At 32.6% G+C, this 72,089-nt stretch overlaps 1 protein-coding gene and 2 pseudogenes across 1 annotated transcript; all 3 read left to right on the top strand.

Annotated features, from left to right (window-relative positions):
- The first annotated feature begins 12,485 nt into the window (after positions 1-12,485).
- Positions 12,486-28,547, top strand: LOC149558538 (L-type lectin-domain containing receptor kinase IX.1-like; annotated as a pseudogene).
- Positions 28,548-45,965: 17,418 nt separating this feature from the next.
- LOC149558537 (seed lectin-like) lies at positions 45,966-57,726 on the top strand. The gene is made up of 2 exons (XM_089830899.1): positions 45,966-46,148; positions 57,022-57,726. Exons 1-2 carry the CDS (start codon positions 45,966-45,968, stop codon positions 57,724-57,726), a joined length of 888 nt encoding a protein of 295 aa, XP_089687025.1.
- A 6,528-nt stretch (positions 57,727-64,254) lies between these two features.
- On the top strand, positions 64,255-64,848 carry LOC149558536 (L-type lectin-domain containing receptor kinase IX.1 pseudogene; annotated as a pseudogene).
- The last annotated feature ends 7,241 nt before the right edge of the window (positions 64,849-72,089 follow it).

Here is a 72,089-nt window from a genome sequence, read left to right as displayed (position 1 = left end):
ACATGTCTACAAGTAAACTGTTAGAGAAAATATAGGAAACCAATTGACAAAATAGGGGAGAGTAAGATAAAATGTAGCTTACTAATCACCCAGATTAATTCTAGAAGCTTGGCATTTTAGTAGTTCTTGGACTCTTGGGTTTTGTGATGTCTGTTGGGACCATGATCTGTGACTAAGGTTGTCAACCCACCTAGTTTGCTTTGCCTTGTCATCCAATGCCACTTATTCCATGATTCAATAACATAGATAAAGTGAGCCTACATCCTAGATAAGGTCCAAAAGTCCTAGATAGTATGGACCTAGTCCAGCTAGTCCAAACTCATCGCCACAATTGACTCTTGCAAGTTCAAGAGGAGATGTAGCCTCTTTTGCTCCAGCAAAAACTCTCTTCAATATTTTTAAGATGTTGAGGCTTTGGTCTCATAGGAAGATGTCAATCCTATTATTTTAAAAACAAAGAGACTACTCAAATAGAGGCAATAAGGGAGCACAGAGTCACCACTTTATCACCTAAGAAACATTCAATCAATATCACATGATAACATTCATTAACACATGAGATTCATAAACACACAACATTCATCAATATTTTGCATTAACACATAATTCATGAACATTCATTAGCACATAATTAAATTCATTGAGACATGAAATTCAATCATTATCAATTAAGGTATGTAGATGACAATCATTTCTTTTTTTCTTTCTATTTCTTTGTTCTATGTAAGCTCTAAGAGGAGCATCAGTGTCATCATCAATTCCCCCCTCATCAGTTCCTTTCTCTGTTCTTGATGATCTCAAATTCATATGATGTTGCAAAGGGGGGTCCTCTGCAATAACAAATAAAAGAGTTAAATTAAAAATAATTTATTATAATTGTTACAAGTATTTAATTATTTTAAATAACATAACTGTGGCGCTCTTTACCTGATCTGACCACATCATTTTGTCTAGACTCAACGTCAACACGCTCATGAACATCGACGCCTCGATCCTCTACAGCTGCTATAAAAAATGTTACATTAATCCAAACACCAATTGCAATTACATATAAAAAATTTAATAGCAAATGTATACCTCCACCACTGGGATGCACATCATGCGAACCTTCAGCATTCACAGATTGTGTAGAAGGATCGTCAAGCTACATTCCAACATCCTACGCATTGTTATCATTGCTTGCTTAACATCAAATAGACTAATTGGTAAAGTATTCAATTTGAAATAAATTTCATTTAGCTTATTTACCTATGACTCAGATGCATCATTATTAAAACCTTCCACACTAATTTCAGGTCATAGCCGTTTAGCCACGGCTCTATAGGCTTGTTGGAAGCCAATTCTCTTATCCTCTTCTGTGAGGCATCTCGTGAACTCTGAGCCCTGCATTTTTGCGTGGTATGGTGAATTTTACTTGCATTGTTTCATCAACCAATGGAGGGTAGTTAAAATATCAAAAGGAAATACAAAAGTTGCAAAAGTTGAGGATCAAGAATACTTACAACTCGTGCTTGAAGTTTCAAAAAACCACCAGAGCCAAGCTTGTCTATCCCGTGCTTTTCTAGTCTTGCCTTTGTTGCCTTTGATGTGTCAGGAAATCTATGAAAAGTTTGAAATATGTTACATAATATAAATATAGAGGTTAATTAGTACATAATTACATTCTCAATAGTATCACATACCTTGGTGGTGTACTCTCTACTGGTGTAATTGTATTTTTCTTGTTAGCTTTATACTTTCCATCCAAAATCAGAGCCTGCCACTCAGCCTCAGGAACATAGGGCAGATGCTCGTACCTAGGGTTATCCCATAAATTTTTTCTGTACTGGTCCCTAATATACTTCAAACATAAACCAGCTTTTTCAAGGAGCTTGTTTCTCTCGAATGCACGAGGTCCAAAGAGTTGGGTCATGCTCTCTAGAAGATCATCCTTCAATTTTTTGTCTTGTTGATTCCACCTTTTAAGTAAAAAAAACCATGTTAGACTCATAACTGAAGTGAAGCTACCTTTAATATAGTTCAAGAAATGGATGAAAAAGAAAACTATTCTAGCAATGATATGAAATCAAAATAGTGGTTTGGGGTTTTAGTTAGGATATGATGTTCTACCAGGTACGCACGGTGGGCCCGAATATTCGCAAACACTCATCACCAAGTTTTTTCCAAAAAACATCATTCCCTACAAAACAATCATGGGATCATTAGTTGATGAAGAGTGATCAAAAACTAAATTACTATTATATCACTATAGAATAATAACTTTAAAGTACCTAGAACTTTGGCTACTTTTAATGGAATGCCTTCATCGTCGCTGACGATCAATATGACATCCTTCACCGTTCCCATGCTAGGAACATAGGAAAATCTAGGGAATGATGTTGCAGCTCCTATTGCAAAAAGTTTCATAAGTTTCATAAGTTCAGATAAATTAACCTATTTCAGATAAATTATTGCAAAGAGAAATTTGGAGATATTTATTGCAAAAAGAAATGGGTTTCTTACTTTATCTACATCTGCAAGGATCACCCTCTTTTATTATTAGTTGTTCCAATAATCAACATCAACTAACTAATCAAGTCAATTCAAAAGAGACATCAATTCAACCATCTCCTTGCTCGTTGGGCATTTAGGGTTTCCCATATCCTAAAATGCTAAAAGTATCCTTGTACATACCGATAAAGTGGATAGCGATACAAAGATAGTTTAAAGCTCTGATCCCTTTGGTTCTTCATCATTAAATGACTAAATCTATTATTTCAAATTACATCTAAACACGTTATAAATTACAAATAAATTAAAGAAAAGTATAAAAAAACCAACAATTATGCTTACCCTAATCTCAAATGAAAAGAATGGAATCAAATTTGTAAAGGTATTTCACTGTTTGTTTCTGTCTCTGTCGATTGGTGCCCACATTTGTGGCACTGCTCAATTCTGTATTTCTAGCTGTAATTAACCAAACTCGCCATTTTTTTTTTTAATATATTTTAACAGAAAGTGTTGGACAACATTAGTGACTTTGAAAGGGACTTCATTTCATATATTTTGCGGCAAAGGTGTTGTCTCTTGCCATTGTTTAACTTTACCTCATCTTTGTACCCTTCTGCTAGAGATTGTGCTATTTTGCAGCATACTTGTGAGATTGCGCACATGACAGATTGTTTAGCTAACCTATTAAAGAGGCTAAATCTTCAAAGAGAAAATAAATTCTGGGTCCCAGATTCAACTCTAATCTGTTCTGCAGATTCTGTAATACATCCTGCCTTTCACCTTGGCATTTAATGCCTAATATCAACAGAACATTTTGTTTACTATTTTGTTTCTAAGTTCTAAAGCTTTTTTTTATTTTAAGTTTTCAAACATATCAGTTTCTCCTTTATGATTACATTCTGCTATTTGCAAACCAGGCACAGCTTCTCATTTGTGTTTCTGTTAGGGAATGTCATTTCATTTGTGTTTCTGTTTGGGATAAGACATTTCATTTTGTTTTTGTTTGGGATAAATCATTTCATTTGCTACATTTTGAATATTTTAAATGTAAAAATGAAAGATATTGCAAATCAATTGTTACTTTATTATACATTGACACCATGTGCATGACAAAAGAGAGAAAAAGAGGGATTTGTGTACTAGTAGATGGTGCAATAGTCGATGCCTGTAAACTGCGTGTTGTCGACTCAGCAGTCGGAAAGAGATTTGTGGTTGTCCTGGATGGAGGCGGTGTCATCATAGGATCTGAAGCTAAAGAATAAAATTGTTAGAGCATGCATAAATATAGAACACGTGCATAAATTCAGTCTTAATTGCATGTATTGTCAATGATTATGATAATTTCTATCTATATTCAATGGAAAACACAAGTGTGGAATGGAACATGCGATCTACCTAAACCACTTGCAGCACCCTCATCGTGGGAATGGGGTTCGAAATCACGCAAAAAACTCTGTAAAGACAACACATCCATATTTTAATTAATGGCATAAAAGAGCATAACATAAAAACTATTATTGAACTCTTGTTATAATTAAAAATTTCATTAATACTTACTTTTAAAGTTTTAGAGGTGTGCAACAATTCAGATGCCCTATTTTTTATTTCCTGAGTAGTAGGCTTAATGGTTGCCAAACATATAATTTCTCTGCCAATTTTCTTTAGCAACTTTTTAATCGAACCGATCGGGTCATCGGTCTCTGCTAAATCAATATAAAATGGGTCCTACTCAGGGGTGGACTGCTGAGGGAGTGCAGGTACCTTTCCCTCCCTCCGACCACTGGCCCTCTGTGACAAAAATAGTATTAGTATTATCAAAATTACTCCAAAACAATGAAGAAAACAACATTAAAAAAATAACATTTTGATTCTATCTAGTTTGCACAATTACAATGAGTTTTACCTACTCATGTGTAGATGAGCCGAGAACATTGCTAGCATCCCCTCCAGGCGGTTGCTCCATATTGTGCCCCTGTGTCAAAGATCAAGTATTAAAATGTTAGCCAAAAATTTATTGACTAAATGGTATGTTGGAATCATTGATTAGAAGTTGGTTTAATAGTATGTACCACCCCCATGATAGTAGCCTCATTTGTATCTATGCGGTTCAAATTGTAATCAATAAGAAGCTCTTCCCCTGCACGTATTTCTTTTATCGCACAGATGAATACACGATTTCCCTCGCGCGCCTCAAATATGCAATTAGTCACTTGAAAGACTGTAGTTATTCCTAAATCACAAGTTTTCTTCATGTCATCCAACACTTTGACGCAAAATTTCTAACCATTACAGAACATAGCCTTGTGGTGTTTAACCTGCAATAATATGTGAAACATGTCAAAATTATTGTATCATGAGTTGATAAACATATGGGTGATTAATAAATTTGTACGTACCTAGAAATCTCTTAAACCACATGCTAAATCTATTTCCCTTTGCGTAACATTGGAATCTCCATTACGATGAGCTTCTTTAACCAATGAAGATACAACTTCCCATGTTAATGTCTAACCAGAATGTTGACATCGTTCAATCCATACTGTCATCCAATCAAGATTGTTTGCAATATACAAATGTAGCCATAAATTGTTCAATCTTGACTTCTATTGCGTGCATGATAATCCATAAATTGAGCCAAGCTACTACACCTGAATAATTGTCGCATCCGTGGAATAATGGAGATGTAACGAAGAACCTTTTGAGGCACCTTTTTTGTTAGTCGATCTGTTCGATATCTACTCGTATTACATACAAGGCATTGTGTTGAAAATTCATATTCTTTATAATATATAATATGATCATTGGGACAAGCATGTATTGCTTGATACTCCATTCCAATATCTTTCATAATAGTAGATAATTCTCGATATGAGCGAGGTAGAATATTTGATGATGGTAACAGAAACTCGCCTATCAATCTCCAAGAAAAAATATAAGTTGTTAATATAAACAATATTAGTGGTACATTATTCACCCTTTGTTAACTATAAAGACATATATGACATACCTTAACATACGTGACATAGTTATGTTGGATAAACCACTCATAACCTTCAAGTTCAACAACAACAATATAGCAGAGAGAAGAGTTGTTTGGGAGTCTTTATATAGGGGCTCGTATGCCTTCTCAAGTAGAGGTACATCGAGGCTATCATCATCATCATCATCAGATATGCTTGTACTAAATGTGTCATGGATCAATGTATTTATACCATCATCTTCAATTGTGTTTTCTAGCGCATGATCGTCATCTTCCATGGGATCATTGTCTTCACCTTGGATATTTGCACCTCCATGTTCCTCCACTTCAAAAACTATATTCTTCGAATTGTTGTGGTTCATATCATGTACTTCCCTGGGGAGATCAACCTATATAAAATTGATTAACATAAATAAACCATGATCATCAACTCATCATCAAGTGATTTCATATGTATATAAATTGTTATAATGATATAATGACATTTAATCCAATCACCTTTTATAACATTCAATCAATTGCTCTAGGAAAATTTCTGGATAAGATTATTTGTAAAACTTTGACCAACCGCCTGAAGGTCTTATTTCAAGAGACCTTACAACATTAAGCCACTAAAAAATATGTAATTTTCATACCCAAGCGCGCGGCTATATAACTCGTGCAACGGCCTTCTTGCTTAGCTGTAGAAACTCTCCAGCAATAATATCATACAAGCTACAAGGCCTAACAGCAATTTCAAAACATATAAGCTAAAAGTCTAGTTAAAATATACATTAGATTAAAAAATATGCAATTTTCATACATGAGTGTGTGGCTATATAACTCGTGCAATGGCCTTCTTGCTTAGCTGTAGAAGCTCTCTAGCAATCAAATGATACAAGCTACAAGGCCTAACAACAATTTCAAAACATATAAGTTGCAAGGCAAGACATATTATATGACATGGCAAAAGGAACAAAATTTACAAGTGTTAGCAAGACATATTAAACAACATCATAGTGCTAGAGAGATCACAATTATATGAGTCTAGATTTTGATTGTAGTCTTTCAAAATTGTGTATGGACTATGGTAGTATACGCATTACATAAAGACCATTGTTATGATAGATTATAACATTTTCATTTCTGTTTTATGCATGTGAAGAGGAGGATATTGCAAATTGGAGCAGTAGGAGGTCCTCCACACTATCTGGTCAAAGATAGATCTATTTGGTGGGGGCTTTCCTATAATGGTAAACCTTTGGCTTTAACACAAAGTTGTTTAGCCAAGGCTTGGAACTTAAAGGGGATCTTGTTGATACAGGACATTATGGATGGTGGGCAGCTAAGGGAGTGGGAGAATATCAAATACAGATTTAACATTCCTGACTCGCAGAAAAAGACATATACCCTTATTAAGAAAGCAATGCTTAGTTGTAAGCCAAAAGAATTGTTAGATGCTAATGGATCCTTAAAGAAGATTAAATGGATTAATGGTAATCTGTTGTCAGAAAGTACTACCAAAAATGTTTATCTCTGTATGAAAAATGACTCCTCTCTCATAGCCAGGGTGTCTCAGTGTTGGGGGAAAATTAAGCCTTTTTCTATTTGGTCTTTTTTCTTTGAATACATGTCAAAAAGTAAAGCAGAGCCAAAAAAAACTTTTTTTCAAATGGTTGCTCTTATTTAAGAAGTTAGCTCTTGGGAAAGTCCTTTCATCAATTGGTCTTGCTCCTGTGTGTTGTAATATTTGTAATGTTCATGAGTCTTTTGAGTACCTATTTTTTGAATTTTTATATGCACGTAAGATATGGTCTATTTTTTTGGGGTCTCCATGTAAGTAGAACTGTATTAATAGTTTTTCCTAGTCAGAGATCTTTGCTGGATATGTGGATAGATTTGATTCTAAATTCAATAGTTTTTGGTTTGTTCTGACTATTGAGGTGTTATGGATTCTATGGAAGGACAGGAATAAAGAAATCTTTCAAGCCGAGAGGAGTAAGCTTACTGAGTTTAATTTTAAACTCACCCATTTCAATATTATGTCACAAGTATCATTGGTTCTTCAAATCAAAAGATCAGACTTGATGAGGCTAATCTATGAAGGGTGCTCAATGATAAAGAAAGATCAAGTTCAAGCTGCAAACTATTTTTCAGGATTCCAATCCTTCTTGGCTCCAATAAAAATGGATGAATTGAACAAATATATTAGTGAATGTCAGTTGCAAGATGTCCCTCAAACTGAGCTTCCTCAAACAGGTTGGGAAAATATGTATAATCAAGAGGAGGATCAGGTTGATGTTGTTCAATCCGGTTGGGGAGCTGATCAACAATCTAGTGGAGGTTTAGTCCATAATCATGAAGAGCAGGGACTAGTGTAGCATGATGGTTGGAATACAATGCCCAATCAAGACAATAGACAGAGTGAAGCTAATCAAGTGGCTCACACAGAGGTGTCCTACGTCAAGGATGGATGGGGTCAATTTCAATAGTGAATTTTCAGATTATAAATTTGCTAATATTTGTAATGAAAATGGATTGTAGTCTAAGTATAGCTAGTTAAAAAGAACTGATACCGTCACCCCCTAATTTTGTAATTGTATATATTCAAGGGGGTGGGAAAAGTCCTTTTTTTTTTCTTTTTCTTTTCGAAACTCTGAACTCGTGATGTAGATATTTTTTAAACTATCTTAATAGAAAAAAAATATATTATTATTATTGATAAATAGTTAGAATAATAAAATTACTAAAAATAATAATAACTCTAAAAATAAAAATAAAAATAAAAGTGAAAATATATGAACTTCAGGATTGAAAAAATTGATTGGCGAAATTAATAAAAGAGAGATGAAAACAAAGAGGGAAACTTAGATTTTAAATGAAGGTTTTGTATTTAAGAGTAATAAAAGTTTTAAGTCTTCAAATGTCGGCCGTTATTTCTGAGCTACATTATTTCAAGACTAAGATTCGGTTGGCATTCTATTTAATGACTTTTTTGAAAGCCAATTTTTCCAATCGCTGACGAGTGATTATTTTACAGGAAAAAAATCGAACAAATTGTGAAAACCACAAATAAATCATAATACAATTATTCGCCAATAATTGTTTCTGTAAAAATGCTTAATTTTGGCTGGATATATGCTGCAAAACTGTATTCCTAAAGGCCATATCACCTAGATTAGAAAAGGCAGTTCAAATTAGACACCACAAAATTTAACAGTGGATATCTGTTGTTTGGTTATTTTTTCCTGACGAAGCTTATGTAGACAAGCAATTTGCAACTAAAAAGTTCAGACCCACAGTGGAAAAGGTGCGATCTTTGTGAAATAGAAGAGGAAACTTGTAAACACACACTCATTCTACATAAAATTCAGATTTCAAACAAAGAAGAAACATTTACTGTAGCATCACATTGCACAAAGAAAAAAATTAGGAAATAACTCTGTTAAGAATTTCAAAGAGGGTAATGGTAGTTGCAAAGGAGATAATGAAAAGAGTTATCTTCTTAGAGAGTATGCACTAAAATGGTTCAACTCATATATCTCTAGGAAGCACACTTTTAAAGAGGTTGAAGAGGAAGCAAATAACATGCAAAATGTAGAGCAAGATCACATGAGGAAGAGGGCAAGAAGGGATATAGATGATGGTAGCTCTCACTTTAAAGAGGTTAGCAAGATCTAATGTTCTTTTCTGTAAACATCTTCTAAATGCAATCACCACTAAATGTACTGTTCATATTTATAAAAGAATGAATACTAAATATGTAAGAAATATCTCCTCCATATGAATACCTATTGTACTTCTAAAATTGCTAAAAATTTATAGTGTCCTTTATTCCATGAATTTTTTTATTGTGCTTGTAAGCACTACAGAATCTAAGTGGTCGCCCATACAGTTTCCAATTACAGGTGGACGACAGGTGGGCAACACAACATTTTCCCCTCCATGATTGCCTTTGATTCTGGCTATTTGAGATAAAATATTGGTTGTTGACATGATACAATTTGCATCTCAGCTGTTAAAAAGTGGGAGACGCTCTTATATGCCGTTGAGGATGAACCGACAAAAGGACAAGCTCTGACTTCCCATTGGGTAATTTTGGTGCATTTCAATCAGCTACTTAACAATTCAATAAAATAAATTATTTATTTATTATATTTAATACATTTAGGCTAAATTCATGGGTGAGAGGTCATAAATTGAAATCTTATAGGAAACATGTATGCACGTCTTCTTTGTAACACAGTTAAATAGTTCTTTTGAGAAGTACCGAATATGCTTATATTGCTGTAAGTTTCTATAAATCCATGTACACATTACTTGATATCATAGATTATAACAGAAGTGTTTTCTTTCTTTCTTTTGATTGCAGTTATCAAGAAACCAATGGAAACAGAGAAGCAGGGGGTTTTGTTGGCATATGAACTTCTAGTGTCGCAATAATCTGGAGTGGCAGCTCGTAAGATATTAGAGCATGTGGAGCAGTTCCAATCATTTTCTGAAGGAAAATCTTCAACTTATTTAAAATCAAATGATGATTGTCAAATTTCATCAAGATCTCTAGAAACTTTGGCTTTGACAATTAAAGGTAGATCTTCCTCAAGATTTTTGGGCATGTATCAAATTTTAAATCTAATTTTATGTGACAGTTTTGTAATTCATTTTTTCAATCCAATTGTAACTATATTGTAAACTGTTAATAGCTCAATTACAAGCCTATAATCTAAAAACAAAACATCAATTCTAGTAGAGCTCTAAATCAAATACATTAATATATAATAATTCAAATATACCTTCTCACACATTGTTCGAATAGACTCCATTGTTCTCCAATCCTTCAAGACCTTGTACATAATTGTATTTTTTCAGCATTGAATACTAACTTAAAATGACATGAAAGAAAAATATTGTTGATTGATGACACAAAGAAGATAGAAAAATAATACTAATCATAATAAACAGACAATGATAACATGCCGGCAATAATACTTAATGTGATTTTTTAAATATCAACACACTAAAAAACCTCCATTTTACATTTGAAAGTATATTTAACAAGCAATAAATTTTCATTTAATTTTTTCCTGCATTTGAACAGTTTATCTTTTATTTATTTTCTAATAATTGCTTCTCATTTGTTCCATAGAAAACACAATACCAGTATCAAGTTCAAACGGACTCTCTACATTAAATATTGCAACACCTTCATTTTGTATTAGTCATTGCAACATCTTCCTTGGACCTATTGGAGCATCATCTAGTATCGCTAATGTTGTTGAAAGTATTCCAATAGTTCCAAAAGAGATGAAATGCTTTCGAATGTGTTTATCAGATGTATATGGGGTTCCTGAAAAGACAAAAGGTTTTCGAATGTGTTTATCAGAGGTATGTAAGGTTAATAATGGACTATGTCCCTAATTTTCCCCCTTTCTTAAATTCAAAACCCCCATTTTGTCAAATTTGTCCGTTGAGGGAGACCATGACTACACAGGGGTTGCAAAGATCTTGAAGAAATATGACAAGACAACGGGAGGCGTGTTACGACAGCCATTCATCCAGGAGGTTCTGCAACAACCATTCTTCACCACAGAGATTTTCTCCAATCTCTTCAAGAAATGTGAAGAAAAACCCTCGAATTTGAGAAATGTCGCATGCTAGAGAGCATTACACATCTGTGAAGCATCCAAGGAAGCATTTTTACAAAGCACAAGCTCACAGCAATCCTCTCAGTGATTCGCACTTTCCTGTACCTCTCTGTCTGGCTCAATTCAATTATGTCGACCATTTCCCTTCATATTTCTCTGGAAAACATCTCCAAGACAACAAATCTCCAGTGCCTAACCCTAATGGCGAAGCTCAAGAAGAACACGAAGTCTTGAACTCTAAGGATTTGAAACCAGCGAACGCATGTTCTACCTCAACTGGTCAAGAAAAGAAAATTTGGTTTGCAGATATTGGCTACAGCTTTGGGGGGCTTCCGGTGCAGCTTTCACCCATTTTCCCATCGACCCTAATGATAGGCATGGAGCTCCGCAACAAGGCAAGCAAGTATGTTAAAGAAAGAATTTTGGCTTTGCGAAAAGAGAATCCGGGCCATTATGATAATATCTCTATAGTGTCCCTACTAAGTTTTTTTCCAGAGCATATAAAAAGGAAAAAGGAGGAGAAAGAAGCAGCAAAAACTTTTCCATACCTTGGGTGCTTGATTTGGCGATTTGGAGGTAGTGATAATTCTCAGCAGCAGCAGATAATGAGCAATGCGCCTCTTTTTTTTTTTCCTTATAGCCCAATGACGTCGCAATTGCGACATCATCAGGATATAAGGCAAAAAAAAAAGCCAAATGCAAATTGACGTTGCAAAACACTCCCAAATCTATTAGTGTTCGTTGTTGTGGTCCTATATGGCTTCATAGTTGTTCGCTGGTGGCAGTATTTCAAAAAAAGGGGAAGAGAAGGTAAGGCTAGGGAAGAAAGCGATCCAGAGCTAGATGAATGCTATTTTCATGGCCCCCGAAGCTTTTCCTACACCGAGCTCAGTGCCGCGATAGGAAATTTTTGCAAGAAAGAAAAGCTTGGACAAGGCGGCTTCGGCAGCATTTACAAAGGAATCCTGCCCGGCACCGAGAACGCGCTGGATGTGAAAAGAATAGCTCAAGGATCGAGACAAGGAAGAAAGGAGTATGCCTCCAAAGTTCAAACAATTAGCAAGTTGAGACACCATAATCTTGTGCGGCTTTTAGGATGGTGCCATGAAAAGGGAGAGTTACTTCTGGTCTACGAGTACTTACCAAATGGGAGTCTGGATAAACACATTTTTGGGGAAGAGGAGGATACATTGGATTGGAGCCGAAGATATAGTATCACCTGTGACATTGCCTCTGCTCTTGTTTATCTCCACGAAGAGTGGGACCAGCATGTCATTCATCGAGACATGAAGGCAAGAAACGTAATGTTGGATTCTGATTTCAATGCCAAGTTGGGTGATTTCAGTTTGGTGAGACTAATGGAACGTAACTAGGAGGCTTCCCATACGACCATGGTGAAAGACACGCGGGGGTATGTTGCTCCAGAGTGCTACATAACATGGAAAACTAGTCTTGAAGCTGACGTGTACAGCTTTGGGGCGGTTACACTAGAAATTGCCTACGGAAGGCGGCTGATTGATCACAGCCTTCTGGTCAATATCTATTGCATACTGGACCTTCTAATGTATAGACCACTTTCATTCGTAGATAGCATTCTTGACAAATATAACACATCTATGGCATTTTCAAGCTATCCAGTTGTTGTCGAAACTGCATTTGGGATCTATAGATATTATTCTTAAGAAATACAGTTGGGTTTTGTATATTTTCTCTGTTGCCTTGTCCACCTAAATTTATCCTATTTTTTCTTGTAGGATGAGGTGTTTCAGGATCAGGAACACGGTCTGTTGTTCTTGAATTTTCATTCTGGTGACTCATTTCCACAAATACAGGTAATGCTTGATTGTACCTATCACTTATTCAAAATCAACTTCATGTCTCCCTTGTGTTTCAAAATGAGATACTTCATCAGATGTTCATTGACGAGGAATTCTATCCCTATTTTGTAATTCCAATTCTTCTATTAGCAATCCTGCCCTTCTTCTAGCATAATTTAGTCGTCGGACTTCATTTTTCCTTCTTCTTTCTTCTTCTCTTTCAGCTTGTGTCATTTGTTCTTCTCGTTGTCTATGATACTGTCTCTGGTATTCTCTCTGGTATGCTCTTTGTTGCTCCATTTGGTATTGTCTTCTTTCTTGGTCTGATTGGAAATTCATACTTGATTTATTCATTTCTATGAAATAAATTTGTAACCAAACATTAAAAAAATAGTAGATTTAGTAAATTATTTTTTATAAAATTGGTTTAAAATATCACATTAATTTAATGGCATTGCACTTTAGATAAGATAGATATTTATTCATTTCTAATTAATAGTTTAACAATTCACAAATACATATAGGAGGAACTTTTTTGTGTAGATAAGATCTACAAATATACTAAATACCAAATAGTCTTGTATGTATAATACTAAATTTATTTAGGACAAAGGAAAAATAACATATGTTCATCAAAATTGATAAGTCGAACAAACAAATTAATAAAATAAATTGATAATGTCAAATAATATGACTCCTAGATTTCATTATAGTGATGCAAAAACATGTGGAATTCATCAGTGAGGAAAAGGTTATTTTTGCCATGAATGTGCTTCTCATCATAGCAGATGTCTTTCATAAATTCAAAGAACCCAAATGATTTCTTCCATGCGTCATGAATTTCCTTTGTATATTGTCCCATCTGCAAGATTTGAGAATCTTGGACACCTCGAACATGAAAGCTCGCATTATGAATTTCATCTGTAATTTTTTTACAAGACTCAGAAATGATTGTTCCCAAACTATCCAAATAATTTTGAACAATTTGGCTTGATTGCACCAAGTCGTTTGGAAGAAGTGGGCTTGTGATAGTGTTCTCATAATTATTTTGTTAAGCATCCATAGCTAATTTTTTTTTGATATCTATAATGTAAGGATAAAAAATGTTCAGTATCAAAATGACAAGAATTAAGCTATGCATATATAGCAATAAATTGGTATTTGAAAGAGAAGAAGATTTGTTTGATTCTTTCTTATTGACATAATTCTACGCATTTAATTTCTTTTAACAAAAATGTTATATCTTATTAATATTATTTATATAATGTTCTAATCTTTGATTTAAAAATTTAATAGTAAAACCTAACTTCAAATATTAAGTAGAAAATAGATAACATTTCATGAAATATTGTTTTTTATTTTTTTCATAGTTTGATAGACGTTAAAATTGAGATTTATAAGTAGAATAAAATTGATAAAAATTAAAAGACATTCTTAAATATAAAATTTAAATTTCCTAATCCATCATTTGATTTAAATGTGTATTAATCTTTCAGACTTAGTTGATAGATCTAATTGAACTTTTCTAATCTATTTTAATATAAGGTTGAAATTTATAAATTTGAGAAAATTTGAAAAGAATATTAGAGATTATATCAAGCCCTAGGACCTACTTCTTACATATATCACAAGACAAGTTAGAGACCATGTAGTTTCTATTCTAACAAAGCTTTTAAGAATTATTTTTTCATAAATTTTGTTCTTTAAAAATAAATAACTAAATGATACCTATAATTTTAAACTTTCTTTTTTTATCAAGCAATAAAAAATTATTTTCCCATAAGTCTATTCTCAAAGGATGCATAACAACAATACAATAATATTGATCAATCAATATAACATGAAAAATAGTATAATCTAAAATTTTATATATTAAAAATGATCTATCTATTAAAAAGATTACTACTCATTAATAAAAATTAATGTATCATGCATTATAAATATATAAATTAATTATAATTGTACATGTGTATCTTTGTTTATTTATCTAAACTTGGATGTTTGATAAACTATATAATGGATTGGTTTCAAATTAATTTTCTATTTCTTAAAAAAACAAGTCCTATTTTTATTAAAGAGTTTCCTTAAAGTATTAGATTTAAATTGCTTCATAATGTATAATGAGCTTATCTAAATTATTCTACTACTATTTAATATCATGATAGTAGTTGATAAAACCTATAATAGTATAATTAGCTAATCTCAAATCCATCTACTTTTATTTAATAGTACAATAATAGTTCATAGGACCTATAGCATATAATTAGTTGATTAAAAATTATTCTACTTTTGTTGAAAATCTTAATAATAGTTTGTAGGAGCTATAATTGATATAAATCTCATCTACTTTTATTTAACATCATGATAATAGTTCACATGACCCATACTATATAATTAGTTGATCTAAAATCTATCTACTACTCTTCAACATGATGATGATAGTTCATAGAATGCAACACTTATATACAGATTTAAAATCTTACAAGATCAAATCTAAAAACAACGTTGAACCCATCTACTACTACATTTTTTATTCTTGATAAAATATTTTGAAGATTAATTTAACTAAATCATAATTTTATACTAATATATTTCTCGAGACCAAATTATTTATCTAAATAAATTTTAAAAGTTGTAAAACATATAATTATAAAAAATTGCAAACAATTATTGTTATTAATCCACATAGTAAATAAATCTAAACAAATTTATAAGGTTTTCTAATATCAATAATTTGAGAGCATATCTAAATTATAACAATATAACATGAAAAATAGTATAATCTAAAATTTTATATATTAAAATTGATCTATCTATTAAAAATATTACTACTCATTAATAAAAATAAAAAATAAAAACATATAATTATAAAAATTGCAAACAATTACCATTATTAATGTTATTTTAAAATAACTTTGTAATGTTATTTTAATAATAGATAGAGGAATATAATCATTGATTCAAATAATCTAATGAAGAAGTCAGATTAATTAATACTATAATATCTAAATTCTAAAAATCTAATGTTTTGAATGAAGAGAAAGAAATAGAAATAAATCTGCAATTGAGTAGAATTTCTAATATAACAAAGTTTCTAAGAAAATTTAAGGAAACTATGCAGATTTCAAAATAGGAAAAAACTACACAATAAAAGTTTCTAAAATGGAAGAAATAAAAATCTACAATGTTTCTAATTGAGAAGAATTTCTATTCTATCAAAGTTTCTAAGAAAAATTAAGGAAATTATAGAGCTTTGAAAATAAGAAAAAACAACACAATAAAAGTTTCAAAAATAGAAGAAATCAAAACACATAAACATACATACTCAGAATAATGATCCTGTTGCTCAATCCAATGTTGAATAGAAATCATAATATTGATCTTGTTACTCAATCCAATGTTGAATAGAAATCAGAATATCGATCCTGTTGTTCAATACAATGTTGAATAAAAAAGAAAATAGGCTCTTGCCATATATAATGTTGATGTGTGATGGTTCAACTTCAAAGAATTGAAAACATGTAATGCGTAAAAATGGAGCATAAGACAAGACATTTGGTTTTCTTGTCATAACAGATTATTGGCTTTCTTCTTGCTCGAGTGAATGACGAAGAAATATATTTAGAAATGTCTAAATGTGTCTTCACACTGTCAGCAATAAACTGTTATTTGATGACGACCCAACTGGACCTGATGTTTGCAATTATGGACTCGCAGGACGCATGTTTAGTGTTTGGAAATATCGAAGCGTTCAAACCAAAAATACAGTGTGTTTAATGAGGGAATGGGAAGCGTCAGTGTTAAGCATTGCTGGTCAAGTCCGAATGGAATTTCAATAAAGGACGTGGTATAACTGTTCAACTACCTATCATATTTTTTCAATATGTTAGATTGTTTACAACAAAATGTGCTCCCATTGTAGAAGCCTCTCAACTTAATTAACGCCACTTAGAGAAAACAAACTGAAGAGGCATTAAAATACTATACAAAAAAATGGATGTCTATGATATCCAACATTTGTGGACCATGCCTATTTGCCTCAAAAAAGATTTAACTCATGGAACATCACAACAAGAACCCCCGAGAGTTTCAACCTGTTCGATGTTTTTCGTTTGTAATGGACAAAGGAATTCCACAACAAATTTCATAGCGGATGACATCAAAAATATTTCTCTTGCACGCTCTTCATATCTCAACCAAGACCTTGATGGAACCTGCGTGTCATCGAGGTTTCATCATCGCTAACAATTTCCTAGGTCTTATCGGTAAAAAAAAATAATGAAATTTAACGCAACATGGAGAGGCCTATGTGTTCGTTGGTATGTCAAAATGTAATCACCCGACCGACTACATTAAGAAATGCTCAACTTCTATGTGTTTTCTAGGGAATGCCGAATCATAAAATCAGTAAGTAAAATAGAGACAACAAACTAACGAGGAATTTAACGTTTTATAAAAATGACTCGACTTATATGCTAACCACCATCTTCTGCACCATGCCTGTTTGCCTTCAAAAAGACTAAAATTTAATATCGAACAAGAAGCCCATGAATTTCAATGTTAGTTTTCTACTTTGCTAGAATATCCACATGGATTTCCGCTAAGAATGCCATATCGCTTGATATTGAAAACACTTTCCCATCTGGTGTCCCAAGATTATAGTTTGGCAAGATGAGTGGAATATTAGTTGGGAGGGTTTAAAGATATTTAGTCAAATGTTGCAAAGTGAGCAATATCGGGTGAAATTTTATATTATATCATACAAGGACGAGGTGCTTAGTATTATATGTGATGCAGGAGCATCGAGAGGTATAAGAGCAATCCTGTGTCACCCAAAAAATGTACTTAGACTTAGTTTCTGTTTCATGTCTTTACATTTTTGGATACCCATTTGGCTCAAATAAAGGTTCCAACTCTCATAGTTCAACTATCAGTGCATTTGAAAATCCCAAAAAAATAGGAGCATGCAATTTGGCCATCATTTTGGTGACCTAGAAGGTGTGACTTTGCCAGATGAATGTAATTGAGATTTAGAGCATTCCAGAAAAAGAATCAGGTCAAAAGGCCCCACGGTTTGAAAGTTATTGCAGTTTTTCGGGTTTTGGAGACCTCCTAAGAATGCTTCAAAGTTAGGTTTGGGGCATTAAATGACCTCAAAAATGGTCAAAAAATGGGGGATGAGTGAAGCTGGTCCATAGGGCTATAGAGCGCTTCGAGAGCTTTTCGAAAATGTAAACGGTTCATCAATCGGAGCTACAGTTCAAAAGTTATGCCTCCCAAAAGTTTAGCTACCGTTTCTAGATTCTTCTAGATTTGCACCGACTTCTAACGCGGCTTCTGGAACCTTCTATTTTGTCGGTGGATGCCTACTAGCACTTTCTAGAATGTACTCCTAGTCCTTAACCCTTCGGGGTCTATTTAAGGAGATTTTTGGCATTGTAAAAGGCAGTTCAGATTGGAGCTTGAGAGGAGGTGCTAAAAGGAGAAATATTCTCCAGAGTTATGCTATTGTAAGCCCGTAAGGCATGTTTTGAAGTTTATTTTCTCTGCACTGTTTGTACAAGCTGATCTTCTCAGTTAATATAATTCCCCTTTTCTATTGTGTCCATTCTTTTGTTGGGTTGTGTCCCCATCAATATGTGTATCATATGTGTTTTAAATGTTAAAAGAGTAAACAAGATTAGCATTAAAATATCAAGAGCACCATATTGGTCTAGAGTATTTTCTCTTCCATGCAAGATATCCAAATACAAATAATAAAGAGTGATTGTCACTATATCACACCTTTAAAGCTGTATCACAAATTCTAGATGATGCACACCACATTGGATGGTTAATGTTAAACTCCATGAGGTTCCAACTAGGTAGTGAATCCTCCATCGGTCATTGCATATACCTATGCACTTAATCAACTCTTCTAATACATTCATCCTTAATCTATTATTACAAATCTAAAATCTTTCTCTAGCTCACAAATATGATACAGTGCAATACATTTGAAAAGATGAGAAATTTTTTAATGGAGAAATCACAATATATATAAACTTGCCTGCCACCAAAAAAAAATAGCCTATACATCAGATCTATTAGACTTCCACAATCCATGCTAATGTGCTATCAAATTTCTGGATTTGATTGTGTATAATTTTTTTACATCAATGTTTCGGATCATACTACATGATCCATCATCAGGATGCTAGAGAGAAAAGAGAACATGAAAAATTCACAATCAAATCTAGAAATTTGATAGCACAGCCTATACATCACCGAACCTGTAGACACTGAGACAGACAATAACTGAAAAAAGAGTTTAAATATATGGAAAACTACAACATCATGTAACAGTTATCCTGATGGTTGAATAATTTTGGAGTGGCATGAAAGAAATAGCCACCACAAATAGAATAACAAAATCTTCATTTTTCAAATTTAAATAACAGAAACCAATGACTTAAGAATTCTAATCATAGAAAGACCAATGCAATCACCTCTCCTTTATCATAAAATCTAAAGACTGCACTACGAAATGGGGGAAATCATACTAGATTTAAGCTCTACTACAGTAGATATCCTTAACAAACCTAATATTTGTACAACTTAACACACAATCTCAATATGGAAGTGGGAGAAAACCTTGCACAAATTTATCTACAAAATTGTATTTCAATAATCTGTCAGAAACTCACAAATTTGATGACAAGAAAAATTTATAGATAACCTTTGATAGTGACCCCAAAAGGAAAAACAAATATCAAATCAATTTTTACTTTTGTTTGCAGGGAACTTAAAAACCATCGTAGACTCTAGAATAGATCCAAAAGGTCTACAACAATTCACGAGAAATTTAGGAACAATCTGGAACCATAAATGCAAAGGCATTCACCCACGACAGTTGTAACTATAGTATTAAATGTCATATTTAAAAATTATTAATTAATCTTACATTGTCCTTGCATTTCAGCTATCTATTTTATCGTTCCTGTCCACTCTAGCCTGGGCAATTAAAAAAAATTACAATGTTTCATGAGTAGTGATTCAACATGAATCCATCCCTCATTAGAATAAATATAATTCTTGGTTTCTGAAATTAATAACTCTGCATATTGTAGGAAAAACTCTTCTACTATCTTTTTGATTGAGGTTTTTGGTGTTTCACTTTTAATTTTTCTTAGTATCCTATTTGGTAACCATGCCACTTTCTTATAGTTTTTCAAACCCATTGAGCTAAATAAAAAATAAATAAAAATCAATGTAAATTCTCTCAACTCATTAGATTTTTTGTATTTTCGCATGGCTCTAGTAATGATTTACTCTACAAAGAAATACCTATATATCTTATGCCAAAACTTGCAATCCATCAAGTAGTCTCTTGAAGTGTAAATAAATGCTCATATGATGATAATATTTTTGAAAACAATGCAATATATTTTGTCGCTCATTTTAGCATTTGACAAAATATATACATTCTTAGGTCTTTTCATGGATTTCGATTTGGAATTGCTTAAGATTTGTTTTATACTTATTTTTTTCCTAGTATACAACATCAAAATATTTACAAACATGGAAAATTTTGAGTCTATTATAATTCTATTTTGTGCATTTTGTCAATAAATATTTTCCAACATCAACCGTCTATCAAATTTTTTTGCATGCATGTTGACATTTTCTCAACTCACTCAATGAGTACATTTTTGTTTGTAGATTCATTATTTCTCACATTTTGGGGCGCTATTCTTACAATGGTAAGGGATAAAAGTGGCATTGGGGACCTTAAATTACAAATGGAACAACAAACAAACTAAAAAATGGGTTTCCTCTTGTCTTATATTGCCTCAAAATAAAATAAAAAATAGATTTTCATTTGTCATTAAATGTTTAATTTTTTTAAAATTGTTTATTCGTAAATTATTTCTAATTATTGATAATTTTTGTAATTTGGATAAATAAATGTAGATAATTTTAATAATCCTTATAGGACTTGGATTAGTCTAGTTTAAATTAAATAACTAGTGGTTAGTCAATAAAAAAAGGGGAAATTTGGTTTAATGTTTAAATACTAATAGTTGCCAACTAGACTTTACAAGGTCTAAGTAAACTTTGTGTATATCATTTAGGGAGGACATTGACTTGCCATCATTTCTTATGAAAATAAGTTTAAATTTTCTTTCCACTTAATTTTTTTTTAGAATATAGGAAAAACCAATGAGTCCTTAATCTTCCAATATTTCTTCCAGTGAGTCTATTCTTTTCTCATATATTTATATTTAAATAGAATAATTCAATTTTCACCATGGAGCTTCTCATTACATGGGAGACCATCATTCCTTAAGGAGAGATGTGATAAATATTCCTCATGGCATTCCCAATCAATGAGAAATAGCACTGACCCAAGCTTATTCTGATCTATCTAGGAAAAATAGTGTCTAAGTATCACAATCCTTCCATCACACCCCATTAACCTTGTCAACCAACTTTCAAGGTTATGTCAAGCCTTAGTGCCCAAGAATGTCTCCTCTTCTAGCTCAATAATCTATGCCCAATTTTAACTTAAATAGCTCAATGCTATCTTGGAGCTATTTGGAATTTGGTAGATTCATGGTAGTGAGCTCTCCAATGAAAAGACTTCCATATGCTAGGGCCATAAAATATCTTCTCAAGACTACTGCTCACCTAAGCACTATATTTGTTTAGGTATAAAGTTTAAACTATGTGAATGCTTTTAGTCATGAATCACTATCTCTATCTCAAGTGGGTATATACATTATCGAGACTTGCCTTAAATTATGCAAGCCAATGATCCCTACAATGACCATAAATGTCTGTAGAGGCTAGGGAATATGGATTCTATTAGAACTACATATAAAATTGATAGGCAGGATCCTAGCTTAGATGTTGCTAGTGAAACAACTGTAGTTTCATCCCTAGTGTTCTGCAGCATGAACCTTTCCTTTTCCAAGAGGCTCATTTGTGCTTCCATCATGGTAAATTTTTAGTAGCTTCATGAATGCAAGCTATACTATATTCTATTTTTTTTGTTGAGGAGCTCATCAACCTTCCTATTCTAGATTTTTTTATTTCACTGAAAAGCATAGATGATCTTATAGTAACTCACTTAAGTCTACAATCTCTCCATTCTATTGCTCTTTTTATGAGTTAGAGGTAAAAGTAAATAAATGTGGAATGTTTTTAGATTATAGTACAACAAAACATTAGTTGAATTGATTTTCTTGGGTGATCTCTTAGGATGAACTATTATGGAGCTGGGTGGATATATAAAGTAATAAAAAGTGTAAACTATTTGATTTACATTCAAGAAAATGGCTAGAGTTTTCGAGCTCATGAATTAGACAATATACATGAGTGGTTCAATAAACATGTTGGAATTAGAGTGATTTTATTAAGGTACAAAAACTTGAAGTTGTGGGTGTTAATATATTTCAAGGTTTCATTATGGATTTTTTTTGTTCTATATTATTTAAACTAAAGCTATCTAAGTAGATGCTTTACTACAAATTGTTTTCATGGATTGACTACAATTGGGTATAAATTATTTTGTGTGGGAATTCCTTAATGGGAAAGTGCATTCTCTTTATGACCACAATTATCACATGCTAATAATTATATCTATCTACTATGCCTGGAACATCAACTTCTAGAACTAAATACACACTAGGTTGGATAAAAATTACTTTATCCAACTGAATGGATTCTACTGTTGTGATAGAAATCCAAAAACCTAAAACTAGTGTTTATAGCTTGTCAAAAATATTTAGATGCATCCTCCTTCGAATAGGAATGACAATGCTCGACTTAAACAAACAAGTATTCGGTATAAATTGCTCTTACTTTGAAGGCCTTGTGCATCCAGAGATTTTATGCAACTCGCAACAAAAAAATTGTATTATAATGGCTATTTTCTTCGTACACCCTTAGTGCAGTCTTCTTCACTATTTTCTTACTCTTCACATCTCCCTATCATTTTGCCACAACCCCACTTCTCTTTCTTGGTCACAATAGCCTACCTAATTTCCAATGCACTCCCCTATTTTATTACACTCAATTTGGCTTGTTTTTAAGTTCTTTAAAATTTTCTGCCATCATCTTCCCTATGAAAATTTAACTTCTACTTGATGTGTATTTTTGTGTTTAGAATTTGAGTTCAATGGTCTTCTTGGACAACAATCTAAAATTGATTCAATAAATTAGTTACTTTTAAAGGCTTTCAGTCTTGGCATATGTGGTGATGAAAAATACTTGCCATGCCTGTGTTTACTTCCACATTAGGTGTATGTGTGTATGAGGTCAATTGTAGCTAAAATCTTTATCTGGTTTTGTATGTGCACACCCATTTTCAAAGCCTCAAGTTAGCACATGTAGAGAACATACTTGTAAAGGTTTTTAAATTAGAGCTTAGTTTTTTTAAAACTATCAAAAGCTTTAGCCTTTTAAGCAACATTTGAAACCATGTATTAAAGTTTACAATTAAAACAAGTTTAAGTTCCATCTAATTTGTTTCAACATCTATGTGATGAGCATGCAATCTTTAGTGCAAGATGTAAAGCTACCAAAGCCTATCACCATCTATGCACATGCAAGTCTCAAGTCATCATCAATGTTCCTACTCATTGAATCAGTCTGCCTTGCTCCCTTCTTGTATCTCTTATTTGTAAAACCTTAGACTATTATTTTTCCTTACTTTAAAATGTGCTAGCTCAATGGATGAGCCCCTGCATTACAAGCAAGGGATGGTAGTTCAAATCCATTACATTGCAATATATATATATATGTATATATATATATATATATATATATATATATATATATATATATATATATATATATATATATATATATATATATATATATATATATATAGAACTTATTATTTTGATACCATCTTTTCGCTAACTATTTTCAAGAAGAAAATAAGCGAGATTAAAGACGTTTCTATAAAGAAAATACTAAAATCATCTCTAAGACACAATAATAGTGATTTTCCTTATTGTCTTTCTAAGACAATAGTCTAAGACACTCACTTAAAGACAATACCTAAGACAATACACAACTTTTTTTTTGTCTCCATTTACAACAATTTAATTAATTACACTGCAATATATATATATGTATATATATATATATATATATATATATATATATATATATATATATATATATATAGAACTTATTATTTTGATACCATCTTTTCGCTAACTATTTTCAAGAAGAAAATAAGCGAGATTAAAGACGTTTCTATAAAGAAAATACTAAAATCATCTCTAAGACACAATAATAGTGATTTTCCTTATTGTCTTTCTAAGACAATAGTCTAAGACACTCACTTAAAGACAATACCTAAGACAATACACAACTTTTTTTTTGTCTCCATTTACAACAATTTACTCAAAAATTATCTCCAATAATATCTTAAAACCCCCCTTCATGTTGTAGTGATCACCCAATGTCCTAATCTTTAAAAAAAAGATTCATCTTCTATTTTGATCAAAAGAGAGGGACCTCAGCTCCTTTAAGTGCTCTTGTTTTCTACGAAATTCCGGATCATAATATTAGAGAAAACAAACTCACGATGTTATACGAAAAATTGGACGTTTATGATATCCAGCATTTTGTGGGCCATGCCTATTCGCCTTGAAAAGACTAAACTTGCAGAACATTGCAACAAGAACCGCCGAGAATTTCAACGTATTCGATGTGTCACAAAACAATAATGAAATTTAACGCAACACGGAGAGGCCTATCTATTCGTTGGTAGGCCAAAATGGAATCATCCGACCAACTGCAAGAAATGCTTAACTTCTATGTGTTTTCTAGGAAATTCTGAATCATAAAATCAGTTAGTTATCTAGAGAGAACAAACTAACGAGGCATTTAACGTTTTGTAGAAACAACTCCACTTATATGCTATCCACCGTCTTGTGCACCATGCCCGCCATCCTTCATAAAGACTAAAATGGAATATCCAATGGAACTATTATACTGTTGCCAGCCTATGAATACGTTTTTGCTACTATTCTTGATTTCCTCTTCATGCCCTCTTGACTCCACATGTCATATACAGGCTTGTTTCTCTTCACAAGAGTGCACATATACTTACAAGTCAAGCATGTTAAATACTCCTATTGTCTGGCACTGTAAAGCTTAACACATAGAAAATAATATTTATTTACAATATGTGTAATTCTAGTTTCTATGATATTACAATTTCCATCAGAGGTCCTACTGATTCCATTTGTCCTTCCTCATTAATACAACTAAATTGGTATGCCCCTAAGCTTCCATTAACATTTGCAAGAACCATGCGATCTTGAACAACACTATAGCCATGATTGTTGTCAAGCCTTCCCTCATTTTACATGTTATCACAAGTACCTACAAGTAAAATTTCATCCAATTTAAAGTTCAATGCTGTATGCATTATCTTCAATTCCATTCCTAGACTTCTTAAGATGTCCCTATGATGCACCTGCATCATGAACTTCATGAATCATTTCTACATTTGATGTTTTTTCCATCTTTAATGTCTAATTTTTGTTATAATTTGAATCATTGTGCTAAGATGGGAGCTCTAATTTTGTAAAAAAGTAGGCTCCATCAAGATCAACAAAAGCTTTTAAAGTAATAGCATAGAAGAAACTAAAGAAAAGAAATGAATTCTTGTAAGTAAAAGGATCCTAGCAACCTATGCAAAGGAGACCAAAATACATGTCAATTGAATTACAAGAACTTAATCATCGATAATGAGGACAATTTTTCCATAGAAAGTCAAATTATGATATTGCTAAGAGGGTTTTACAATATAATCATTTGTTAATAAAGAAGGCAAATTTTAAATTCTAGAAAAACTGAGAAAGATTTAAGTTAGAGGCCTTTCCTTATAGATGATCATATTATGATTTATGATGAATCCATAAAGGCTAGATTTCTTTTCTTCTCTTAATATATATCAATAGAGAAATCTAGAAACCCCTTGGATCCATGTATTTGGGGTCCCATTATAGGAAAAAATAGGAGATAGAATAGTAGCCCATATGGTTGCTCCATATGCTGGAAAAACCATGGTCTTTCGTAGGAAACTCGTGTCATTTCTGATGTGCACTTATGTTCTTCTTGCTTATTTGTATGACAATTAAACACAGTAGGCTGATTGTATGTTATCATTGGCTGGCCCATCTTGTCAAAATCGTTGGTAGGCCAAAATGGAATCATCCGACCAACTGCAAGAAATGCTTAACTTCTATGTGTTTTCTAGGAAATGCCGAATCATAAAATTAGTTAGTTATCTAGAGAGAACAAACTAACGAGGCATTTAACATTTTGTAGAAACAACTCGACTTATATGCTATCCACCGTCTTGTGCACCATGCCCGCCTGCCTTCATAAAGACTGAAATGGAATATCAAACGAGAAGCCCATGTATTTTACAATTAGTTTGTACTTCGTTAGAATATCCACAAGGATTTCCACCAAGAATTATACGTTGCTTGATATCAAAAAGAGTTTTCTTGGGCTCTGATCCCTACGTCCACGAAGAGCTCGATGAAATCTGCGGGCCATCAAAGGTCCATCCCGACTAACCAATCGGCAGGTCCTAATCCTGTAAGATAATAATGAAGAGAGAGGTCTATGTGTTTGTTCCTATCTCGGAATGGAATCGACTGAACAATTGCAATAGCCTTCTTCCTATGAAAGGCACTACAAAATATAATTGCTAACAAATTACCCTCAGAGACCCTCTAAATCACATATTAGGATGGCTAAATTCACTCACCCTACACGGGCCTTCCTTTTCTTAACCTGTGTTGCTCTTTTCCTATTATCATCGCATGCAGGAAACGTTACTTTTAGCTTCCCTCCTCTAACAGGTATAGAAAGGAAAAATGATGCCACATATCAAGAGAGTAATCAAGGAGCCCTGCAGCTTACATGAAATGAAGCATCAGGGAACCTTAAGAACAGTTCCGGCTGGGCATATTATACTGACCGTATTCCGCTATGGAATAGGTCTACTGGGGCTCTGGCCAATTTTTCAACTTACTTTCAATTCATTATTGATCTGAACAACGAAATATACGATAATCATGGAGATGGACTTGCGCTCTTCATGGCACCATTCGAACTGGAACCACCAGAGGACGCTTATGGTGGATTTCTTGGCTTGTTTAATGAGGAAAGCTTTAAACAATCATCTTATCAGATGGTTGCTGTGGAGTTTGATACATACAACAACGATTGGGATCTTGATGACAATCATGTTGGGATTAACGTCAATAGCATTTTTTCGAAGTTGATTTTTCCGCTCAATACATCTAGTCTATTCAATCGGTCTACAGACCAAAATCTCACAAACGCGACATGGGATGCCTGGGTGGATTATGACGGTGTAGAAAAGGTTCTGCACTTCTTTCTCTGGTATAATTCTTCTAAACCCAAAATCCCTCTATTTAACCACACAATAGATCTGAGCAACTGTCTGCCAGAGTACATCAAGATTGGCTTCTCGGCTGCCATTGGAGAGTACACAGAGACGCACACCGTAAAAGTTTGGAATTTTACTTCTAAATATTCATGGGAAGTCGGACCTCCTGGTGAATTACTTAGAAATGGTAATGCAAACAGATTTTCTGTGAAAGTTTATTTGATATGCGTGTTGTTCGTTGTTGTGGTCCTATGTGGCTTCATAGTTGTTCGCTGGTGGCAGTATTTCAGAAAAAGGGGAAGAGAAGGTAAGGCTAGGGAAGAGAGCGATCCAGAGCTAGACGAATGCTGTTCTCATGGCCCCCGAAGCTTTTCCTACGCCGAGCTCAGTGCTGCGACAAGAAATTTCTGCGAGAAAGAAAAGCTTGGACAAGGCGGCTTCGGCAGCGTTTACAAAGGAATCCTGCCCGGCACAGGGGACGCGCTGGCTGTGAAAAGAATTGCTCAAGGATCGAGACAAGGAAGAAAGGAGTATGTCTCCGAAGTTCAAACAATCAGCAGGTTGAGACACCGTAATCTTTTGCGGCTTTTAGGATGGTGCCACGAAAAGCGAGAGTTACTTCTGGTCTACGAGTACTCTCCAAATGGGAATCGGGATAAACACATTTTTGGGGAACAGGAGGATACGCTTGATTGGAGCCGAAGATATAGTATCGCCTGTGACATTGCCTCTGCTCTTGTTTATCTCCACGAAGAGTGGGACCAGTGTGTCGTTCATCGAGATGTGAAGGCAAGCAACGTAATGTTGGATTCTGATTTCAATGCCAGTTGGGTGATTTTGGTTTGGCGAGACTGATGGAACATGACTAGGAGGATTCCCATACGACCATGGTGGCGGGCACGCGGGGGTATGTTGCTCTAGAGTGCTACATAATAGGGAAAACCAGTCCAGAAGCTGACGTGTACAGCTTTGGGGCGGTTACACTAGAAATTGCTTGCGGAAGGCGGCCGATTGATCACAGCTTTGAAGAACACAATTGTTTCCCTTTTCTTGTCAACATCTGTTGCATACTAGACCTTCTGATGTACGGACCACTTTCATTCGTAGATAGCATTTCTGACAAATATAACACATCTGTGGCATTTTCAAGCTATGCAGTTGTTGTCGAAACTTCATTTGAGATCTATAGAAATTATCCTTAAGAAATACAGTTGGGTTTTGTATATTTTCTCCATTGCCTTATCCACCTAAATTTATCCTATTTTGGCTTGTAGGATGAAGTGTTTCAGGAACACGCTCTATTGTTCTTGAATTTTCATTCTGGTGACTCATTTCCACAAATACAGGTAATGCTTGATTGTACCTCTCACTTGATTCAAAATCAACTTCATGTCTCCCTTTTGTTTCAAAATGAGATACTTCATCGGATGTTCGTTGACGAGTAATTCTATCCCTATTTTGTAATTCCAATTCTTGTATTAGCAATCCTACCCTTCTTCTAGCATAATTTAGTCGTCGGACTTCATTTTTCCTTCTTCTTTCCTCTTCTCTTTCAGCTTCTGTCATTTGTTCTTGTTGTCGTCTACGATACTCTCTCTGGTATTCTCTCTGATATACTCTTTGTTGCTCCATTTTGTATTGTCTTCTTTCTTGATCTGATTGGAAATTCATACTTGATTTATAAATTTGTAACCAAACATTAAAAAATAGTAGATTTAGTAAATTATTTTTTATAAAATTGGTTTAAAATATCACATTAATTTAGTGGCATTGCACTTTAGATAAGATAGATATTTATTCATTTCTAATTAATAGTTTAACAATTCACAAATACATATAGGAGGAACTTTTTTCTGTAGATAAGATCTACAAATATGCTAAATACCAAATACTCTTGTATGTATAATACTAAATTTATTTAAGACAAAGGAAAAATAACATACGTTCATCAAAATTGATAAGTTGAAGAAACAAATTAATAAAAAAAAACGATAATGTCAAATAATATGACTCCTAGATTCCATTATAGTGACGCAAAAACATGTGGAATTCATCAGTGAGGAAAAGGTTATTTTCGCCATCCATGTGCTCTTCATCATAGCAGATGTCTTTCATAAATTTAAAGAACCCAAATGATTTCTTCCATGCGTCATGAATTTCCTTTGTATATTGTCCCATCTAAAAGATTTGAGAATCTTGGACACCTCGAACATGAAAGCTCGCATTATGAATTTCATCTGTAATTTTTTTACAAGACTCAGAAATGATTGTTCCCAATCTATCCAAATAAGTTTGAACAATTTGGCTTGATTGCACCAAGTCGTTTGGAAGAAGTGAGCTTGTGATAGTGTTCTCAGAATTATTTTGTTGAGCATCCATAGTTAATTTTTTTCTGATATCTATAATGTAAGGATAAAAAATGGTCAGTATCAAAATGACAAGAATTAAGCTATGCATATATAGCAATAAATTGGTATTTGAAAGAGAAGAAGATTTGTTGGATTCTTTCTTATTGAGATAATTCTACGCATTTAATTTCTTTTAACAAAAAACTTATATCTTCTTAATATTACTAATATAATTTTCTAATCTTTGATTTTAAAATTTAATAGTAGAACCTAACTTCAAATATTAAGGAAAAAATAGATAACATTTCATGAAATATTGTTTTTTATTTTCTTCATATTTTGATAAATTTTAAAATTGAGATTTATAAGTAGAATAAAATTTATAAAAATTAAAAGACATTCTTAAATATAAAATTTAAACTTCCTGATGCATCATTTCATTTAAATGTGTATTAATCTTTCAAACTTAGTTGATAGATCTAATTGAACTTTTCTAATCTATTTTAATATAAGGTTGAAATTTATAAATTTGAGAAAATTTGAACAAAATGTTAGATATTATATCAAGGCCTAAGACCTACTTCTTACATACATCACAAGACAAGGTAGAGACCATGTAGTTTCTTACCTGCATCATGAACTTCATGAATCATTTCTACATTTGATGTTTTCTCCATGCTTAATGTCCAATTTTTGTTATAATTTGAATCATTGTGCTAAGATGGGAGCTCTAATTTTGTAAAAGTGTAGGCTCCATCAAGATCAACAAAAGCTTTTAAAGTAATAGAATAGAGGAAACTAAAGAAAAGAAATGAATTCTTGTAAATAAAAGGATCCTAGCAACCTGTGCAAAGGAGAAGAAAATACATGTCAATTGAATTACAAGAACGTAATCATTGATAATGAGGACAATTTTTCCATAGAAAGTCAAATTATGATATTGCTAAGAGGGTTTTACAATATAATCATTTGCTAATAAAGAAGGCAAATTTTAAATTCTAGAAAAACTAAGAAAGATGTAAGTTAGAGGCCTTTCCTTGTAGACGATCATATTATGATTTATGATGAATCCATAAAGGCTAGATTTATTTTCTTCTCTTAATATATATCGATAGAGAAATCTAGAAACCCCTTGGATCCATGTATTTGGGGTCCCATTATAGGAAAAAATAGGAGATAGAATAGTAGCCCATATGGTTGCTCCATATGCTGGAAAAACCATGCTCTTTCGTAGGAAACTCGTGTCCAAAGGTTTCGAAAGAATGTGTAAAACATTTAATGTTCTTTTAAATAAAAAAATGCATTTTATGGTCCTAAAACAACTTAAAAGGTCATTTCTGATATGCACTTATGTTCTTCTTGCTTATTTGTATGACAATTAAACACAGTAGGCTGAGTGTATGTTATCATTGGCTGGCCCATCTTGTCCATAGTTAGAGAAGCTTATTTTATTGTTGTGAATCCACTGCATGTTGTGTAGGGGGGATGATAACAAAACCAAGTAGAAAGAAAGATCTACTTTGTATTATGCTATTAGTCAAATATCTATTTTAAAAATTGGCATAGATATGCTATTTTATAAGTTTGGACATCTTAAAGTGACACAAAAAAATTTGAAGATGGGGTAGACAAGACATCAATTGCTAAGAAAGATTTGGAGAATCAGCATAGAATTCTTGGATCAATGTATTGCCCAAAAAAGCATGACACAAGAGATTATATCAAGGCCTAGGACCTACTTCTTACATCACAAGACAAGGTAGAGACCATGTAGTTTCTATTCTAACAAAGTTTTTAAGAATTATTTTTTCATAAATTTTGTTCTTTAAAAATACATAGCTAAATGATACCTATAATTTTAAACTTTCTTTTATTATCAAGCAATAAAAAAATATTTTCCCATATGTCTATTCTCAAAAGATGCATAACAACAATACAATAATATTGATCAATCAATATAACATGAAAAATAGTATAATCTAAAATTTTATATATTAAAAATGATCTATCTATTAAAAAGATTACTACTCATTAATAAACAGTAATGTATCATGCATTATAAATATATAAATTAACTATAATTGTACACGTGTATCTATGTTTATTTATCTAAACTTGGATGTTTGATAAACTATATAATGGATTAGTCTTAAATCAATTTTCTATTTCTTAAAAAAACAACTCCTATTTTTATTAAAGAGTTTCCTTAAAGTATAAGATTTAAATTGCTTCATGATGTATAATGAGCTTATCTAAATTATTCTACTACTATTTAATATCATGATATTAGTTGATAAAACCTATAATAGTACAATTAGCTAATCTCAAATCCATCTACTTTTATTTAGTAGTACAATAATAGTTCATAGGACCTATAGCATATAATTAGTTGATTCAAAATTCTTCTACTTTTGTTGAAAATCTTAATAATAGTTTGTAGGAGCTATAATTGATATAAATCTCATCTACTTTTATTTAACATCATGATAATAGTTCACATGACCCATACTATATAATTAGTTGATCTAAAATCTATCTACTACTCTTCAACATGATGATGATAGTTCATAGATTGCAACACTTATATAAAGATTTAAAATCTTACAAGATCAAATCTAAAAACAATGCTGAACCCATCTACTACTACATTTTTTATTCTTGTTAAAATATTTTGAATATTAATTTTACTAAATCATAATTTTATACTAATATATTTCTCGAGAAAAAATTATTTATTTAAATAAATTCTAAAAATTGTAAAACATATAATTTGATATAGATCCTTGATTCTTGATTTTGCCTTCCAACGACTTTCATTAATCATTTTGATTAAAATAGTCTTCCATTTGCATCTTCCATAACTGAAAGTTCTACCCTTAAACCTATCAACCCTTAGCTTACCCTTGTCTTCCATCACTCCCACTCAACCATGAGACTTTCCTACATAGGATAAGTGAAAAACAACCTAACTTTGATACCACTTGTTAGGATTAAACCTTAGATAGAAATAACAATTACATGCAAATATAACCAATAATAGAAAATAATAGATCACATAGAAAAGAACACAAGACAACACGATTTAAAGTGGAGCACTCAATCCCTGGGCTATCTCCACCAAATAGAAAGTTTGATATTATTACAATCTAGTGATTACAACTTGATTATAATTTGTAATCCCTTACAACTCAATACTGCCACAAGAACCAATTTTGCATCACCATAATGAAATAATCCCTAACCCTAGGCCCTTTTATACAAGTATTTTTATGCCACTTTAAGGTTACAATATGTCCATCATATGTTAGCCATACATCAACCACAACGTCTGCCACAACCCAATTTGTTTTTTCTAGGTGCTACCCCAAACCCCAAAGAATTTATTAAGTATGTCTAGTACTTCCTTGATCATTCACCACAAACTAACAAGATCAACCCTTACAAAGATTACAAAATTTTCCTTTATAGTTCAGGCATAACTAAGATATTTCTAATCAAGTTACTACACAACAACTATCTTAAATGCTCATAGAATAATCATAGAGTTCTAGAGAAAATTTGATCTTGACATAGATTCAAATATAATGAAATCTAATATTTTTCCAAAACAAAGCCTTGAGAAGATAGAACAACACCATTAATTCACTCTAACCAAGTAGATGGATAAAACTAGAGGTGGTGGAGTGTTTTCCTTCATTCACTAGGCATGGCATTCATTGGAGAGTGGTTGGAATCGATTATGAAGATTGGATCATGCAAGAAAACATTTCTTCCTCATAGTTGGCTCGATAAATTAGAACAGTCAATAGGTCAACTGAATCTTGCAACCAAGATGGGCCACGTGGGCCAATAGTCTTATTTCTTTTTGCCACCCCACAAATTCTCCACTCATTTGAGCATATCACTTTTAACTAACCGTACCACCCTCAAACTTAACCATGGTAGTCAATGAAAAGTGTCAACCCAATTGCCAATGTTAACTGCAATGGTACCTCCTCCAACCCACAAAGACATGTAACCTGCAGGCACTTCCCTGCAATGTCTAAAGTTTTAGCAATTCCATGATGCAAGAAAGCACTAATCATTGATCTATGAAAGATCAATGATCAATGAAATTTTTTGTCATTACTACGCCTACCCCATTAATACTTTTAGGCCCACAAACTACTCAACATCCACCTTAAGAAAACCTGGCATCCAATTGGCCCCACTTTTAGTGCTAGCAGCCAACAAAGAAGGACAGACCCACCAATCCATATGTCACAATATCACTTGCTTGCATTGTCAAAAAGTCTAACAAAAGATAGAATGTGGGAAAGTGATTGCCAATAAAAACTTAGCCGTATTCCAACTCATATTAGCATATAATCATGGTAAAAAAGGTGACCTACAAGAAATGAGACCTATATAGCACATGGTAGCGAGGTACATTCTTGCTTTATGTAAAGGTCATTCACATTGAAGAAGCAGGAAAGTGCCCGCTGTAGATCTGTGCAAGATTTGATGGTGTGCAAAATTGTAGGAGCCCCGAAAGAAAACTAAACAAGATATGAAAATATTAAAAACCCCAAATTTAATTATTTCATATTTCCATGGTATTCAAATATTTAAAAAGAATGGAAAGTGGTCGTTTATCATTTATATTCAAATAGGGTGATTTTGGTAGAAAGGCAAATTTGGCCAATAGTTAATTCAGAATTTGGATTCATACTGATAAAAAAGACAAACTAATAATATAGAATTAAAAATTGGAAAGTGTGTGATATCGAGAGCATTGGGGAACACATTTGGCTTGCATAAAAGATTGTTTTAGATAAAGGTAAAAATAGGTTTTGAAGGGAACTAAAACCCTTAACAAGAAAACAAAAGATAAACCATTAAGTTCCACCAAGTTTTACAAGGACTTGAAACCTACCATTTTAAAAGATTAAAATTTAAATTTTACAAGGACCTAAAATCACAAGATAAAATCAAAAAACAAGACCAAGTTTTAAAAGGACCTAGAACCTAGTTTTAAAATAACAAAACTAGATTAAAAATGATGTAACAAAAAAATGCTTCCACCCCATGTTCAATGAAAAGACCAACTAAATGTCTGTCCGGTGCTTCAATCTTCAGACTTAAATCATTTTCATAACTGAATGTTCAATCTAATTGGCATTGCTCTCAGGTTTCTTGGGTTGTCATACTCACTATCAGCCTAACGATGGACATTATTGGGCTATGATAATACCATACTAATCACCTTAGCTCCATTATGCTTATTCTTATAGAAATAAAACTCTAATTATCATAGCATTTGAATCTATATTGTTTACCACCTTAATAATAATGCTGCCACCTATCTACACTTAAGCTGCCTCTCTTCATAGACTCGTAAACAGACCTTAATAACTTTTTATAGACATAACATCTGCCAAATTGCTCTGGTGAGAAGCTGCGCAATTAGGTTCTTTCAAACATATCAAAAATGGAGAGAAATCCAACGGTGGGTTTGTGAGAGATGACCCTCGCAAGAAGACCCAAATTTTTGTAACAAAATGTTTCTCCAATTAATGTGTTGATGTCGCTCATGCTCAGCTTTCCTCAACTTTTCCAAGCTGGTTCGTGGTTCCAATAACAGTTTTGAAACCAATATTCTTTGCCAATAAACAATGATCACTCTTTTCCATGCTCATTCAATAGAGATCTAAAGCAAAATCGAATGCATAAAGAGAAGAACAAAATGATAGTAACAAAACAAAACTGCACACAAAAAAAACTATTCATTAATGCTTAACCAGGCTTTTACAATGCTTGGCTCTCTGGCTGCTGCCAGAGAGCCCTTGAGATATTTTTCCCTTCAAGAATCTCAAAACTCTAACTCTCTCTTTTCTCCCCTATCCCCCTCTTTCCTTATACTTGCTCTCTATTAAAGAGTTGCAATCGGTTACATAGTTATGGTTACAAAACCATATTTCCTATTTTAATGCATTATTGTCTCCTCATGGAGATCTCTTTCCTAATACAAGGGAAATGCCTTTATAATACATTTTAATGCTATATTTCACCATTAAAACATAATATTGCTACTTCATAAACAATTTGTACCCCATGGTTTCCAGATTTGAAATTTTTCCACTATTGCAAACTCTTGCCATGATTGGCCATGTTGGAGGGGTCTCCCATCAAACTCCCGGACTGAAAAATTTCCTTGTCCCAAGGAAATGTGCTTGCTTCTTCTTCGTGGTCTTTCACTCTTTAGCTTTCGTTGCGTCACTCTGATGACGTCCTTGCATTGTCATTGCTGTCCACCATTCTTCATACTACTACTATACAGTCATCGTAGCCATCGAAGATTCTGGAAGATGCTTCCCACTCTCGCTCAGTGGTTGCTTCTTGCACCTTCTACCTAGCTTCATCCTCATGGAGACAATACCGAGATCTCCGCCTGAGACCTTCCCAAGAACTCTCTTCGTTCTTCCTACAGCTTGATGGATTAATGCAACCATTTATGCTTCTTCCCACTGCAATGTCACCAGACCATTCGCTGGCTCTGATACCACTCTGATGTAACAAAAAAATGCTTCCACCCCATGTTCAATGAAAAGACCAACTAAATGTCTGTCCGGTGCTTCAATCTTTAGACTTAAATCATTTTCATAACTGAATCTTCAATCTAATTGGCATTGCTCTCAGGTTTCTTGGGTTGTCATACTCACTATCAGCCTAACGATGGACATTATTGGGCTATGATAATACCATACTAATCACCTTAGCTCCATTATGCTTATTCTTATAGAAATAAAACTCTAATTATCATAGCATTTGAATCTATATTGTTTACCACCTTAATAATAATGCTGCCACCTTTCTACACTTAAGCTGCCTCTCTTCATAGACTCGTAAACAGACCTTAATAACTTTTTATAGACATAACATCTGCCAAATTGCTCCGGTGAGAAGCTGCGCAATTAGGTTCTTTCAAACATATCAAAAATGGAGAGAAATCCAACGGTGGGTTTGTGAGAGATGACCCTCGCAAGAAGACCCAAATTTTTGTAACAAAATGTTTCTCCAATTAATGTGTTGATGTCGCTCATGCTCAGCTTTCCTCAACTTTTCCAAGCTGGTTCGTGGTTCCAATAACAGTTTTGAAACCAATATTCTTTGCCAATAAACAATGATCACTCTTTTCCATGCTCATTCAATAGAGATCTAAAGAAATATCGAATGCATAAAGAGAAGAACAAAACGATAGGAACAAAACAAAACTGCACACAAAAAAAACTATTCATTAATGCTTAACCAGGCTTTTACAATGCTTGGCTCTCTGGCTGCTGCCGGAGAGCCCTTGAGATATTTTTCCCTTCAAGAATCTCAAAACTCTAACTCTCTCTTTTCTCCCCTATCCCCTTCTTTCCTTATACTTGCTCTCTATTAAAGAGTTGCAATCGGTTACATAGTTATGGTTACAAAACCATATTTCCTATTTTAATGCATTATTGTCTCCTCATGGAGATCTCTTTCCTAATACAAGGGAAATGCCTTTATAATACATTTTAATGCTATATTTCACCATTAAAACATAATATTGCTACTTCATAAACAATTTGTACCCCATGGTTCCCAGATTTGAAATTTTTCCACTATTGCAAACTCTTGCCATGATTGGCCATGTTGGAGGGGTCTCCCATCAAAAAACCTAAAAAATTGACTAGAAACTAGAACAACTACCAAGATAGAGACCAAAAACCAGAAACATAGAAAAACTGCTATTATAGTTCTTTGATCATTTGGACCACCTCTTTTCTAGCCTCCATAGTACTTTGGATGGTATTAACTATAGATCCAACGATGCCCTCAGCTAGTTTTTTCCTAGAGCTCTATCTGGTTCATTTACATGGACCACCCAGAGATATGATTTCTTCATTAGTTCTCTTCCCTAAGCTAGCAGCAGCTACACAAATGCTAAAAGTAACCTACTCCATATTATTACAACTTTCTTTGATCGATAACTAGAGCTTGTTTCCATATTCCTTTAGTTTGTCTGGTATATTAGCAACCTGAATTGCCAACTGGATGGTCTTTATGCAATTAGTTTCTTGGTTCTGCTCCATTGTTGTGACTTTTCTTTTCAAGTTAATTAATTTGTTATACACATAGGAATCAGTTTGATGGGAAGAGTCTACCTTTAAGTTTGTAGTATGTAGGAAAGAAAGCCTTGTATCTCTACCAGCATAATCATCATTATCATCCCTCATATCTTCTTTACCCATAGACTCATTCTTCTCATTCCTTATGTCTTCCTTCACATTTTCAGCATTCTTATTAAAGAGTTCCTCCTTTCCCTTCTCCATTACTTCTTCTTCATCCCTCACTCCTAGGGATTGTTCACTCTGATTGGTATCCTCTTCACTAGCATTACTTGACACAGTATTTTTATCATTGCTTTCATCTATCTCCTCCTTACCAGATTCACCCTTGCCACCAAGGTAACCTTCCAAATTCGAGCTAAAATCTCCCACATCTCTGTTCTCCTCCTCATCCACTAACCCCTTCCTCTCCTTTACTATTCCTAGAGTAGGTTTCACTCACAGAGACCTTCTTTTTCTCAGAAGGAGGGAAAGACACAATAGCCTTGTTCTTACAATAATTCTCAATCAGTAAAATTAATCCTTCATGAAAAATCAAGTGGGTTTCTTCTTTTCTATGAGCTTGGAGACTATGGAGCAAAGAAAATCTCAAATAAAAAGGAAATGAGATTCTATCTTTGTGCCTAAAATGGTTTAGAAACACAAAATGAAATTTATGAACATGTTTAGCTCTACCATCCAAGATAAAGTACTCACGAATGCATGAAAGCACATCCTGCTAGATAACCTTAATTTGGCCTAGTTTCTAAAAATCACCATTCTTTTCCTCCTCATCCATTTTCAAGAACTTCTTAAACGTTGCATTTGTTTATCCATCTAAGAAGATAGAAATGCAACGTCACATGAAATATTGTATCAAAATGTTACATCTTGTATGGGTTTTGGTGGTATTTTCAAATGGAAAAATATCTGAAATAATTTTTGTTTTAATGTTTGTGCTCTTCACACATTGACGAAGACCTTGACGTGACCTAATTTCCATCAAAGGCCCTTCAAAACTAACAAATCCCACAGTCGAAGACACTGTAAAATAGGCCATCAGCCTATACCTACTCTACTTTTATTTTGCTTCATTGTTTCATTTATTTTATTCACACATTCAACAAGTGTTAGCTTTAACTTCCCTCCTATGATAGCTATTGAAAGAGAACACGATGTTGAATACAAAGAGAATAATCAAGGAGGCATGCAATAGCTATTGGAGATATGAAGCTCAACCATTTTTCATTATTCCCTCCAAGAGACTCTATCTCTTCAATTCTTCTACTGACATTCAAGAGTCTCCCTTGGAGCTCTTTTATATATTGTATTCGCTGTAACTTGTGGATGTATTTCTAGATTAGATAATATATTCTCCTGCTTAGTGTGGACATAGGCTTTATTGTTTGAACCATAATAAATCTGTGTACTCTACTTTTGCATTATCGTTTATGCATTTTATTGCTTTCTAACTTTTACAATTGGTATCAGAGCAAGGTATTGCTATTTAGAATTTAGGGTTGAAATTCTAGGATCTTGGAGGAGGTCAAAGTGTAGAAATTTATAGGAAAAAGTTTTGGCCTATGGAAGGTGCAGCGTTTACAAAGGAATCCTGCCCAGCACCGAGGACGCGCTGGCTGTGAAAAGAATAGCTCAAGGATCGAGACAAGGAAGAAAGGAGTATGTCTTCGAAGTTCAAAAAATTAGCAGGTTGAGACACCGTAATCTTGTGCAACTTTTAGGTTGGTGCCACAAAAAGGGAGAGTTACTTCTGGTCTACGAGTACTTGCCAAATGGGAGTTTGGATAAACACATTTTTGGGGAAGAGGAGGATAAGCTGGATTGGAGCCGAAGATATAGTATCGCCTATGACATTGCCTATGCTCTTGTTTATCTCCATGAAGAGTGGGACCAGTGTGTCGTTCATCGAGACGTGAAGGCAAGCAACATAATGTTGGATTCTGATTTCAATGCCAAGTTGGGTGATTTTGGTTTGGCGAGACTGATGGAACATGACCAGGAGTCTTCCCATATGACCATGGTGGTGGCCACGCGGGGGTATGTTGCTCCAGAGTGCTACATAATAGGTAAAACCAGTCCAGAAGATGACGTGTACAGCTTTGGGGTGGTTACACTAGAAATTTCCTGCGGAAGGCGGCTGATTGATCACATCCTTGAAGAACACACTTGTTTCCCTTTTCTTGTCAACATCTATTGCATATTGGACCTTCTGATGTACAGACCACTTTCATTCGTAGATAGCATTCCTGACAAATATAACACATCTGTGGCATTTTCAAGCTATCCAGTTGTTGTCGAAATTGCATTTGGGATCTATAGAAATTATCCTTAAGAAATACAGTTGGGTTTTGTATATTTTCTCTGTTGCCTTTTCCACCTAAATTTATCCTATTTTGGCTTGTAGGATGAGGTGTTTTAGGAACACGCTCTGTTGTTCTTGAATTTTCATTCTGGTGACTCATTTCCACAAATACAGGTAATGCTTGATTGTACCTCTCACTTGATTCAAAATCAACTTCATGTCTCCTTTGTGTTTCAAAATGAGATACTTCATCAGATGTTCATTGACGAGTAATTCTATCCCTATTTTGTAATTCCAATTCTTGTATTAGTAATCCTGCCCTTCTTCTAGCATAATTTAGTTTTCAGGCTTCATTTTTCCTTCTTCTTTCTTCTTCTCTTTCAGCTTGTGTCATGTGTTCTTGTCATCATCTACAATACTCTCTCTGGTATTCTCTCTGGTATGCTCTTTGTTGCTCCATTTGGTATTGTCTTCTTTCTTGATCCGATTGGAAATTCATACTTGATTTATTCATTTCTATGAAATAAATTTGTAACCAAACATTAAAAAAATAGTAAATTTAGTAAATTATTTTTTATAAAATTGATTTAAAATATCACATTAATTTAGTGGCATTGCACTTTAGATAAGATAGATATTTATTCATTTCTAATTAATAGTTTAACAATTCACAAATACATATAGGAGGAACTTTTTGTGTAGATAAGATCTACAAATATACTAAATACCAAATAGTCTTGTATGTATAATACTAAATTTATTTAAGACAAAGGAAAAACAACATACGTTCATCAAAATTGATAAGTCGAACAGACAAATTAATTTAAAAAATTGATAATGTCAAATAATATCACTCCTAGATTTCATTATAGTGATGCAAAAACATGTGGAATTCATCAGTGAGGATAAGGTTATTTTCGCCATGCATGTGCTCTTCATCATAGCAGATGTCTTTCATAAATTCAAAGAACCCAAATGATTTATTCCATGCGTCATGAATTTCCTTTGTATATTGTCCCATCTAAAAGATTTGAGAATCTTGGACACCTCAAACATGAAAGCTCGCATTATGAATTTCATTTGTAATTTTTTTACAAGACTCAGAAATGATTGTTCCCAATCTATCCAAATAAGTTTGAGCAATTTGGCTTGATTGCACCAAGTCATTTGGAAGAAGTGGGCTTGTGATAGTGTTCTCAGAATTATTTTGTTGAGCATCCATAGTTAATTTTTTTCTGATATCTATAATGTAAGGATAAAAAATAGTTAGTATCAAAATGACAAGAATTAAGCTATCCATATATAGCAATAAATTGGTATTTGAAAGAGAAGAAGATTTGTTTGATTCTTTCTTATTGACATAATTCTACGCATTTAATTTCTTTTAACAAAACACTTATATCTTCTTAATATTATTTATATAATGTTCTAATCTTTGATTTAAAAATTTAATAGTAAAACCTAAATTCAAATATTAAGGAGAAAATAGATAACATTTCATGAATTTTTTTTTTTTTTTTTCTTTATATTATGATAGACGTTAAAATTGAGATTTATAAGTAGAATAAAATTTATAAAAATTAAAAGACATTCTTAAATATAAAATTTAAATTTCCTGATGCATCATTTCATTTAAATGTGTATTAATCTTTCAGACTTAGTTGATAGATCTAATTGAACTTTTCTAATCTATTTTAATATAAGGTTGAAATTTATAAATTTGACAAAATTTAAACAAAATGTTAGAGATTATATCAAGGCCTAGGACCTACTTCTTACATACATCACAAGACAAGGTAGAGACCATGTAGTTTCTATTCTAACAAAGTTTTTAAGAATTATTTTTTCATAAATTTTGTTCTTTAAAAATACATAACTAAATGATACCTATAATTTTAAACTTTCTTTTATTATCAAGCAATAAAAAATTATTTTCCCATAAGTCTATTCTCAAAAGATGCATAACAACAATACAATAATATTGATCAATCAATATAACATGAAAAATAGTATAATCTAAAATTTTATATATTAAAAATGATCTATCTATTAAAAATATTACTACTCATTAATAAAAATTAATGTATCATGCATTATAAATATATAAATTAATTATAATTGTACATGTGTATCTATGTTTATTTATCTAAACTTGGATGTTTGATAAACTATATAATGGATTGGTTTCAAATCAATTTTCTATTTCTTAAAAAAACAACTCCTATTTTTATTAAAGAGTTTCCTTAAAGTATTAGATTTAAATTGCTTCATGATGCATAATGAGCTTATCTAAATTATTCTACTACTATTTAATATCATGATAGTAGTTGATAAAACCTATAATAGTATAATTAGCTAATCTCAAATCCATCTACTTTTATTTAATAGTACAATAATACTTCATAGGACCTATAGCATATAATTAGTTGATTAAAAATTATTCTACTTTTGTTGAAAATCTTAATAATAGTTTGTAGGAGCTATAATTGATATAAATCTCATCTACTTTTATTTAACATCATGATAATAGTTCACATGACCCATACTATATAATTAGTTGATCTAAAATCTATATACTACTCTTCAACATGATGATGATAGTTCATAGAATGCAACACTTATATAAATATTTAAAATCTTACAAGATCGAATCTAAAAACAACGTTGAACCCATCTTGTTAGAAATGGAAAAAGAAATATAGAAATAACCAAAAATCAGGAAAGAATCTAAGTGAGTTAATGCATGAAAAGATATTACCATAAGATAGGAGAGAGAAATCTTCAAGATCCAACACCATGAGACAAGATATTTGGAAAGGGAAAAGCAAAGAAAACCCCTCGTGACATTATGAATGAGGCATGGAAAGCCTAAGAAGAGAGAGAGAGAGAGAGAGAGAGAGAGAGAGAGAGAGAGAGAGAGAGAGAGAGAGAGAGAGCAATCGCTCATACAATAATTAAGAAGAGGAAGAAACCTCATTACAAATGAGAGAGGAGGGTCATCTCTTAAATAGAGATCAGAGAGAGGAGTTAGAATGTAACACCCATGTCTATGAATGCCACCATTCATAAGTGTGTGAGGCCAAGTGTGAGATTCCTCTTAAGGAGGAATAATCTAAACTACAAATTACAATAAATATTTTTCCTTACATATTCCACTAGATGACAAAATAATATGTAGTGGAAAAAGGACAAAAAAGAAATATATTAGGATACCTTGGCTTATATCCTAATTTATTATAACAATAAAGAAAGGAGGTCTAACCTTGGTTTATAAACACACCAAGGAAAGCTTACAACTTCTAACACCCCCCTTTAATCTTTACTTGGGGTAATTATATCAAGGGGTATTAAACCCATAATTTACAAAAATCTGTAACTTAATCTTCAATATGAAGTAATTTGATTATCTTCAAGCCATATGGTACATTTGCAAATCCAAGAGAAGTACATGAGTCCTTTGAATTTGATCAAGTGGAAGCATAGACACATCTTCTTATGTGAAAAATCGAGAAGGTTCCTTGATGGATCACCTAAAAAAAAGCAGAAGACAAGACAACTATCCACAAGTAGAATTACATTGAATGGACAAGTTAGTAAAAAAAAATGAAGTTATAATAATTTAATCAAGGAGGAATAAAGAGAGATGAGAATAAATAAATATGTTCATCAACATGCAATGGAGTTAACATGATATCTAAAAATAAGTCGTAAGCTCAAGATGATCATAGGTTGGAGGGATACTCCACGGGCTAGATAAGGCAATTGTGAGTCAGTTTAAAACTGTCGGGTCCACCATAATTAACCTTGAAAAATTGGCCCCCGATGCAACTTACAAAAAATATATTTAATAAAAGAATGGTATTAAACCATGAAATGCTACTATGAGCATAAAGAGATACTATAAAAGCATAAAACTACAACCATGTGCAAATAGATCAATAGAACATAGTAAAATCAAATCATTAAATAAGTAAGGCAATAGTCTAAGATTACTCATAAACCTGAATAAATTGAAATAAAAAGAAGTATTTGAAAGAGCAATAAGCATAAATTATTAGACATTAGTTAAAATCTCCATGTAGGGTCAACAAAAGTGAGAAGATATTAAGGATGGGCCCACCAACAAAGACAAGAATCCTCCTAGATTATGGCAAGAAAAGGAATTATAAATGAGGATATTTATTTATTTATTTAAAAAAAACATAAAAACTCTTAACTTTTTATGTAAAAATAATAATAAAATTTTAATTAGTTTTAATACTAAGAAAACTTCTTTAAAAAAAAAATCCTTAAACTTCTCCTTTTTTTTAAAACTTAAAACCATGTAATTTTAGATTCTTTTCATCATGGCAATAAGGGTAGCAAAAGAAAGAGAGACCAAAAACCTTTCAATCAAGCCATCAAGCTGCCTAAACAAGAAAACAGTTGTTCAACCTAAACCAAAACCAAACACCAACTTTCACGGTGTCCGTTTCAAACTCAATAATGTTTGCACACTTGTACTGAAACTCGAGAAATGGATAGAACAACAAGAACGAGATACTGGACCAAAACCAAAAAACCATCTTTCCTGGAGGGTTGTTTCATAATCAATAATATGGGCAGATTTCTTATGAAACTCGAGTAATGGATAGAAATTGAACTGTTGAACCAAACTAAATACCAAATTTCCCGGTGGTCTGTCTCAAACTCATCAATGTTAAGGCTTCTTCTATAACTCCAATAACAGACCAAAATGGTCAATCTATTTAAAGAAAACAACCTGTTTAGCCAATTGGGAGGGTGACAAAATCAAAATTCCCTTCCCACTAAAATATTCCCACAAGCAAAGACAAGAATAAAGACTGTCGAATCCAACAGTCGAAACTACAAAAGAAAAAAGTACCAAAAATAGAAACCTGATTGAGCACCAGAATAGTTAGACCGTCTTAAGGCCAAATTAGATGACGTCAAAATCAAAATATCCGTGTAGCCCAAAAATTTCAAGAAACAAAAATTTATTCAATGAAACAACCAAACAGAGAAACAAAAGCCCATAAATTCGACCACAAACTGTAGTCGATCAAATCCAGAAACCATCTTTTCCTTCCAAGAATCAATCAAAACTTACATTTAGTTTGCTCCTGCAGTTGAAGGCCAGAAAACCCAAAAATAAAACTAAACCTAATTTCTAGGCTCTCTGATTCAAAAGCTCAATAGAGAGCACAAAAGGATCCAAATCTAATGTTTTGAATGAAGAGAAAGAAACAGAAAGAAATCTGCAATTGAGTAGAATTTCTAATATAACAAAGTTTCTAAGAAAACTTAAGGAAACTATGCAGATTTCAAAATACGAAAAAACTACAAAATAAAAGTTTCTAAAATGGAAGAAATACAAATCTACAATGTTTCTAATTGAGAAGAATTTCTATTCTATCAAATTTTCTAAGAAAAATTAAGGAAATTATAGAGCTTTGAAAATAAGAAAAAACAACACAATAAAAGTTTCAAAAATAGAAGAAATCAAAACACATAAACATACATACTCAGAATAATGATCCTGTTGCTCAATCCAATGTTGAATAGAAATCATAATATTGATCCTGTTACTCAATCCAATGTTGAATAGAAATCAAAATATCGATCCTGTTGTTCAATACAATGTTGAATAAAAAAGAAAACAGGCTCTTGCCATATATAATGTTGATGTGTGATGGTTCAACTTCAAAGAATTGAAAACATGTAACGTGTAAAAATGGAGCATACGGCAAGACATTTTGTTTTCTTGTCATAACAGATTATTGGCTTTCTTCTTGCTCGAGTGAATGACGAAGAAATATATTTAGAAATGTCTAAATGTGTCTCCACACTGCCAGCAATAAATTGTTATTTGATGATGACCCGACTGGTCCTGACGTTTGCAATTATGTACTCGCAGGACACGTGTTTAGTGTTCGGAAATATCGAAGCGTTCAAACCAAAAATACAGTGTCGTTAATGAGGGAATGGGAAGCGTCAGTGTTAAGCATTTCTAGTCATGTCCGAATGGAATTTCAATAAAGGACGTGGTATAACTGTTCAACTACCTATCAAATTTTTCCAAAATATTAGATTGTTTACAACAAAATGTGCTCCCATTGTAGAAGCCTCTCGGCTTAATTAATGCCTGTTAGAGAAAACAAACTGACGAGGCATTAAAATACTATACAAAAAAATGGATGTCTATGATATCTAGCATTTGTGGACCATGCCTATTTGCCTTGAAAAACACTGAACTAGTGGAACGTCACAACAAGAAGCTCCGAGAGTTTACACACGTTCAATGTTTTTCATTAATAATGGCCAAAGGCATTCCATGACAAATTCCGTAGCGGATGACATCGAAAATATTTCTCTTGCACGCTCTTCATATCTCAACCAAGACCTTGATGGAACTTGCGTGTCGTCGAGGTTTCATCATCACTAACAATTTCCTAGGTCTTATCGGTAAAAAAATAATAATGAAATTTAACGCAACATGGAGAGGCCTATGTTTTCGTTGGTATGTCAAAATGTAATCACCCGATCGACTACATTAAGAAATGCTCAACTTCTATGTGTTTTCTAGGGAATGCCGAACCATAAAATCAGTAAGTAAAATAGAGACAACAAACTAACGAGGAATTTAACGTTTTATAAAAATGACTCGACTTATATGCTAACCACCATCTTCTGGACCATGCCTATCTGCCTTCAAAAAGACTAAAATTTAATATCAACCAAGAAGCCCATAAATTTCAACATCAGTTTTGTACTTTGTTAGAATATCCACGAGGATTTCCACTAAGAATGCCATATCGCAAAACACTTTCCCATCTGGTGTCCCAAGACTACAGTTTGGCAAGATGAGTGGAATATTAGTTGGGAGGGTTTAAAGATATTTAGTCAAATGTTGCGAAGTGAGCAATATCGGGTGAAATTTTATATTATATCATGTAAGGACGAGGTGCTCAGTATTATATGTGTATCATAAGTGTTTTAAATGTTAAAAGAGTAAACAAGATTAGCATTAAAATATCAAGAGCAACATATTGGTCTAGAGTATTTTCTCTTCCATGCCAGATATCCAAATACAAATAACAAAGAGTGATTGTCACTGTATCACACCTTTTAAGCTTTATGATGAATTCTAGATGATGCACTCCACATTGGATGGTTAATGTTAAACTCCATGATGTTCCAACTAGGTAGTGAATCCTCCATAGGTCGTTTCATATACCTATGCACTTAATCAACTCTTCTAATACAGTCATCCTTACTCTATTATTACAAATCTAAAATCTTTCTCTAGCTCACAAATATGATATAGTGCAATACATTTGAAAAGATGAGAAATTTTCAAATGGAGAAATCACAATATATATAAACTTGCCTGCCACCAAGAAAAAATACCCTATACATCACTGAACCTGTAGACGATGAGATAGACAATAACAGAAGAAAGAGTTTAAATAAATGGAAAGCTACAACATCGTGTAATAGTTATCCTATGGTTGAATAATTTTGGAGTGGCATGAAAGAAATAGCCACCATAAATAGAATAACGAAATCTTCATTTTTCAAATTTAAATAACAGAAACCAATGACTTAAGAATTCTAATCATAGAAAAACCAATGGAATCACCTCTCCTTTATCATAAAATCTAAAGACTGCACTACGAAATGGGAGAAATCATACCAGATTTAAGCTCTACTAAAGTAGATATCCTTAACAAACCTAATATTTGTGCAACTTAACACACAATCTCAATGTGGAAGTGGGACAAAACCTTGCACAAATTTATCTATAAAATTGTATTTCAATAATCTGTCAAAAACTCACAAATTTGATGACAACAAAAAATTACAAATAACTTTTGATAGTGACCCCAAAAGGAAAAACAAATATCAAATCAATTTTCACTTTTGTTTGAAGGGAACTTAAAAATCATCGTAGACTCTAGAATAGATCCAAAAGTTCTACAACAATTCACAAGAAATGTAGGAACAATCTGGAACTATAAATGGAAAGGCATTCACCCACGACAGTTGTAACTATAGTATTAAATGTCATATTTAAAAAGTATTAAGTAATCTTACAGTGTCCTTGCATTTCAGTTGTCTATTTTATCGTTCGAGTCCACTCTAGCCTGGGCAATAAAAAAACATTACAATGTGTTAATAATTTTAAGCTGCCATTTATTCATTGGTTGGAATAGTTTTCTTTTAAAATTCTTAATAGATAAAATATAAAACCCCTAGAAAAATGCATACGGACTAATGAGAAAATAAGAATAATTAATAAAAATGAAATTAAAAATATGTATGCACTACATACTATAGGATAAATTTTATTGATGTGTGATATTGCTATCAAGATTTAACTGTGTAGTTTTTGAGTCAAACTTATAGACCCATGTTTCATGAGTAGTGATTCAACATGAACCCATCCCTCATTAGAATAAATAGAATTCTTGGTTTCTGAAATTAATAACTCTGCATATTGTAGGAAAAACTATTCTACCATCTTTTTGATTGAGGTTATTGGTGTTTCACTTTTAGTTTTTCTTAGTATCCTATTTGGTAACCATGCCACTTTCTTATAGTTTTTCAAACCCATTGAACTAAATAAAAAATAAATTAAATTGATGTAAATTCTCTCAACTCGTTAGATTTTTTGTATTTTTTCATGGCTCTAGTAATGAGTTACTCTACAAAGAAATCCCTATATATCTTATGCCAAAACTTGTAATCCATCAAGTAGTCTCTTGAAGTGTAAATAAATGCTCATATGATGATAATATTTTTGAAAACAATGCAATATATTTTGTTGCTCATTTTAGCATTTGACAAAATATATACATGCTTAGGTCTTTGCATGGATTTCGATTTGGAATTGCTTAAGATTTGTTTTTTAATTATTTTTTCCTAGTATACAACATTAAAATATTTACAAACATGGAAAATTTTGAGTCTATTATAATTCGATTTTGTGCATTTTTCCAATAAATATTTTCCAACATCAACCCTCTATCAAAATTTTTTGCATGCATGTCAACATTTTCTCAACTCACTCAATGAGTACATTTTTGTTTGCAGATTCATAATTTCTCACATTTTGGGGCCCTATTCTTACAATGGTAAGGGATAAAAGTAGCATTGGGGACCTTAAATTACAAATGGAACAACAAACAAACTAAAAAATAGGTTTCCTCTTGTCTTATATTGCCTCAAAATAAAATAAAAAAATGATTTTCATTTGTCATTAAATGTTTAATTTTTTTAAAATTGTTTATTCGTAAATTATTTCTAATTATTGATAATTTTTGTAATTTGGATAAATAAATGTAGATAATTTTAATAATCCTTATAGGACTTAGATTAGTCTGGTTTAAATTAAATATTTATGTCCTAAGCTAAATAAGTAAGGATATAATAATTGAGCTTGTATGTTTGACAAAGATATAACTATGTTATTAGCATGGGCTTTTGAGTGTTGTAGCTGGTAGAAATCAATGGAGTTGTCCTTTTCTCAACTGATACGTTTTATGAAATCATTGCATATAGAGCATGACACTGGAACTATTATACTACTACATCCTAAGCTAAATGAGTAAAGATATAAAAATTTAGTCTAAGACATTCAAAGTAAAGGTGTAGGTGGGAGCTTGTATGTTTGACAAAGATATAACTCTGCTATTGCCATGGGCTTCTGACTGTTGTAGGTGGTAGACATCAATGGAGCTATCCTTTTATTAATTGATATGTTTTATGAAATCATTGCATATAGAGCATGACATTATTGGAACTATTATACTATTGCCAACCTATGAATAATGTTTTGCTACAATTCTTGATCTCCTCTTCATGCCCTCTTGACTCCACATGTCATATACAAGCTTGTTTCTCTTCACAAGAGTGCACATATACTTACAAGTCAAGCATGTTAAATACTCCTATTGTTTGAGACTGTAAAGCTTAACACATAGAAAATCTTATTTATTTATAATATGTGTAATTCTAGTTTTTTATGATATTACAATTTCCATCAGAGGTCCTACTGATTCCATTTGTCCTTCCTCATTAACACAACTAAATTGGTATGCCCCTAAGCTTCCATTAACGTTTGCAAGAACCATGTGATCTTGAACAACACTATAGCCATGATTGTTGTCAAGTCTTCCCTCATTTTACATGTTATCACAAGTACCTACAAGTAAAATTTCATCCAATTTAAAGTTCAATGTTGTATGCATTATCTTCAATTCCATTCCTAGACTTCTTAAGATGTCCTTATGATGCACCTGCATCATAACTTCATGAATCATTTCTACATTTGATGTTTTTTCCATGCTTAATGTCAAATTTTTTTAATAATTTGAATCATTCTGCTAAGATGGGAGCTCTAATTTTTTAAAAAAGTAGGCTCCATCAAGATGAAAAAAAGCTTTTAAAGTAATAGCATAGAAGAAACTAAAGAAAAGAAAAGAACTCTTGTAAGTAAAAGGATCCTAGCAACCTGTGCAAAGGAGAAGAAAATACATGTCAATTGAATTACAAGAACTTAATCATTGATAATGAGGACAATTTTTCCATAGAAAGTCAAATTATGATATTGCTAAGAGGGTTTTACAATATAATCATTTGTTAATAAAGAAGGCAAATTTTAAATTCTAGAAAAACTGAGAAAGATTTAAGTTAGAGGCCTTTCCTTATAGATGATCATATTATGATTTATGATGAATCCATAAAGGCTAGATTTTTTTTCTTCTCTTAATATATATCGATAGAGAAATCTAGAAACCCCTTGGATCCATGTATTTGGGGTCCCATTATAGGAAAAAATAGGAGATAGAATAGTAGCCCATATGGTTGCTCCATATGCTGGAAAGATCATGCTCTTTCGTAGGAAACTCGTGTCCAAAGGTTTCAAAAGAATGTGTAAAACATTTAATGTTCTTTTACATAAAAAAATGCATTTTATGGTCCTAAAAAAACTTAATAGGTCATTTTTGATATGTACTTATGTTCTTTTTTCTTATTTGTATGACAGTTAAACACAGTAGGCTGATTGTATGTTATCATTGGCTGGCCCATCTTGTCCATAGTTAGAGAAGCTTATTTTATTGTTGTGAATCCACTGCGTGTTGTGTAGGGGGAATGATAGCAAAAGAAAATAGAAAGAAAGATCTACTTGATATTATGCTATTAGTCAAATATGTATTTAAAAAATTGGCATAGATATGCTATTTTATAAGTTTGGACATCTTAAAGTGACACAAAAAATTCTGAAGATGAGGTAGAAAAGACATCAATTGCTAAGAAATATTTGGAGAATGAGTATAGAATGCTTGGATCAATGTATTTCCCAAAACAACATGACACAAGAGATTTCAACAGAGAATACGTAGACGAACACATTATCCACAAGGTTATGACACAAGAAAGTTCAATGGAAGACATTCTAAAAGAAAATGAAATCAAACACTCATTTCCAAAATAGCAAGCTTGGATTAGGAATTAAATTAAGATCCAACAATTCATATTTTCTAAACTTGGAGTACAAATACATTGAAAAAAAATATAGCATGATAGCCTTGGTATGCTTAGCATAACCTATATAGTCAACTAAGAGAAACTGAAAAAATTGACTTTAACAATCAAACCATCTAAAATCAATTCTTATTATTTTGTAACTATATATAATTATTGATGAATACTTCTTTTGCAAATTTTTGGTTGTATTGAATCAAGCTATGGTAATTACTTCCTCGAATTTCATGTTTTTTTAATTTTTAGCTACTATGATGGCTTTGTTTATTTGGATATCCAAGTTTAAAGCTTGGTTAAAGACAAATTCTGCAATAGCATGTTTGCACCATTTGTTGGAAGGTCAACTACTGAATTTTGAAAGCCTTAACTCTACATACTAGATATACATCTGTATGCTAGACAATAGTCTGCCTTGGTTAGTTAAGCATGGTGAGCTTGTATTTTACTGTAGATTGTAGCATTTGATCAACAAAACATATATGCATTTTACTTATATCCCATTCACATTTTGTGTCATAATCATTATTGAAAGCAAGAATACCATATTGTTCAAGCCAATGGTAAGACAAACTCTTGACACAAAGTTTGGTCATTACTTGACTTGGCTTTAATATGTTGAGGGGAAGCACATGGTACAAGTGGTTGCAAGAAGAACCTCTTATAGAATTATCGCATGAATAAAGTATGAGACAAATCTCAAACCACATTGTGTGGTTCTTTGACCTTTTCTCTTATTTTCATAACTAGTGGTTCGTCAATAAAAAAAGGGGAAATTTGGTTTAATGTTTAAATACTAATAGTTTTTAGGGAGGAACTTGACTTGCCATCATTTCTTATGCAAATAAGTTTAAATTTTCTTTCCACTTAATTTTTTTTTAGAATATAGGAAAAACCAATGAGTCCTTAATCTTCCAATATTTCTTTTAGTGAGTCTATTCTTTTCTCATATATTTCTATTTAAATAGAATAATTCAATTTTCACCATGGAGCTTCTCATTACATGGGAGACCATCATTCCTTAAGGAGAGATGTGATAAATATTCCTCATGGCATTCCCAATCAATGAGAAATAGCACTGACCCAATCTTATTCTGATCTATCTAGAAAAAATAGTGTCTAAGTATCACAATCCTTCCATCACAACCCATTAACCCCATCAACCAACTTTCAAAGTTATGTCAAGCCTTAGTGCCCAAGAATGTCTCCTCTTCTAGCTCAATAATCTATGCCCAATTTTAACTTAAATAGCTCAATGCTCTCTTGGAGCTATTTGGAATTTGGTAGATTCATGGTAGTGAGCTCTTCAATGAAAAGACTTCCATTTTCTAGGGCCATAAAATATCTTCTCAAGACTATTTCTCACCTAAGCACTATATTTGTTTAGGTATAAAGTTTAAATTATGTGAATGCTTTTAGTCATGAATCACTATCTCTATCTCAAGTGAGTATATACATTATTGAGACATGCCTTAAATTATGCAAGCCGGTGATTCCTACAATGACCATAAATGTCTGTAGAGGCTAGGGAATATGGATTCTATTAGAACTACATATAAAATTGATAGGCAGGATCCTAACTTAGATGTTTCTAGTGAAACAACTGTAGTTTCATCCCTAGTGTTCTGCAGCATGAACCTTTTCTATTCCGAGAGGCTCATTTGTGCTTCCATCATGGTAAATTTTAAGTAGCTTCATGAATGCAAGCTATATTATATTCTATTATATTATATTACTTTTGAAACCATGTATTAAAGTTTACAATTAAAACAAGTTTAAGTTCCATCTAATTTGTTTCAACATCTATGTGATGAGCATGCAATCTTGAGTGCAAGATGTAAAGCTACCAAAGCCTATCACCATCTATCCACATGCAAGTCTCAAGTCATCATCAATGTTCCTACTCATTCAATCAGTCTGCCTTGCTCCCTTCTTGTATCTCTTATTTGTAAAACCTTAGACTATTATTTTTCCTTATTTTAAAAGGTGCTAGCTCAATGGATGAGCCCCTGCATTACAAGCAAGGGATGGTGGTTCAAATCCATCATGCCTTAACATGAATTAATTAATTACATTGCAATATATATAGAACTTATTATTTTCATACCATCTTTTCTCTAACTATTTTCAAGAAGAAAATAAGCGAGATTAAAGACGTTTCTATAAAGAAAATACTAAAATTTTCTCTAAGACACAATAATAGTGTTGTTCCTTATTGTCTTTCTAAGACAATAGTCTAAGACACTCACTTAAAGACAATACTTAAGACAATACACAACTTTTTTTTTGTCTCCATTTACAACAATTTACTCAAAAATTATCTCCAATATTATCTTAAAACCCCCCTTCATGTTGTAGTGATCACCCAATGTCCTAATCTTTAAAAAAAAGATTCATCTTCTATTTTGAACAAAAGAGAGGGACCTCAACTCCTTTAAGTGCTCTTGTTTTCCAGGAATTTCGGATCATAATATTAGAGAAAACAAACTCATGATGTTATAAGGAAAATTGGACGTTTATGATATTTGGCATTATGTGGACCATGCCTATTCGCCTTGAAAAGACTAAACTTGCGGAACATTGCAACAAGAACCACCGAGAATTTCAATGTATTCAATGTGTTTCTTTAGTAATGCCCAAAGGAATTCCACAAAAAATTCCGTAGCGGATGACATCGAAAATATTTCTCTTGCACGCTCTTCATGATATGTCAACGTCAACGAAGACCTCGATGCGTTTTGTCGAAGTTTCATTGTGACTAGCAATTTCCCAGGGCTTATCCGTCACAAAACAATAATGAAATTTAACGCAACACGAAGAGGCCTATCTGTTCGTTGGTAGGCCAAAATGGAATCATCCGACCAACTGCAAGAAATGCTTAACTTCTATGTGTTTTCTAGGAAATGCCAAATCATAAAATTAGTTAGTTGTCTAGAGAGAACAAACTAACAAGGCATTTAATATTTTGTAGAAACAACTCCACTTACATGCTATCCACCGTCTTGGGCACCATGCCCACCTACCTTCATAAAGACTAAAATGGAATATCAAACGAGAAGCCCATGCATTTCACAATTAGTTTCTACTTCATTACAATATCCACAAGAATTATACGTTGCTTGATATCATTGCATATAGAGCATGACATTATTGGAACTATTACACTGTTGCCAACCTATGAATATGTTTTTGCTACTATTCTTGATTTCCTCTTCATGCCCTCTCGACTCCACATGTGATATACAGGCTTGTTTCTCTTCACAAGAGTGCACATATACTTACAAGTGAAGCATGTTAAATACTCCTATTGTCTAAGACTGTAAAGCTTAACACATAGAAAATAATATTTATTTACAATATGTGTAATTCTAGTTTCTATGATATTACAATTTCCATCAGAGGTCCTACTCATTCCATTTGTCCTTCCTCATTAATACAACTAAATTGGTATGCCCCTAAGCTTCCATTAACATTTGCAAGAACCATGCGATCTTGAACAACACTATAGCCATGATTGTTGTCAAGTCTTCCCTCATTTTACATGTTATCACAAGTACCTACAAGTAAAATTTCATCCAATTTAAAGTTCAATGCTGTATGCATTATCTTCAATTCCATTCCTAGACTTCTTAAGATGTCCCTATGATGCACCTGCATCATGAACTTCATGAATCATTTCTACATTTGATGTTTTTTCCATGTTTAATGTCCAATTTTTGTTATAATTTGAATCATTGTGCTAAGATTGGAGCTCTAATTTTGTAAAAAAGTAGGCTCCATCAAGATCAACAAAAGCTTTTAAAGTAATAGCATAGAAGAAACTAAAGAAAAGAAATGAATTCTTGTAAGTAAAAGGATCCTAGCAACCTATGCAAAGGAGAAGAAAATACATGTCAATTGAATTACAAGAACTTAATCATTGATAATGAGGACAATTTTTCCATAGAAAGTCAAATTATGATATTGCTAAGAGGGTTTTACAATATAATCATTTGTTAATAAAGAAGGCAAATTTTAAATTCTAGAAAAACTGAGAAAGATTTAAGTTAGAGGCCTTTCCTTATAGATGATCATATTATGATTTATGATGAATCCATAAAGGCTAGATTTCTTTTCTTCTCTTAATATATATCGATAGAGAAATCTAGAAACCCCTTGGATCTATGTATTTGGGCTCCCATTATAGGAAAAAATAGGAGATAGAATAGTAGCCTATATGTTTGCTCCATATGCTGGAAAAACCATGCTCTTTCGTAGGAAACTCGTGTCCAAAGGTTTCAAAAGAATGTGTAAAACATTTAATGTTCTTTTACATAAAAAAATGCATTTTATGGTCCTAAAACAACTTTAAAGGTCATTTCTGATATGCACTTATGTTCTTCTTACTTATTTGTATGACAATTAAACACAGTAGGCTGATTGTGTGTTATCATTGGCTGGCCCATCTTGTCCATAGTTAGAGAAGTTTATTTTATTGTTGTGAATCCACTGCATGTTGTGTAGGGGGAATGATAATGTCAAAATCGTTGGTAGGCCAAAATGGAATCATCGGACCAACTGCAAGAAATGCTTAACTTCTATGTGTTTTCTAGGAAATGCCGAATCATAAAATTAGTTAGTTATCTAGAGAGAACAAACTAACGAGGCATTTAACAATTTGTAGAAACAACTCAACTTATATGCTATCCACCGTCTTGTGCACCATGCCCGCCTGCCTTCATAAAGACTAAAATGGAATATCAAACGAGAAGCCCATGTATTTTATAATTAGTTTGTACTTCGTTAGAATATCCACAAGGATTTCCACCAAGAATTATACGTTGCTTGATATCAAAAAGAGTTTTCTTGGGCTCTGATCCCTACGTCCACGAAGAGCTCGATGAAATCTGCGGGCCATCCAAGGTCCATCCCGACTAACCAATCGGCAGGTCCTAATCCTGTAAGATAATAATGAAGAGAGAGGCCTATGTGTTCGTTCCTATCTCGAAATGGAATCGGCTGAACAATTGCAATAGCCTTCTTTCTATGAAAGGCACTACAAAATATAATTGCTAACAAATTACCCTCAGAGACCCTCTAAATCACATATTAGGATGGCTAAATTCACTCACCCTACACGAGCCTTCCTTTTCTTAACCTGTGTTGCTCTTTTCCTATTATCATCGCATGCAGGAAACGTTACTTTTAGCTTCCCTCCTCTAACAGGTGTAGAAAGGAAAAATGATGCCACATATCAAGAGAGTAATCAAGGAGCCCTGCAGCTTACATGAAATGAAGCATCAGGGAACCTTAAGAACAGTTCCGGCTGGGCATATTACACTGACCGTATTCCGCAATGGAATAGGTCTACTGGGCTCTGGCCAATTTTTCAACTTACTTTCAATTCAATATTGATCTGAACAACGAAATATACGATAATCATGGAGATGGACTTGCGCTCTTCATGGCACCATTCGAACTGGAACCACCAGAGGACGCTTATGGTGGATTTGTTGGCTTGTTTAATGAGGAAAGCTTTAAACAATCATCTTATCAGATGGTTGCTGTGGAGTTTGATACATACAACAACGATTGGGATCTTGATGACAATCATGTTGGGATCAACGTAATTAGCATTTTTTCGAAGTTGATTTTTTCGCTCAATACATCTAGTCTATTCAATCGCTCTACAGACCAAAATCTCACAAACGCGACATGGGACGCCTGGGTGGATTATGACGGTGTAGAAAAGGTTCTGCACTTCTTTCTCTGGTATAATTCTTCTAAACCCAAAATCCCTTTATTTAACCACACAATAGATCTGAGCAACTCTCTACCAGAGTACATCAAGATTGGCTTCTTGGCTGCCATTGGAGAGTACACAGAGACGCACACCGTAAAAGTTTGGAATTTTACTTCTAAATATTCGTGGGAAGTCGGACCTCTTGGTGAATTACTTAGAAATGGCAATGTAAACAGATTTTTTGTGAAAGTTTATTTGATATGCGTGTTCTTCGTTGTTGTGGTCCTATGTGGCTTCATAGTTGTTCGCTGGTGGCAGTATTTCTGAAAAAGGGGAAGAGAAGGTAAGGCTAGGGAAAAGAGCGATCCAGAGCTAGACGAATGCTGTTCTCATGGCCCCCGAAGCTTTTCCTACGCCGAGCTCTGTGCCGCGACAAGAAATTTCTGGGAGAAAGAAAAGCTTGGACAAGGCGGCTTCAGCAAGCGTTTACAAAGGAATCCTGCCCGACACAGGGGACGCGCTGGCTATGAAAAGAATAGCTCAAGGATCGAGACAAGGAAGAAAGGAGTATGTCTCCGAAGTTCAAACAATCAGCAGGTTGAGACACCGTAATCTTGTGCAGCTTTTAGGATGGTGCCACGAAAAGGTAGAGTTACTTCTGGTTTACGAGTACTCTCCAAATGGGAATCGGGATAAGCACATTTTTGGGGAACAGGAGGATACGCTTGATTGGAGCCGAAGATATAGTATCGCCTGTGACATTGCCTCTGCTCTTGTTTATCTCCACGAAGAGTGGGACCAGCGTGTCGTTCATCGAGACGTGAAGGCAAGCAACGTAATATTGGATTCTAATTTAATTGCCAAGTTGGGTGATTTTGGTTTGGCGAGACTGATGGAACGTGACTAGGAGGATTCCCATACAACCATGGTGGCGGGCACGCGGGGGTATGTTGCTCTAGAGTGCTACATAATAGGGAAAACCAGTCCAGAAGCTGACGTGTACAGCTTTTGGGCGGTTACACTAGAAATGGCCTGCAGAAGGCGGCCGATTGATCACAGCCTTGAAGAACACAATTGTTTCCCTTTTCTTGTCAACATCTATTGCATACTGAACCTTCTGATGTACGGAACACTTTCATTCGTAGATAGCATTCCTGACAAATATAACACATCTGTGTCATTTTCAAGCTATCCAGATGTTGTCGAAACTTCATTTGGGATCTATAGAAATTATCCTTAAGAAATACAGTTGGGTTTTGTATATTTTCTCTATTTCCTTATCCACCTAAATTTATCCTATTTTGGCTTGTAGGATGAGGTGTTTCAGGAACACGCTCTGTTGTTCTTGAATTTTCATTCTGGTGACTCATTTCCACAAATACAGGTAATGCTTGATTGTACCTCTCACTTGATTCAAAATCAACTTCATGTCTCCCATGTGTTTCAAAATGAGATACTTCATCGGATGTTTGTTGACAAGTAATTCTATCCCTATTTTGTAATTCCAATTCTTGTATTAGCAATCCTGCCCTTCTTCTAGCATAATTTAGTCGTCGGACTTCATTTTTCCTTCTTCTTTCTTCTTCTCTTTCAGCTTGTGTCATTTGTTCTTGTCGTCGTCTACGATAATCTCTCTGGTATTCTCTCTGGTATGCTCTTTGTTGCTCCATTTGGTATTGTCTTCTTTCTTGATCCGATTGGAAATTCATACTTGATTTATAAATTTGTAACCAAACATTAAAAAAATAGTAGATTTAGTAAATTGTTTTTTATAAAATTGGTTTAAAATATCACATTAATTTAGTGGCATTGCACTTTAGATAAGATAGATATTTATTCATTTCTAATTAATAATTTAACAATTCACAAATACATATAGGAGGAACTTTTTTGTGTAGATAAGATCTACAAATATACTAAATACCAAATAGTCTTGTATTTATAATACTAAATTTATTTAAGACAAAGGAAAAATAACATACGTTCATCAAAATTGATAAGTCGAACAAACAAATTAATAAAAAAAAATGATAATGTCAAATAATATGACTCTTAGATTCCATTATAGTGATGCAAAAACATGTGGAATTCATCAGTGAGGAAAATGTTATTTTCGCCATCCATGTGCTTTTCATCATAGCAGATGTCTTTCATAAATTCAAAGAACCCAAATGATTTCTTCCATGCGTCATGAATTTCCTTTGTATATTGTCCCATCTAAAAGATTTGAGAATCTTGGACACCTCGAACATGAAAGCTCGCATTATGAATTTCATCTGTAATTTTTTTACAAGACTCAGAAATGATTGTTCCCAATCTATCCAAATAAGTTTGAACAATTTGGCTTGATTGCACCAAGTCGTTTGGAAGAAGTGAGCTTGTGATAGTGTTCTCAGAATTATTTTGTTGAGCATCCATAGTTAATTTTTTTCTGATATATATAATGTAAGGATAAAAAATGGTCAATATCAAAATGACAAGAATTAAGCTATGCATATATAGCAATAAATTGGTATTTGAAAGAGAAGAAGATTTATTTGATTCTTTCTTATTGATATAATTCTACGCATTTAATTTATTTTAACAAAAAACTTATATCTTCTTAATATTACTTATATAATTTTCTAATCTTTGATTTAAAAATTTAATAGTAAAACCTAACTTCAAATATTAAGGAGAAAATAGATAACATTTCATGAAATATTATTTTTTATTTTCTTCATATTTTGATAAACGATAAAATTGAGATTTATAAGTAGAATAAAATTTATAAAAATTAAAAGACATTCTTAAATATAAAATTTAAATTTCCTGATGCATCATTTCATTTAAATGTGTATTAATCTTTCAGACTTAGTTGATAGATCTAATTGAACTTTTCTAATCTATTTTAATATAAGGTTGAAATTTATAAATTTGAGAAAATTTGAACAAAATGTTAGAGATTATATCAAGGCCTAAGACCTACTTCTTACATACATCACAAGACAAGGTAGAGACCATGTAGTTTCTTACCTGCATCATGAACTTCATGAATCATTTCTACATTTGATGTTTTCTCCATGCTTAATGTCCAATTTTTGTTATAATTTGAATCATTGTGCTAAGATGGGAGCTCTAATTTTGTAAAAGTGTAGGCTCCATCAAGATCAACAAAAGCTTTTAAAGTAATAGCATAGAAGAAACTAAAGAAAAGAAATTAATTCTTGTAAATAAAAGGATCCTAGCAACCTGTGCAAAGGAGAAGAAAATACATGTCAATTGAATTACAAGAACGTAATCATTGATAATGAGGACAATTTTTCCATAGAAAGTCAAATTATGATATTGCTAAGAGGGTTTTACAATATAATCATTTGTTAATAAAGAAGGCAAATTTTAAATTCTAGAAAAACTGAGAAAGATTTAAGTTAGAGGCCTTTCCTTATAGATGATCATATTATGATTTATGATGAATCCATAAAGGCTAGATTTCTTTTCTTCTCTTAATAAATATCGATAGAGAAATCTAGAAACCCCTTGGATCCATGTATTTGGGGTCCCATTAGAGGAAAAAATAGGAGATAGAATAGTAGCCCATATGGTTGCTCCATATGCTAGAAAAACCATGCTCTTTCATAGGAAACTCGTGTCCAAAGGTTTCAAAAGAATGTGTAACACATTTAATGTTCTTTTACATTAAAAAATGTATTTTATGGTCCTAAAACAACTTAATAGGTCATTTCTGATATGTACTTATGTTCTTCTTGCTTATTTGTATGACAATTAAACACAGTAGGCTGATTGTATGTTATCATTGGCTGGCCCATCTTGTCCATAGTTAGAGAAGCTTATTTTATTGTTGTTAATCTGCTACGTGTTGTGTAGGGGGAATGATAACAAAACCAAGTAGAAAGAGAGATCTACTTTATATTATGCTATTAGTCAAATATCTATTTTAAAAATTGGCATAGATATGCTATTTTATAAGTTTGGACATCTTAAAGTGACACAAAAATTTTTGAAGATGAGGTAGAAAAGAAATCAATTGCTAAGAAAGATTTGGAGAATTAGCATAGAATGCGTGGATCAATGTATTTCCCAAAAAAGCATGACACAAGAGATTATATCAAGGCCTAGAACCTACTCCTTACATACATCACAAGACAAGGTAGAGACCATGTAGTTTCTATTCTAACAAAGTTTTTAAGAATTATTTTTTCATAAATTTTGTTCTTTAAAAATACATAGCTAAAGGATACCTATAATTTTAAACTTTTTGTTATTATCAAGCAATAATAAATTATTTTCCCATATGTCTATTCTCAAAAGATGCATAACAACAATACAATAATATTGATCAATCAATATAAAATGAAAAATAGTATAATCTAAAATTTTATATATTAAAAATGATCCATCTATTAAAAAGATTACTACTCATTAATAAAAATTAATGTATCATGCATTATAAATATATAAATTAATTATAATTGTACATGTGTATCTATGTTTATTTATCTAAACCTGGATGGTTGATAAACTATATAATGGATTGGTTTCAAATCAATTTTCTATTTCTTAAAAAAACAACTCCTATTTTTATCAAAGAGTTTCCTTAAAGTATTAGATTTAAATTGCTTAATGATGTATAATGAGCTTATCTAAATTATTCTACTACTATTTAATATCATGATATTAGTTGATAAAACCTATAATAGTACAATTAGCTAATCTCAAATCCATCCACTTTTATTTAATAGTACAATAATAGTTCATAGGACCTATAGCATATAATTAGTTGATTCAAAATTCTTCTACTTTTGTTGAAAATCTTAATAATAGTTTCTAGGAGGTATAATTGATATAAATCTCATCTACTTTTATTTAACATCATGATAATAGTTCACATGACCCATACTATATAATTAGTTGATCTAAAATCTATCTACTACTCTTCAACATGATGATGATAGTTCATAGATTGCAACACTTATATAAAGATTACTATCTATTCTTGACTACTAAAATGTGTCCCACAACACACAAGGATACAAAATTCATGAAGGGAATCCCTTATACTTCAGCGGTTGGTAGCATTATGTATGCTATGATTTCTACACGTCTAGATATTGCTCATGCAATGGGAGTAGTTAGCTAGTTTATGAGTAATCTTGGCAAGCCTCATTGGGAGGTAGTTAAATGGATTCTCCGATAACTTAAAGACACCTCTACTTTCTCTTTATGTTTTGGAACAGATAAGCCAGCATTGCAAGGGTTCGTAGATTTAGATCTTGGTGGTGATTTAGACAAGTGGAGATCTACCTCAGGTTATGCTTTCACATTTGTTGGTGCAGCGATCAATTGGGGCTCTAGATTGCAACATTCAGTCGCTCAATCATCTGCTGAAGCTGAATACATGGCTCTCTCCGAGGGGGCCAAAGAGATGGTATGGTTGCAGATTTTTTAAAAAGAATTGCATTTGCAACAATAAAATTTTAACCTTTTCTATGACAACAATAGTGCTATATTCATGAGCAAGCATCATACATCTTAGCGATGCTCGAAGCACATTGACTTGTGTTATCATTACATTCAGCATGTGGTTAAAGAAGGAAAACTTCAAGTCGTCAAGATTGATACAAAATTAAATCCAGTTGATGCCCTCACGAAGGTTGTAACACGGGAGAAGTTTGAGTTTTGCCAAGCTTCTCTCAGCATTTCTAGCATGTGATAGCAAGGTTTAGAGTAGGGGAATAGCTTGTTACAGCAGTGGTTGGATTGTTGGGGATATGAAGCTCAGCCATTTTTCATTATTCCCTCCAAGAGACTCTGTCTCTTCAATTCTTCTGCTGACATTCAAGAGTCTCCCTTGAAGCTCTTTTATATATTCTATTCGCTGTAACTTGTGGATGTACTTCTGGATTAAATAATATATTCTCCTGCTCAATGTGGATGTAGGATTTATTGGCCGAACCACGATAAATCAGTGTACTCTGTTTTTGCATTCTTGTTTGCGCATTTTATTGCTTTTCTAACTTTTACAGCAGCTTACCAAAAATGAAGCATCAGGTAGGCTAGGTGGCAGCAATGACTGGGCATTTTATAATAAATCTATTCCCCTATGGGATAGATTCTCAGGGTCTGGCTAATTTTTCTACCCATTTCCAATTCCTTATTAACATAAACAACAATATTTATGACAGTCATGGAGACGAGCTTGCATTTTCTTGGCACCTTTCGAGTTGGAACAACCAGAGAACGCTTCAGGCGGAGGTTTCGGCTTATTCAATGTGGAAACCTATAATGGATCTCCCCATCCCGTGGTTGCCCTGGAGTTTGACACTTACAACAATGAAATGAATCCCAATGATAATCATGTTGGGATTGATATCAATAGTATATTCTCAAAGTTGACTGTTTCTCTCAACAACCCCAGACTATTCAATACCTCTTGCTAGCTGTATCTATTAAACGGTAAACCATGGGATGCCTGGGTGGATTATGATGGTGTAGAAAAGAGTTTGCGTGTCTTTCTCTCTTGTAATCCAAACAACACCAATGTTTCTTATAAATCCAAAAGCCCTCTGTTTAATTGTATAATAGGTCTGCGCGACTATCTACCAGAAAACATCAAGGTTGGCTTGTCGGCTTCCACAGGACACTTCACTGAGACACGTGGTGAGAGTTTGGAATTTTTCTTCTAACCATTCGTGGGAAGTCCGAGCTGCTGTGGATGGAACTACAAATCACGATAAAAGAAGATTTATTGTCCAAGTTTTTTTCATATGTCTGTTTTTCGTTGTTGTTGTCTTATGTGGCTATATAATAGTTAGGTGGTCGCAGTATTTCTGAAAAAGCAAAAGAGGAGGCGAGATGAGGGAAGAGAGTGATCCAGAGCTTGACGAATGCTGTCCTCGTGGCCCCCGAAATTTTTGCGAGAAAGAAAAGCTTGGGCATGGAGGCTTCGGCAGCATTTACAAAGGCATCCTGCCCTGCACCGGAGAGGTGGTGGCTGTCAAACGAATAGCGCAAGGTTTGAGACAAGGAAGAAAGGAGTATGTTTCTGAAATTCAAACGATCAGCACTTGTGTTGTGTGGCTTTTAGGATGGTGCCATCAAAAGGGAGAATTACTTCTTGTCTATGAATATTTGCCAAATGGGAGTCTGGATAGACACATTTTTTGGAAGGAGAAGGATACTCTGCAGTGGGACCAAAGATACAGTGTCGCCTGTGATATAGCGTCTGCTCTCGTTTATCTACATGAAGAATGGGACAACCGTGTCGTCCATCGAGACATAAAGGCAAGCAACGTAATGTTCGATTCCTATTTTAATGATAAGGTGGGAGATTTTGGTTTGGCAAGATTAATTGAGCGTGATCAGGCAGCTTCCCATACGACCGTGGTGGCTGACACGCGTGGTAGCTCCAGAGTGCTATATAACGGGGAAGACCAGTCTAGAGGCTGACGTGTACAGCTTTGGGGCGGTTACTCAGGAGCCTTGAAGAATAGTACAATTGCAGACTGGTAGAGTGTGTTTGGGATTTAAATGGAACGGCAAAGGCACTGGATGCAGCAGATGAGAAACTTGGTGGAAATTTCAATGCGGGGTAGATGTGGAGTGGCTGATTGTTGTGGGGCTGTTGTGCACCCAAAATGAGAGAGGTGATAATGGTAATTAGAAGTGAAGTTGGACTGCCATACGTTCCTTCGGATTTGCCGCTAGCTGTGTGCAGCCAGTGTACTCCGGTTATAATGAGTTCAGGCTTGTCGAGCTCTGTGGTGCTTCTTTCCGGGGTGTCGTCAAGTTCACCAGTCGTCAGGTCGACGGTTTTTTTTACTCGCGACTACAACTGGTTGTGAAAATCTGTCGTCGAGCCCTCTACATTTCACGACTAGCCTTGTCAATTTAGACTATATCAAATTGAAGTGGGAATCTAGAATGGAAATTTCATGTTATAAATCTGTGTTTGGAAAAAATTAAAAACATAATTAATTTTGTTTTATAATTTATATTGGCTTTCTTTCCTGTCATTTCTTCAGTATATATGCAAAAGTTTTACCTAGTTCAATTATGCAAGAGGCTCTTAAGCAGATTTCAAATATGAGATGCATGTACACCTTTTTTTGACAACGCATGATCTTACAAAATTGCCACACAATCAAATGCTGAAAATTCAGCTATAACAACATATAGTTGTCACAACGATGCTTTCCCAAAAGCTATTGTTGATTTATTAGCATTACAAATAATTTAAAAATTCACGTGCTAATATGCTATTATAAAGATTGAAATAAAACTTTTACATTAGAAGATAATCAAGATTAATTTTTAAAAGAGAGGAGAAGAGAGGGAAGTTGAAGAGAAATAGAGAAATATATATGTATATGTCAATGAAAAAGAGGGAGAGCGAAGAAAATAGATAGATAAAAACAAGATAATGAGGCAGAGGGAAAAATAAATTAAGAAGTAATATGTAGAAATAGATAAGTAAAATATATTCATGAAAACTATCAAATATGTAATAAATAGAACTATAATAATATTGTATAGTAAAATAAATAAAAGATAAATTCTAACATTTAAAATTTAAAAAAAAACAAATTACAAAAAAATAATATTTTGATGTTAAAATATTCTAGTTATTTGTAATAAGATTTTTTTATTTTAAATAATTATTGATTACTCAATGTATATTTTTGTTATTACTTTATTTTTTAAAATGTGTTACTAAATTCAATTATAACTAATTTATTTTTTATTAATTAAATTTTACAATTCGTAGTAGTTTGTAAAGTATTAAGTTTATTAAATTTTACAAAATTGTGTTACCAATCTCTACAATTCTTGTGACATATTTGTATAATAGAGATTGTGTTTGTGGAGACTTTTGTAGATTATAATCTCATTTTCCTCTAGTGTAAATAATAGAGAAATAGATATGGAAATGGAACAAAAGAAGTTGAGGAATGAAAAATCATGGATCTAATAAGAGTATGCACCATGTGATATCACTTCTTATAATCTGAAGTAAATCAAACAATATAATTTTTTATTTCATCTCATTTTTGTTTGGTAAGGAATATATTTCTTAAACTTTTTAAATTTAAAATAATTAGTTTAAAATAATATATTCATATAAATGTAAAGAACAATTATTTATTTTGCTATTAATTTGCTTCATTTAAAATTTTTTAAAAAAATCTAATACACAATATGCAAAAAAAAAAACCTAGTCTCGAGTTAAGAACAACAACTAACAAGTGTCATATAGTGGCTTGTATTTGCCACATTGTTTAATTAACTAGAATAGTAAAAGAATTTTTTTTAGAGTAATACAAAAATTTGAATGATACAAACAAAAATAATTGCATTTGATTTTAGTTTAAGAGGGGTAAACGCTTTGACCTGGAGCTATGAACCAGTGAGGCCACAAACGGGGGACCTCATCCCCATGAGATTTGAACCTTGATGGCAAGGATAACAACACAACAACTTAACCATCACAACATGCCACTATTGTCAATTCTATTTGATTGGTTGATATAGAAAATATTAATTAAAATCATTTAGGTCCATAGATAGTTTTTTCACTATTTTGGTTATAATTTTTTGAAATTTAATTTATAAATTTTAGTTTTAGAATGTGTTGGAAGTATCAAGTAGAAAGTCTAAATTGAGTTATTCTCAAATTTTGAATACGGTAAAATCTTTGTGCAAAAATGAATTCAATTAAAATAATGAAATTTCACGGTGTAGGTTTGAAAACTTCAAACAGAAGTTAATTGTGTAGAGAGAAGTACTCAAGGATTATAGTTTTCTTGATATCTGCTACAATTGTACAAAACTTCTAGTTTTGATATACAAAGTTATAGTAGTTTATTTGGCACAACATGTGCTCTTTTGGTCAAATTGCTATTGTCATTTTAATATTCTTGTTGAAAATAATTAAATATTAAAAGAAAGTAATGAATTTTTAGTTTTCATTCTTACATAGTTTTTTCACTATTTTTATTATAATTTTTTAAATTTTAATTTATAAATTTTAATTGTAGAATGTGTTAGAAGTATCAAGTACAAAGTCTAAATTAAGTTAGTCTAAAATTTTGACTATGCTAAAATCTTTTTGCAAAAATGAATTGGATTAAAATAATGAGATTTCAAGGTATAGGTTTCAAAACTCACATGGAATTAAATTGTGTAGAGAGAAGTTCTCAAGGATTATAGCTTTCTTGATATCTACTATATGTGTACAAAACTTGTACTTTTGATATACAAAGATATAGTAGTTTACTTGCCATAACATGTCCTCTTTTCATCAAATTGTCATTGTCAATTTAATAGTCTTGTTGAAAAAAATTAAATATTAAAAGAAAGTAACAATTTTTTTTTATAGAATCAACTTTCTTACTTAAAGATTTAACCCACATAAAGATAAATGAACTAAAAATGAAAAGAAGTTATAAATAATATTAATAAAAATAAAATTATTTATCAATTTTTACATTAAAAAATACTTTTAAATATTGAATTGCAACAAACCAATCAAAAAAATTGGAAGATTTGCATTTGTCACTATTACTATCATATGAAATCATAACATTGAAATTTTAACACCTTACAACCTTAAATTCAAAATCTCAATTAAAAACCTTGAATTACTAATAATAGTAGCCAACTCGTTATATAGCTCCACTATTCAATCATTATGCTTTAAAAGATTAGAATAAAAGTCTATAGTTGGTAAGTCTTTTATAAACTGCTAAGGTGGATAAACTTAGTAGGTAACCCTCAAAATGAGGAGGAACTAGATTTGAAGTTTCTATTCTTGAAAACTAAGCATGTAGTTATAATAAGTTTAATTCATACAAATTATACATCTCAAGTTCTTTTCAAACCATTAGTTTCTATTACACTTAATTGTATTTTAGTGTATAAATCTTTTAATTAAATTGAGAATTTATTAAACATGTTTTATATGGTTGATATATATATATATATATATATATATTAGACTGAAAGAATCGGTGCAACACAACCCCCTTATAAATTGTAGTGCGCTTGGTAAACTTTTCAACATGACCGGTAGCGCTGGCGCGACATGCCCACCGGTACCACAAGGACAGGGGAGACTAGAACCCGTGACCAACCCCCTACAATAGGGAAGATTTAGCCAACCAAGCTAGGGCCCCTGCCCTTATATGGTTGATATTTTAATATATATGTGCATCCTAAAATATTTGTGTACAATATGAGTAGTGCTTCCTTCAAATTGGCTCCTATAAGATCCAATTTAAATGAACCAAATAAATTAACATAAAATAATTTTAATAATTTTAAAACTTAAAATTTCACATTTAAACATTAGCCAAATGAAAAATGAAAATAAAATAAAAATAATTACATTTGATTTGCTGAAACTAGGACTAACTAATTGAATAGTGTATTGCCTAGATCAAATACAATAATAAAGACCAAACTAAATTAATCTTGTTTGTTTATGTTTATATAAATATATATCATGTGATTTAATAATTAATAAACCATGTGTAAATTCATGGGTACGAAATGAAACATTAAAGAACATAAATTTGTGATTGAAGAAACACTTACCTTACAATTATTAGTTCCTGTCGAAGCTGGGATACTAGTGTTTTTGCTTAATCCAAACTCTTGATACTAGTGTTTTTGCTCAATCCAAACTCTTTTTCAACTGGCCAATGAAATTTAACAATTTTATTGCTTGTTGGTAATAAGCTAAAGTTATATTATTAAAATTTATTTAAATAATTCAAATATTAGTATTTATCTGCAGTCCAATTGGAAGCCAAGGGAAAAGGCAATGAGAAAATTAGTTCATTTAAAATGTTTAAATAAAGAAAAATTAAAATGACACTTGTGAGACAATGGCATATGTTTGAGAAGTTTACTATATATTTATGCTATAGTGTATCTATAATGGCTTCATTGACTACATTAAATGAAAATTAATACTAAAAGATTTAGCTGGATTTCTCTAGCTCATACATTTAGTGATTATTAAATAAATTTGTTCCAACATCATCCTTTATCCATTTTGTATCAGAATTATGAGGCGTTCTAACACCAAATTTTCTGTCATATTCTCCACATTTATGTGTTTCTAGATTGAGGCTGATGCAATCAGTGCATCAATATTGTTTCAGATTTTCCCTCTTATTTTGTAGGTTGAAAAATGTTTTCATGGATAGATTTTATTGGTAATTGAGCTAATTTTGTTTCTGGTCTAACTTATGATTCATTTCTTGCAAGCCATTTTTCCACTAAAGTCGACATTCATCACTGGATGACTTATATCAGTCAAAGTTTTCTCTGCAATAGATCAACAGGAATCAGTTCACTTAATTATTCGTCAATATAATTGCTAAATTGAACCCAATGTATCTTTTATTCTAGAAACTTCACAAAATTTACTTGTGAATACAAAGTCAAAACTACACTTGAGAGCGCTCAGTGAATCTTTTTGAATTGAGTTCTCAAAGTTTTGTTTTATATTTCATGAGAGCGTTGTCCTAAGAAAAAAATTGCAGAGCTTTTTGTTCCTAAAGTGAAAAATAACATATATAGTACTCAGCTCTCATAAAAATAATTGCTCTGACCTCACATGGCCATATAGTTTATTCTTGTGTATAAATTTATGCTCTATCATGAATAATATACCTGGTTTATTTTTGGTTCTTTGGATTTCCAAATGATTTTTTTCAAGGGAATATTTCCTTCTTTCTTTGTTTTTTATTCTTTGATGATAACCGCTTTGAAAGGAATAGGAGATCAATAATTAGGCACAATCATTGCATATGGTTTGAACAATCAGTTGCTAAAAATCACAATGTTGATGATATCTGAAAATAAAATCAACATTTTCAATCTCTAATACAGAATGAAAGCAATCAACGTAGGTGACTCGAAGGTCCTATTTGGCCACATGAAGAGGGGCTTCGATGCACTTGTAATGTGTTCATATCAAGTTAGAAACTATAAAAGGTATTAGGTTAATGATGGGTTTGATGTAAAGATTTATGACTTATCATAAAAAGAAAAAACTAATAATATGTTTCAAACATTTTTACTTTTATTTTTATTAGGGCTTGAAAACCTAGTACTGTATAAATTGCTCCCTCATAGCTCTATATAAAAAGATAATTTCTTAGATTCATAGAGATAGAAGCAATAAAAAATTTAGGAAATTTTAGGAAAGCACATGAAAAGTTACCTTACATGCCTAATTTTGACACAAAAATTGTTTCAATTTTTTTTTCCTGTATTGCTTGGAATATTTCTACTGCTCAGACAAAAAATAACAAGATGTTCCATTCACCACTCAAATGGTACAAAAGACCATTGGCATGAATCCATTTTAGCAATGTAATATTTAAAGATAATGGTTGTAGATCGCCTTTTACAATGGTATATCCAGTGAAATTAAAATAGATATTTCAATAATCTCACATATTCCATTGTAATACCATTTTCTGAACCCAACAAAGAGATGTTGTGGAGACCATCCAGATTCTCACTGCAAATTTCACAATTCCTTGATGAGTTGAAGACGTTGGTAGCGAAGACAAAACTCTATTGGATTTCTTTGCAACACTTGATAAGTTTCATTTGATTTCCAAATCCTGGTGGACTTGCCTGGATTTCGAGATTCATCCCCCAGAATTGCTTGCCCAATATCTGAATTTCGATGATCATGATCCATTCAGATAATACCCTTAGGTTTGTAATGTATTTTGAGTAGTGACGTTGGATAGGTTAATATGAGAATTGAGATTTAAATCTTCCTCGAAGCTAATCCCAGTCTCTTTATCAAGGAAGAATTCTCTTTCCTGGAAGATCATTAAAAAAGAGAGAAGTAAATGCCTGAAGAGAATAAAATAACAAGCCTAAAATATGTATGTGCACCTATAACCTGTGCATGTGAATCCATGAATACTAATAGCATACTATACTTAATTATCATCTTTTCATACTATCATTTTGTGAATTGTTAGAACAACGGTTGATTTTATTTCATTCAACTTGAGAAATTTTGAACATGTTACCTCCATGAACCATGTCTATATAGGAACATCTAACTTTCACTTGATTTCTGTTGAGGGACTCTGTTCACTTACTAAATCCATTTGCTCCAGCTACGATATCAAATTGCCAAGTGGCTTCCTGCCTTTGCCTAAATGACACTTAGCCATCTTTGCAAAAAAGCACATAGTTGCATTGAAGATCTCCACATGTTAGTGTGGACTCCACGTAGGGGCTATGTGGCTTCTTGTAGAGTCTAAAAAAATCAGCAACTCATTTAAGGTATAGAATTAAAAAATATAACTAATCTTGTTTATCATATCAGGGGATTGCTTTTGGATGGTTTGGTTTCTTGTGTTTTCTTGAAGGCTCGGCTAGAAATAAATTATGAATTCAAATAATTTTATTGAATGTCATCAATACAAATTTTGTCTAAAGAACTTCACATTGATTGAAAACCAAGCTTTGGTAAACTAGGCATTATCAATTTCAATTGTCAAAAAAATAAAATATAATATCACTATTTTCAACTAAAATCTTAGCATTTATTTAGTTTTAATCATAAATAAATTAATATACATCCTCAAATTAATGTAAAGTTGTTTAATTTTATAATTTAATTTGATTAATTGATTTTATTTCAATGA

Source organism: Cupressus sempervirens, chromosome 5, assembly GCF_028749045.1.
Source record: "Cupressus sempervirens isolate cs-2001-9-10 chromosome 5, ASM2874904v1, whole genome shotgun sequence".
In the NCBI taxonomy this organism is placed as follows: Eukaryota; Viridiplantae; Streptophyta; class Pinopsida; order Cupressales; family Cupressaceae; genus Cupressus; species Cupressus sempervirens.
Note: the sequence above shows the minus strand (reverse complement) of the source record. Positions and strands in the feature narration are given on the sequence as shown.

Excerpts from the sequence above, each read along its gene's own strand:
- LOC149558537 (XM_089830899.1), top strand. The coding sequence starts at position 45,966 with ATGTGTCTCCACACTGCCAGCAATAAATTGTTATTTGATGATGACCCG. Across the intron at positions 46,149-57,021 it reads TGTTAAGCATTTCTAGTCAT|GTCTACTGGGCTCTGGCCAA; the intron begins GTCCGAATGGAA and ends GCAATGGAATAG.